Raw genomic sequence first — 72,089 nt, forward strand, 5'->3', positions numbered from 1 at the left:
TCAATTCTCTCCCTCCACTTTTCCTTCACCTGATGACTGTCACCATGTCCCTACCTGCTTCAAATATACCCATACAATCTATTCTATTTCCCCTTCCCAGGGAGATCCATGAATCTCCCCAGAACCTTTCTCCTTACCTAAACTCTTTAGGTCTGTGGATTATAGTTTTGTTACTATTTATTTGACAAGTAATAGCCACTTACAAGTGAATACATGTCATGTTTGTTTTTCTGGGTCTGGGGTAAATCACTTAGGATGATTTTTTCTATTGCATTCATTTGCCTGCAAATTTTATATCATTTTTATGTAATACTCCATTGTGTGAATCTACCATAATATCTTTATCCAGCATTCAATTGATGGACATCTAGATTGTTTCCAGTTTCTGGATATTATGAATAAAGCTGCAATGAACATGGTTGTGCAAATGATCTGTGGTAGGATGGAGCATCCTATGGATATATGCCCAAGAGAAGTATTGCTGGGTCTTGAAGGAGAATGATTCCAAATTTTTTGAGGAACTGCCATATTGATTTCCAAAGTGATTGTACATTTTTGCACTCTCACAGCAATGGAAGGAATGCTCCCCTTGCTCCACATCCTCTTCAGCAGGAGCTGTCACTTTTATTATTTCTTAGCCATTTTGATAAGTGTAAAAATGGAATCTCCATGTAGTTTTGATTTGTGTTTCCCTGATGGCTAAGGGTATTAATCATTTATAAGTGTTTCTCATCCATTGAGATTCCTCTATTGAGAAGTCTCTGTTTAGAACTATACCCCATTTTAATTGGATTATTTGCTTTTTTAATATATAGTTTCATGAGTTCTTTATATATTTTAGATATTAGACATCTACCAGATGTGGAGCTGCTAAAAATCTTCCCCATTCCATAGGCTGCCTCTTTGTCTAAATGACACTGTCCTTTGCCTTACAGAAGCTTTTCAGTCTCATGAAGTCCCATTTATTAATTGTTGATCTTAGTGTCTGTACCATTTGTTTGGTTCAGGGTATCATCTCCTGTGCCAATGCATTGAGGCTGTTCCCAAATTTCTCTTCATCAGGTTCAGTATGTCTGGTTTTATGTTGAGGTCTTTGATCAACTTGGGCTTGAGTTTAGTGCAGGGTGATAAATATGCATCTATTTGCATTCTTCTACATGCAGACATCCAGTTTAACTATTTACAGAACATGCTTTCTTTTTTACATTGTTTATCTCTAGTTTTTATTTAAAAAAATCAAGTTTCATAGCTGTTTGAATTTATGTCTTTGTCTTTCAATTAGATTCCATTGATCAATATGTCTATTTTTATGCCAACAGCATGTGGTTTTTATTACTACAGTTCTGTAGTACAACTTGAAACCAGTAATGTTGATACCTCCAACAGTTCTTTTATTTTTCAGGATTGTTTTAACTGTTGGGGAATATTATTTTAAGATGTGTTGCATTTTTTCCAACTGCTTTTTTTTTAAACAATTCAAAGATGTGTTTGATTAAATAAAATTAACCTTCCAGTAGGAGGCTGAGTCAGTAAGTAGCTGACAGGAAGTGGTAAGGAAGAATGATGTGTAGCAATTGTTTTTTTAAGTAGAGGTTGAGGGAAGGATGCTGGTTTTTTTTATTTGTTTGTTTGTTTATTTTGTCTTTGTTTTTTGGAAGACACCAGCAAAGTGAGAAGATTAGCTATTTGCTATTCAGCCTCTCTGAGCAAGCAGAATTCCACCTAAATGATTGAATCATGAGTTCTTTAGATTTAGACATCCTTCAGTAGCTTTGAAAGAGTCAGTGAACTACTGATTTTTATGGTTAATCTTGTATCCAACCACTTTCTGAAAGTGTTTATCAGCTGTAGGATTTTCATAGTAGAACTTTCATGGTCACTTATGTATACTATCATATTATCTGAAAATAATGATACTTTGAATTTTTCCTTTCCAATTTATATCCCCTTGATTTCTTTAAGTTGTCTTATTGCTGTAACTAAAACTTCAAGTACTATATTGAATAGACATGGAGAGAGTGGGCAACCTTGTCTTGTTCCCAATTTTAGTGGAATTTCTTTGAATTTCTCTCCATATAATTTGATGATAGCTATTAGCTTGCTGTAAATTGCTTTTATTGTATTGAAGTATTTCTCTTGTATCCCTAATATATCCAGCCGCCGCCATGAACAGAGACACTGCAGCCACCGCCATGACCAGCAGCATGTGAAGACGCCAGTAAGCCACCAGCCACGTGGCAAGGTATAGATTTATGGAAATGGACTAATTTAAGCTATAAGCACAGTTAGCAAGAAGCCTGCCACGGCCATACAGTTTGTAAGCAATATAAGTCTCTGTTTTTACTTGGTTGGGTCTGAGCGGCTGTGGGACTGGCGGGTGACAAAGATTTGTCCTGACTGTGGGCAAGGCGGAAAACTCTAGCAACACTCTTCGATCAAGTTCAGTGTAATTGGATTTATGTTGAGGTCTGTAGAAGGAAATGATGTGATCAATCACCTATTGATAGGAAATGTACTAGAGACCTCAGAATTGAATAAAAAACATCATGACAATAGCAAGGATTTAAAAAAGGATCTTTCTATAATCTGGAAAAACACCGAAAAATTATAGGTAAATGTCCTACTTGTTCATTTTACAATCAAACTCCACTACCAACAGAATGTAACCCAAAGGGTACACAGAGCAATGAAGTCTGGCAGATGGATGGCTTTCATTTTCTAGAATTTGGAAAATTGAAATATATGTAACACACCATTGATACCTATTCAGTATTTCAATGGGCAACTGCTCTGAGTTCTGAAAGGTTGATTCTGTAATCACACATTTACTAGAAGTTATGGCCATCATTGGTATACCTGTACAAATTAAAACTGACAATGCTCCAACGTATGTCTCTGGTAAAATGAAGCATTTTTTTTTTTTTGCTTATTACAATATAAAGCACATTACAGATATACCACACAATCCTACAGGCTACGCAGTGATAGAAAGATCAAATCAAACTGTGAAGGATATGCTAAATAAACAGAAAGGGCTAACAACACCCCCCCAGAAATAGATTACATAATGCTCTATTAAATTGAATTTTCTCGGTGCTAATTAGAAAGGGAACAACAGCTGTGGAGAGACATTGGATAATAGAAAGAACTACAGAATTAAATCAGCATATATATTTTTAAAGATGTTCTGACCTCAGAATAGAAATCAGAATATGTGTTACATTGGGGATAAGGTTTTGCTTTTGTTTCTACAGGAGAAGGTAATCTGTGGATACCATCAAATTTGATAAAAGTTCAATTTGAACAAGAGAGATCTCTTAATTAGAAGAGGTGATAGTTCATCAACCAGCATGACCATCAATTTAAACTAACTTATACCACTAACAAATGCTTTTCATTTGTTCAGGGAATTTCCCCAAAGTTAGCTTGGGGAAGGGTTTTGTTTTTCGTTCAGGAAAATGAAGGCTAAGGAATCTGAAGAACACTGAACAAATGAGACATCTGAAGAAGAAGGATAAATCATTCAAAAAAATGTCCCAAATAAAAGAGTATATTGGCCCAATGGAATATCACATACAAAATTTCATAAGTCTTTCTAAATGTTTTTTTTGCTCTTCTCTACATACAACACAAATGGTCTTTATGTAGTCCCAGTTCAATTAAAGTTAAGGGTGGCTTCAGAGTTGGAGAATGGCTCTCTCTTTCTCTAGACCTAAGCATGCCTGTTAAGAGAAAATGCAAAATCTCTGTATCATGTCAGAAGAGCCATCTGATATGGGACAGAAAAAAAACAAAATTAAAAGACTATTCTTTTGCCACTAATCTCATAATTCTTTGGTTCTATTTTGACTTTTTAAAACTTTTCTTAAGGCATGAATTTTATATCAAAATTTGTAAGATTAATATATATTTTAAACTTTTGTCATATTAATGGTCATATAGAATACTAACTAATATTAGAAAAAAAGGCTTCATCTAGCTGCCTGTACATGGTTTCATGTTTGAGTCTCTATAAGTTTTCTGCAGGGAATCATGACCATACCTAATAGCAAATTTGAAGTCTCCAAAAAGATGATGGGGCCCCACAATGATGATTTCATCAGGATGCTGATAATACCATGAAGCTGGCAAATACCACACAAAGATCAGCTTTGGACTACAAACTACTCAGGACAATTTCAAGATGGCTAGCTGAGATAATCCAGCCTTACAGACTGCTCAAGCAAGGACTTGAGATAAGTTCTGCACTTTTGCATTAAGCAGAGACTGGACAACAAATGACATAGCTACCTCTCCCTGGACTTGACAATTAGCTCAAAATTATTCTTTCAGGTTCCCCTAAAGATGCCTTCACCCCCAGATAGAAGGAAGTAATTTTAAGAACATGAAGCCCACATTTCCAAGATGTGGGGTGGGTGGTTTTTTATTTTTCAATGGGTTTTGGATAATTTAAATTGTTTAGGATGGTTGGTTACAATTTGTTATTGGTAATGGTCAGGAAAAAGGCTAAACAGAGGAGATTAGATTTAAGGTTCTAAAAAAAGGAAAAAGGAGCATATAGATAAGAGGTATATTATTGAATCTACTCTGAAAAAAATATACAGAAATAATAGGATAAAGTGTAGATTATTAAATCTATGCTGAAAAGAAAAGGATGAATAGATAAGATTATTAAATCTACTTTTAAAAGAACCATTTGTTTTAAATATTTTACATTGGACTCAATTTTTAAATATCGCATATAAATTATGTATATTGCTATAAATTTGAGATAGATTTATATACATATAAGATAAAAAAGGTAGATTATTGAACCTACTTTTAGAAGGCGACTACTAGTTTTAGATATTTTACATTGGGTTGGATTTTTGTATATTATATACAAATTTTATATATTGAAACAAATTTGAGATTGATTTTGTTAGAAAATGCTGTACATATATTTCTAATCTTGTTCAAGGTATTGTACCCATATAGTTCATTTAACAATATAATACAATTTTCTAATCCTTGAAAGTTATTATTACCAACTAATTAGAATATAAAGAAATGCGCCGGGCGGTGGTGGCGCACGCCTTTAATCCCAGCACTCGGGAGGCAGAGCCAAGCGGATCTCTGTGAGTTCGAGGCCAGCCTGGGCTACCAAGTGAGTCCCAGGAAAGGCGCAAAGCTACACAGAGAAACCCTGTCTCGAAAAAAAAAAACAAAAAAACAAAAAACAAAAAAAAAAAAAAAGAATATAAAGAAATGCAAGTTAGTAGTTAGTCATTACCATCGGTCTTATAGTCTTATTAGTTGTATTTTCAAGATCAAGCAGAGATACATTTTAGATAGACAAGTCATCTTCAAACACATCAAAGATCTAGAGAACATGACATTTAAAATGTTTTAATAACATGGATTTTTTTTTTTCTTTTTTACGACAATGAGACATGTCTGCTCCTGGCAGCACCAATCTACTTCAGAGAAGCTGTTGGGCATTGAAGAAACTCCTTATTGAGCTTACTTTCATTCTGGCAAAAGTTAGCCACTCAGCAAGAACGTGCCCTTGCATCAACTGCTGACAGCATGGTGTCCAAAATGGAAAAGCAGAACACAAAACAAAGACTGCTGATCTTTGCCAGGACAAAGTAGGAAGGCTCTTTAGAAAATCCTGCTTCACAGGAGTCTGTCAGATATGCTAAGCCCATAGGCCAAAGAGTATGCCCCAATGTTGCAGACAAATGTCAGGTGACTCTCCTGGAAGCTAGCTGTTTCTGACATTCTTGACATTTTTGGAAGTTGCTTTTCTGCACTTCCTGTTTAACTAGGTAATATTATTTCCTTCTCAGTTCTCTGACGGAATTGAAGATTAGATAGTTGTAGTTACAATTTTCCTTGTTAACAATTTCAGAAAGGAAACTGACTAAAGAGGTGTAAAGGGTGTAAGTTTGAAAGATATCAAAAGATAGTTTTCACTTAGTAATAAAAGTTAGGATAGAATGTGAATTAGGTACATTTTGGACTCATCAAAATAAGATATATAATGGAATAATTTCACTGAATTTGTTAAATGCAAGTGGATGAGACATTGTTGATGTATTTATTGCCTATATATATATATATATATATATATATGTGTGTGTGTGTGTGTGTGTGTATGTATATATACATATATATATAATATACAGTTATTATACTTACTGTATATATTTTTTCTTATATTAGTTATATTTTTATTTTAGACAAAACAGGGGGAAATTTAGTGATATTTTATTTGTACTCTTACAAATAAATCTTGCCTGGGGATCAGAGGAAAAAGCCAGCCACTATATTAAACATAGAGACCAGGCATTTGGGAGGCCAAGATTCATCCAGATCTCTGTGAGTTCAAGGGAACACTGGGAACAGAGCCAGGTGTGGGTGGCACATGCTTTTAATCCCAGCACTAGTTAACTATACAGGTCTGAGGTCTGTACAGACAGGTAGTGATAGAGCTGGGCAGAAAGAGGAAGTGATGTAGCTGGGCGGAGATAGGAAGTAAGACGTCAGGGCACAGAAAGGTATATAAGGTGTGAGTATACACGAAGTGGCTCTCTTGGGTTGATGATTTCCTAGTGGTAAGAACTTGTGGCTATGGCTTGTTCTATCCCTCTGATCTTTCTTTCAGCTTTCACCCCAATATCTGTCTCTGGGTTTTTTTTATTAATAAGACCATCTAGTAATTCATCTTTCAGATATCTTATTTTCTCCATTTATGTTGATGGAAAATTATGTTGGGCATAGAAATCTGGGCTGGCATCTGTGATCTCTTAGAGTCTTCAGCATAGCAGTCCAAGCACTTCTGTCTTTTAGAGTTTCAATTGAGAAGTCAGGTGTAATTCTAATTTTAATAGGTCTGCTATGTTATTTTGTAGTTTTCCTTTGCAGCTTTTCATTTTTTTTATTCTGTATGTTCAGTGTTTGCTATAAAGCAATTCCTGTTCATGTTTATTCTTCTTTATTTCTCTTTTTTTGTACTTTTACTTTCTAATATTTGCTAGTGCCTTATCAATTTCAAAAATATCAAAAGGAAGTAATTGTGATTGGAAAAAACAATTACACTCCTGTTATAGTTAGTGTTCTCATTTGCTTTGTATTTCTGTGATTAAACACCACAGTGAAAGTAACTTAGGGAGGAAAGGTTTATTTCTTCTTACAACTCTTTGGCCATGCTTCATTACTATGAGAAATCAGGGCAGAAACTCAAGATAAGGATCTGGAAACAGGAACTGAAGCAGAGGTCATAGAGTAATGCTGCTTACTGGCTTGCTCCTCATGGCTCCATCAGCCTGGCTTTTTATTCAATTCAGGGGTGGCAGTGCCTCTAATCGTCTGGACCCTCCCAAATCAATCATTATTCAAGAAAATGCCCCATCAATTTGCTTATAGGCTAGTCTGATGAAGACATTTTCTTAGTTGATGCTCATTCTGCCTAGATGGACTTTAGCTTATGTCAAACTGACAAAAAACTAACCAGCACAGCTAGTCTATCAAAGAATGCTCCTTTCAGTATCTGTAGGTATTAAAGCCACTTTACTATTAATGCAATGAGTAAATGTACCAGAGAAAAAATGAGTAAAATATGAGCAAAGACATTGCAACTCTTGCCACATCCTGCTTGGAGTCAAGTGTTATTATAAATTTAGAGTTCTTTGTGATGGTTTTATGTAAAATCTGCTGATATAAAAGGCCACAAAACACTAGTTCATATGATCTGCCACACACACACACACACACACACACACACACACACACACACACACACACACACACAAAACAGGTAAAACTTTTTGTTGATCTAGATTCCAGAAAATACTGTGAAGTTTATGTTGACATAGCACTTGAGAAAATAACATAAGAGCTGAAAATGATGATAAAACATTTTATAAAATTTAATTCAAGCAACACACTGGAATCATTTTATGGTTTCTGAAAAAAGTTAATACTTGTGGCAAAAAACAGTTGTTTCTTCATGTTCTAAAAAAACTTAGAAATGAACCACTTTGTCATCCATGTGACTTCTTAGATAGCCCCAAAATTCATCTAGAAAGAATTCGAGAAAATTTTTATTAGTATTTTAACCATTCTGAGTTTTTCTGACTTACCAGCTTTAAGGCAAGATACACTGTGGAATAATTTAGGTAGAAGTTTTAGTTCTAAAATTGGAAAACAGAAAGGAGGAAAAATAAAAAGAAAAGATTAAGGCTCAAGGTTTAAGTTTATTAAAGAAAAAATAGTTTGTGTACATTTGTAGTGACTATATTGGATACATCTGTGATTGGGAAAGGGCAGAGTTCAATCTGTTAAAACTACAATTCATACCACAGAGCAATGAATTTTGGTAAAATACTTTCTCAGTAATTTTATTTACCACATGTAGAGGATATTCATAAAAGATCCTTTTAGTGAGTAACATTAATGAACTCAACATTCATTCATTCATTCAGTGGTATAGTGACATTAAATGTTATTCTTACCACTTGCAGAAAGGAAAATTCAATTTGGTATCAATGGAAGAGTGTACTCTGACAAGCTAATGCTTTACTCTTTTACTCTTAGGTTTTGTCTGCAGAATGGATGACCAGGCTCTTTGCCTAGCAGCTCCAACTCAAACTTTGGAGCAGGAAATAAATAAAGGAGTAAGGACAAAGGAGAAATAAAGGAAAAAAGAGAATGATGATTTTTAAGAAAGTGGCATTCCTGAAAAAATAGATTTAAATTGAACTGTAATAAATATTGTTATCCTATAATACTTAGAGTGAGTGATGTTTAGGATATGTTAGTATGATATCTCCACAAAGTTTAAAAAAATTGTTTATACATGTAGTCCTCTACCTACAACAGGAGAAATATCTGTCATTTGTCCTGTTACATTATGAAATTTTGTTTTGGGTATCTATTTACTCCAAAACATAATCTCCCAGTTACTTGATCCCCTACTTTTTCCATCACTCAAAGTTTTGACCATTATGATATACTCTCTTCTAAAACACTGCAATAATTTAAGCAACTTCATATCTTTGAACTTTTTCTATCCTCTAAACAAATAATAATAATAATAATAATAATAAAATAAAATTCCCAAAGGCTGACCTTAGTATTGATAGGTCCAACTACTCATGCCTCTTAATATCATTAAAATAATAGTATTCATAATTATCAATTCTAGAATTTGAAAATTGAATTCCATTGCAGATATATTTTATTAAGTTCAAATTATTTCATTATTAATAAAATATTTGCATTGAAGCTACTTAATTACATATAACAATAATAAATAATAACTCAACTAGATATACTTCACTTTCTAACTTTAGTTTTTAATAGATTTAATGTATTTATACAACACAGCTTGCAGTTCATCAAGGCAATCATTTTTTAATACAAATAAATATGGAAATATTTAGGTCAAACTCCTTTTCTTAGTTTTTCTCTAATCATTACATATCATTCATGGTGGTTCTCATTTCTTGTACAATTGTGTGGTTACAACAATACAATATAGAATAATGAATAATATATATTAATTTTTATTGGTTCTAGAAACTATAAAGTCCATGGTCAAGTTCCTGAAGGGTATGGTATCTTATGAGATACTACTTTTTACTTTCAAATGAGTCTTTGTTTCTGCATTTGCTTCAGGGAATTAACTATCCTCATGTGTTAAAATATAAAATAAGGCAAAATTGAATAAACTTGTTTCTTCAAGCACTACTATAGAAGTACTAATCAACAGACCCTCTCATATATATTGTCAACATTATTAATCAAAACTTCTTTGAAATGACAGTTATTTAAATTTATATTTCCAAATTTTATTAGAGTATATTGGGCTTGTACAAGACTAAACATGTCAACAGCCAGATGGACTGGTGAGGAGCTCATGGGATTCTACCTATCCTTGTTTAATTATTGGCTACAGATGGGTTCTGGGGGATGGCAAGTCAGTGTTTTCAGATGCATAGTCATGGGTGGGCTCATCAGATTCTACTGGATATTTCCATATGTAATAAAGGATGATCCTGACTAAACTCTGTGTGTCACCAAACAAGAATACATGCATGTGAGAAAGGGACATTTAGGGAGTAATTGAGGTAAGTAAGGGGTAGGAATGAGATGAAATAGAATAGGGATTAGAATAATCAGAATGCATTACATACCTATGTGAAATTGTCAAAAATGTAATAAAATAATAAAACACCCCATCTTTTAAACATTGAAGATATGTATTTTATTTTTAAAACCATGCTTATTTCAGTTTAAAAGTAATTAAGACATTAGCAGAATGATATGTTATACTTTGTGTAATAAATTTAAATTTGATTGACTGGAATCAACATTTTCAGATAAATGAAAATTATTTTGCTTAAAATGAGTATATACTGTGTACTCTGAAAAATTGCAGGTAGTTATTATATTGTTGTAAGCCTTCCTAAATGAATAAAACTATAAGGTATTGTAGGCCAGGCTAAATCATCAAGCCTGTAAGATGATAATTATCTAGTTGTATTCATCATGCTGTAAACACTCATAACATTTAATTTTATTCTTAATGTTAAATGAAAGATGCAGGGCTTAGATAGTTTACCTGCATGTAATTAAATAAAAAAATTCAAGCTCAAGGATCATAACTGCCAAAAATTACTCTGATTAATTGTACCAGTCTAGAATTAAATATGTATTCTAAGCCTAAATAATCTTTTTTAAAAGACTGTACTTTATTACTGTTTCTAGAATTTTTTATATCTGAGACTACACCAAGAATGATGTCTTTCTCATCTTCACTAGCAGCTATCAGACACATCAAATCTTTACTTACTGAACTAATTTGCAATCATTTGGTACTGTAAATGTGACTCTGACCCAAGACAAATTTAGAATAGAGTTTTATTTCATTCTTATATCCCATGGGTAAGAGTTATGAATGCTATTTAAATGCTTTTTAAATTAAATGTACAAAAATCATGTGAAGTTAGAAAACTATCCAAGTGGTTGGCAATTCCAAGTAACAAAACGTATTAGTAAATGTAGTACAGCAGGTCATATTTACAAAGTGAAAAATGTAGGAATTCAAAGTACTGATTTAAAATTTGGTGTTGTCATATGACTGTTATGTAATTAGTTTTCTTTTTTTTCTGTTACTATTTTTCTACCTCTGACTACACAGTCATATTTTCATACATTCAGTCCAGAAACCATGGCATTGAATCTTCTTAAATGACACAAGTAATCTAATCTTTCAGATGTTTTTTATGAAGATGGGCCCCAGCAGAAATAACAACTAGATTTAAACAAGAGGATTGTCTTAGTTTGGGTTTCTATAGCTGTGAAGATTCAGGTTCTTTAGGATAGGACACCTTTTGCAATGATCTTTATAACATGCCATTTACCTATGCCCTATAATTCTCTGGATTTTAGTATGTGTTTCTTGCTTGATATTGTTTGCATTTGTTGTAGCTCCATCTTATCTAGGTCATTATCCCTCATTATTACTGGATAATATTTGATAACCATTCCTTTGTATATAGTCTTGTATTAGTTTAGAACCTTCTTATTTAGACAAAAAGGGGGAGATGTAGTGGGTAGCCATTCCAGCTTTGATCTGGAAGTTCCAACCCCCATTGAGACTCTGGCAACTGTCATGCCTACGAGGCAGGGCCAGGAGAGGCGCCGGAGACCTGAGATCTGGATGGGCCAGCACTCTCTGTTCCGGGACCCTGAACGTTGGAGGTGGACCGAGCAGAGCTCCAGAGAACACCGCTGGATTGCGATACACCTTCCCCAGACCCCGCAACCTACCTATCCCTTAATTTGTAAGTTACGCCATTAAATAAATATCCTTTTAACTATGTGGAGTGGCCTTATTTTAACCAATATCACTCTTCATACTAGCTGGATATCAAGTACTAGGTATACATGTTACCTAAGGTTAACTATACTGGAACCATTCCATTATCACTTTATGTTTTATTGAATGACAATCATATACATTTGAACACAATAAAAGTGAAACATGTGATAGTTATACTAGAATATGTACTGTGTTGATGTGTTGTTGGTTGTTTGTATTCTTCACTCTTTGGTTCTTAGCTCTTTTGGGGGCCTATCACCCAGCTCACATATAAATCACACATGAAAGATCATTATTACTCATAAATGCCCCACCTTAGCTTGGATTATTTCTAGCCAGCCTTTTTTAAATCATCCCATCTACATTTTGCCTCTGGGATTTGTTCTTTTCTTACTTCTATAATCTTACTTTCACTTTCACTCCATAACTGGCTGTATGGCTGAATACTTGGCCCCTTCTTTCTCTCTCTTTTCCCTTATTTTTTTTCTCTCTGCCTGCCAGGCCCACCTATCCTTTCTGCTACCTTCTCTTGGCCATTCAGCTCTGTATTAGACCAATCAGCTGCTTCAGACAGATAAAGTTACAACAGTTTCACAGAGTTAAGCAAATGCAAAACATAAAAGAATATAACACATCTTTGCATCATTAAACAAATATTCCATGACATAAATACATCTTAAAATAATACTCTACAATATTAATGACTTAATTGCCTAGTCTGCAGTCTGTATAGTGGTTATTAATGTCCACTTGTGTACCCACAACAATATTTCCAGGTACAAAGAAGTTGAGTAAGACAGTAAAAATAATTAAATTAGTATTAAAAGGTCTAAAGGTGAGATCTTTTTTTGTTTTGATATTAGGTATTCCAGGAATAGACTAATCATAAAGTCTGTGTGGTTCTGTCTATGAAAAGCATTGCATCTCCTTGTCTCTGAATTTTTGTCTATTACTATCCCCTTATAACAACCATTATGCATTCTAATTTCTCCCTGATATCGACAATAATACAAGTATTCTGCTTTCATTTACTTACAATATCCTGCATATTAAAAGACACTAAGATTGATAAGTATCTATGCTCATTGAGTCTTCTTCCTCCTTTTCATAGTACTTGGAAGTTAATTCAAGACATCGCATGTGTTATACAGCACCACTGAATTATATTCCCAGTGTAAGACTCTTTCATGCCCTTTAAGAACAATCTATCCTAGTAGCCCATGAACATCATTAGAGTGTATATGTCTTCTCTGTTGCTGAGAATATAGACTAACTCTTAATTAAAAGTATATATTTAAGAGAAATCCACATATTTTCCATTCCTCAGCTTTAAATCACATTAAACTTGATCTGTCCAATAGGGTTACTATTTGTTGTTCACTTTTTATTGACACTATCAACATAAAAATAGTTCTTTATATGTTTGAATTTTTCATAAAATGTTTTGACAGTTTTTTCTAATCCCCCAACTCCTCACAAATTTCCCCTACTTCCCTATCCACGCAAATTTGTTATTTCTATCTCTCTCTGAGAATCCTCCAAACCAAACAAACAAACATACAACCCCCAAAACACCCAAACATATTTTTAAAAAAGGCAAAAATACAAAATGAAACAAAAAGTCTACATTCATAGTTCAATTTTTCCGTGTGCAATGACAATGAATAAGTGTTGTATTTCTTCAGTAATAAGGTTGCAGAAAGTAACCAAGAGCTTTGCCAATAGCCTGTTACATTGGGGGTTCTATTTCTATGGAACCCCTTTTTCCAACAACACAATAAGACATAAAACCCATCTCTGGCACTGGAGTTTTTACTTGAAAAGCTCTATTATTGTTCCAAGGGAAGCAAAATCTACTTTGTTCCAAGTCAAAAATTAGAAAACACATCCCAGAGACAAGGACTAAGGTTGTCTGAAATCATATGTTCCATGGTAGATGGGGTTATATGAAATCTGTAGAAAGAGAATAAAAATCAGTTGTAAATCAATCCATTTACCAAAATCTTACCTATGAGGTTGGTGGAAACTTTGTATTCTGCTAAATTAATAGAGTCCAAAAGTTTTACCTGATAGTCAAAGATACAGAGATGAGTGATATATGCCTATACATGGGGCTAAAGAGAAATTAAGAGTAATTTGGTTTTCAATCTGCAACATTCCAATTCTCTAGAAGAATAAAGCTCGAATTAATCATTCAGTGTGTCAACTCTTCCATACTCATGTGGCTTTTTCATGGAAATTACCCTTCTAAAGAGTATCTGACTCTTTTGCTTGCTTTTGAGACCCTTTTCCTAATACTAAGTTACCTTTTCTAGCCTTAATATGAGGGGAGGTGCCTAGTCTAATTGCAACTTGATATGCCATGTTTGGTTGATAACCATGTGAGTCCTGGCCTTTTGTGAATAGAAATGGGGAAGTGAACATGGGGGCAGAAGGAAATGGATGGGGGGGGGGCTAAGAGGAGAGGAAGAAGGGGAAGCTGTGTTTGGGATGTAAAATAATAAAAAAGTAATTATTAAAAAAGTAAGAGAATAATAATGATCAAGGGCCAGAGGCAGAGCTCAATGTTACTGCATTTGCTTATCAGGTACAAGGTAGTGCTGGGTTCAATTCCCAGTAGTGCTTTCCTATAAAAGGGAATTGAGATTCTTTCGGGTTTCTGCTATAATGTATAAAACTGTTATGAACATAGTTGAACAAGTGTCCTTGTGGTATGGCAGAGCATCCTTTGGGTATATGTCCAGTAGTGGTAGAGTGGAGTCTTGAGGTATGTCAATTCCCAAATTTTCTGAGACACCATCATATTGATTCTGAAGTATGAACCCACAAAATTATATTTAATTATTTATTAAGGGCTGCAATGTAAATACAGACTCACTAATACAGAACAAGGAAGATGCCACTGCTGATCCTGGTGATCCGGCTGCCACAGTCTTTTCTGTTCTGACCAGGGGTGGTGGAGACCAACTGAAAGACTTGTTTCTCCTCTGACTGCCCAAGAGATTCCCCCTATTCCTCTGCTCTTAAGTGGTCATGTACGCAGCCAAGACCACTTTCTAGGGTTTTCTACTCCAAAGCCATTGGCTGAATGGAACAAATTCCCAAAACACTTACCCCTTTATTCTAAATAAAAGGGTATCCTAATCCTAACACAAAGCTATATACAATAAGAACAATTACCAAGTATTGTCTAGAAGAAAGAAAAGGTACTAACACACACAAAAATGGAACTAGGAACAGCATCAAGCAAGAAACACATATGAAATGGCCAGACCATAGGTAATTGGTAAATTACAGAGATTACTCCAGTAGCTGTCCTTGAAGAATCTAAGTCCTCTACCTGATACACTCTTAGCTAAGATATGAGAGGATTGTAACTGTAACTATCTAGTCTTCAATCTCATTAAAGGCTTGAGGAGGAAAATAATAATACCTGAGTAAGCAGGAAGTACAAACAAGCAACTTCCAAAAAATGCAAGTAATGACAGAAACACCTGACTGCCTGGACAGTCACCTAATGTTTTTCTGCAACATTGGGGCATCCTAATTTGGCTAATGGCCTAGAATATCTGACAGACCATCTTCAGAAGCAGGAAAATTTGAAAGACTGCCCTAATCTGGCTTGGCAAAGTTTAACAGTCGCTTTTCCTTGTGTCCTGCTTGTCTGGATTGGACAATGTGCTTACTGTTAGCAGTACTGTTGAGACAAGGGCAGTTCTTTGCCCCAAAGGCCAATTTTACCAAGAAGATGACAAACTCCATATGGAGTGTCTCTGATGCCCATCATCCTCTCAGGAGCAAATTGGTGCTGCCAAGAGCATTTGTGTCCCACATCAACAGAATTCTAAGTTATTAAGACATTTAAATGCCATATTCTCTGGGTCTTTGAAATGTTTGAAGACTACCTATCCATCTGAAATATATCTCTGTTTATTTAGAAAACCTAACTAACATGACTATAAGTTTGACAAACATGGGTGGCTATTAATCTGTAATTCTTATCAATCTATACAGCTTAAAGACTAACACTTCACATTATAAAAATAAACAATCTGTAAACAGGTATATAGTTTAAGGACAATGACATTGAAGTTGTGGCAATATACAAAAATATCTCAATAAGAGGTAGAAATGTATAGTGAAATGTGACAAAAACATCATTAATTTGCATCAATACATAAAAGATCCTAAACAGAAGTAGAACATGCATGCAGCATAATAAAAATAACTTTACATTTGTATCAATATACAAATATATTTTAAACAAAATTAGAAAGATATATACAACATGACAAATATAATTTTGAGTTTGCATCAATATACAAATTATCTTAAACAAGAATAAAAAAATAACTTTACATTTGTATCAATATACAAGAATCCATACCAATGCAAATTATCTAAAACTGATAGTTGCTTTTTTATTTACAAGTAGATATGACAATCTACCTTATTATCCTATTCTATTTATCCCCCTTTTTCTATTCCAAATGAGATTTTTGAGTCTAATCTTTATTGTTCCACCCAAGCCCTATAATAACTTATAATCAACCCCTAACAGATGACGATTATCCATAACCCTGAGAAAACAAAGACCTGTTGAGAGAAGGGGTGTCATTTTCTTAGAACTGCTTCCTGATGTCTAGGGGGCTATGATATCTCTGTGGGATCCTGTAAAAAACTAAAACAATGGTTAAGTCTCATGAGGACTAGCTGTGACATTTGTAGCCAGTCTCAGAGTAATCGGTAAAGCGTATTTGAAGTTCTGGCTAGAGTGGTAAAAGATGGTGGACCATCTCAGCTAGCCACCTTGGAATTCTCCTGAGCAATTTATAGTCCAAAGCCAATCTTTGAATGGTGTTTATCAGCTCAATGGCATTATTATGAACCAGATGGAATTGTTGCTGTGGGGTCCCATCATCCTTCTGGAGACTTCAGAGGTTGCTGTTAGAAAAATTTATTGTTCATTGTGGAAAACTTAAACATTATTAATATCAAACTGGTAAGTTTAAATTTTAAGATAGGACTATATCTAATAAAAAGGATTTAAAGAGTCAAAAATAAGTATTGGGAGAAAGAATTGTGACAACAGTAGTCCCTAGATTTTAGTTTTCTTCTTTAACACACCAGGTGGCTCTTCTGATATGAGACAGAGACTCTGAATTTTTCTTTTAACAGCATGCTTGGATTTAAAGATGGAGAGAGCCACACTCAAACTCCAAATCCAGTTTTAGTTTTTAATTGAGTAGGGATATCAACTTTTTTAAAAGTAAAGATAGATTGATGTTTAGATAGTAGGATTTAACTCTGTATAGAATTTTGGTACCATTAGGTCAGATTTTTCTTTGCTTGGTTAGTTTTTCTGCATAGCTTTCCTTTCTTCTTTAGATGTCTAGATGTCCAAGGTATTTTGACTTCTTGAAGATGGGTGATTTTTTTTCCAATAAAGATAAAAATAGAACCCTGCCATGACCCTTATTTGGTGCATTTTCCTTTTGACTTGTAAAATTGTCACATTGGTGGATGAACTATCTCTTCTCTTTATTAAGTGGTCTCTCCTGTTTGAATCAAATCTTTGTTAATTTTGATGGTATCCATAGATTTTCATTCTGAGGTCAACATATCTTTAAAGTACACAGGCTGATTTCACTCAATAGTTTTTTCTATTGTCCAATGTCTCTCCCTAGCTGTTGTTCCATTTTCAGAACTCAGTGCAATTACTCATTGAAATCCTGAAAACAAATGTATTGCATGGTGTACATATTTTAATATTCTAAATTCTGCAAAATGAAACACATCCATGTGCCAAGTTTTATTTCTTTGTATACATTTGGGATTGCTTCCTGCAGGTAATGGAGTTTGGTTGTAGAAGGAGCAAGTAGGACATTATTTTACAATCTCTTTGGCTTGTTGCCAAGTGATGGAAAGATCCTTTTCAAAACTTTGCTATTGACATGGTGTTTTATGAAATTCTGAGGCCTCTAGAATATTTTCTATTAATAACTGATCAATGTCATCATTATCTTGTGCTAGAGGACCTGACAGACCTGTATGGGATCTGGGGTGTATTTTTTATATATATGATGATTCCTATTCCTTGCTATTCCCTGTAATTGTATAAATAACAAAGTTAGTTTCTGTTTTATCAGGAAAAAATTCAGTGATTTCAATATGTAAAACAACTCTTTCTTCATATTGAGAGTCTATAACTATATTTCTGTAAAGTCTATTAGTACTATGAGAATGGCGCACATTTCTGACTTTTGCACAGAATCGTAAGGGCTTTGAACCACTTTGCTTAAGTGTCTTGATTTGTAACCTGCCTTTCTTAATTTATTTTTATCAGTATAGAATGTAGAGGCTCCAGAGATTTGTGTTTCCTCTACAATGTAAGGAAGAACTTAACTGGTTCTATTTATGAATTTAAGTCTCTCACTTTTGGGGTAACTGTTGTTAATCTCTCCCAAAAATTACTCTAAGATCTTTTCCAATATTCATTTTCTGACCACAAAGAGGAAATTTCCTCATTATTTAAAGGTACTACAATTTCTGCTGGGTCCATTCCTGTCAATTGACAAAGTCTTACTTTTCCTTATAAAATCAAATTATAAATCTTGTTCACAAGATTTTTATCTTTATTTTCTTACTTTGTTTATGTGGTAAAAATATCCATTTCAATATAATATCTTCCCTTTGCATTAAAATCTCTGTAGGGGAATGTGTAGAGGATCATATAGAAAGAATATAGTCAAGCTTTTGATCCTCACAATCCTCATGTGTATTTTATAATTTCTTTTCCATCAGAGCCAATTCTCTCTTTGCTTCAGTTGATACTTCCCTTGAATTATTTAAGTCCTTGCCACCATCCAAGGTTTTGAACAAATTACTCAGTTTATGATTTTTTTATCCCAAGAGTGGGCAGTAAATTGGAAGTATCTCCTAGCAAACTTTGAAAGTCATTAAGTGTCTGTAATCAATCTCTCCTGATTTATACCTTTGGGGTCAATTTTTTAGACCTATTTTATATCCTAAGTAATTAATAGAATCTCCTCTTTATATTATTTCAGGAACAATTTTTAACTCCCATGAAAACAAAATTTTCTTTACTTTTTCAAGCATTTTTTCTAAAGTATCTACCTTTGAATCAGCTAATAAGATATCATCCATATAATGGTAAACTATAGACTGTGGAAACTATATGAAATATTTCTGATGTTTTTTTCCACAAAATATTGGCACAGAATAGGGATATTTAATATTCCATGTGGGAGAACATTCTCTTGATATATCTTAACAGGCTGAGAATTATTATAAGTAGGTACCATGATGACATTTTTTCCCTATCTTTTTCTTATAGAGGTATAGTGAAGAAACAGTCTTTTAAGTCATTAAGTATAATAAGTCATGCCTTAGGTAACAGATAAGGCAAAGGCATTCCAGGCTGTAGAGAGCCCATCAGATGAATTACTTTATTTCTGGATTTCAGATTTGTCAGCATTCTCCATTTTTAGATTTCTTTTTAATAACAAACATAGAAGAATTCCAAGGGCTGGTAGATTTTTCAATATGTTGTACATTTTTAGCCGCTCCTGAAACAGCTGTTCTAGTCTCTCTGATGTCATAGGCCATTGTTCAACCCAGACAGGTTTGTCAGTTAGCCATTTTAAGGGTATAAGGCCACTGGTACCCCTGAGAGATCACGAGCCATTGTGTATTATTTTTGTACAGCCTGAATGGTTAGTGTATGTTTTTTTTATAGTACTTTATAGTATTCTTCTCAGAAACATGAGTTGTTTTATGATCTGTTTCTGAGATTGGAGGGATGTTATTCTGGATATTCCATTGCTGTAACAGATCTTGACCCCATAGATCCATTGTTACATTAGCTACATATGGTCTCAAATTTCCTCTCTTTCCTTCTGCCCCTATAAATTCAACACATTTTTTAACCTGATATAGGGTTCCAATCCCTAAGAACTAAATTGAACATCTACCTCCTGAAGAGTCCAATTTGGATGCCATGGTTCTGGTGTAATTATAGTCACATCTGCCCCTGTGTCCAGTAGACCCTCAATTAAAATGTTATTTATTTGTACCCTTAGGTTTGGTCTTTGCTCATTTATGTACGTCTTCCAAAATACTTGTTTTGTGGTTTCTCCTTGAGTTTTTGATTCACCTTCCAAAGTTGTCCTATTATCCAGAGCAGTGTTTTTGTTTTTTGTTTTTTTTTTTTTTGTTTGTTTTTAAATAACCACTGGATCCTCTAATTGTTCTGGGGATCAGGAATGACTGGACCATGTTGGACTTGGGACCAATGGTAAAGGGTTGCCTTGTTTGTCTCTAATTGATCTGCATTCATTTGTCCAATCTTGGCCTTTGCTGCATCCTCTGCACAATCTAAAAGATTGAGACCTTCTATTTGGGTCATTCCTAGAAGACCTAGAAGAAACTTTGTTTCTAGGCATATCCTGTCTACAATTTCTTCTTAGATGGCCTGGTTTACTACAATTAAAACATTTGACATGTTAATGTCTCTTTAGACCTTTGGAAATTGCCGCTCCTATTCAAGCCTCATCATTATATTTAAGAGAATTAATATTGACTATGTATTGGATTCATTCTTCTATGGGTGCTGATCTGATATTTAAAGGCCCAATTATATTTTGCATTCTAAATTGGCATTTTTAAAGCCAAAGATTCAACTAGTACCTGACTAACTTCTGGATCTGATATCATTCTACTTACAGCTTTAGTCAATCATTGCAAAATGTCAGTGAGGTGTTCTTTTGAGCCTTGTATAACTTTAATGAATGGCTCAGTTTTTTTCCTGATTCTTGAATCTTCTCTTCAGCATTTAAGGCTGCTGTATGGCATAGTGACAAGGTATGCTCATCAAATGTCACCTAATTATTTACATCAGCATAATAGCCCTCACCAAGTATTTGATCTTGGAAAATCTCAAAACTTCTAATCTTACTTGCTGTCCAAGGGCCTTAGCTTCTTCACTCAACCAGCTTATTCATTTTGACCATATTCTAATACTGCTGAGACTGGTTCCAGTCATTTGAAGTGATTCTGTCCCTAGAGGATGACATATTCATCATATGTCTTACATATGATGAATGCATACATACCATAGGAAACTATTATTTTTTTAATATCTTTCATATGTATAGGTTCCCATTTTCAGTCTTTATATCCTTTGGGATAATTGTTATTTGCTGGGCTTTCACAAATAATAACAGGACAAATCATGGAGGGTGTGATAACAATCCTAGGCAGCTCATCTCTAATGCTGTAAGGAAATGGTGAGGTTGACTTCACTCTAAGTTCTTTTTTTCTGTGTCTGAACACTTTTTTAAATCAGTTTTAATAAGTTCTTCTAAGGCTTAGAATCTATTGGTAATTACCTTTTGTAGGGTCTGAACCTCCTGAACAGTGAGTGCTTCTAAAGCTTTCATTAAATCAGTTAGTTTTTTCTTCTCATAATTCAAATATAATTCTAAAGCTTTTATTTTATATATCAGGGCTGCCTTGCATGTCAGGGTCTATCTTTATGGCTTGCAAATTACTCTCCCCAAAGCTAGTCTTCATCTTGACAATATCTAATGATGATTATCCATGGTTTGTGTAAATACTTCTAAAGCTTTTATCCTGTCAAGGCTACTTTGTTATCCTTAGTAACTATCTCTACCGTATTCATATTACCTTCCCAAGCCAATGTTCTATCTACCAATTGACCAAAACCATTCTACATGGTTTGTAATTTTTTCTGAAAATTTCTCATTACCATTTTTCAGTCGGGTTCTCATTTTTGGCACTGTTATCAAACCATTTTTTTTAAGGATAAGATATGAATTGCCAGACTAACAACAATTATAGCTAAAAATGTATACATCCCAGATAGGTTACTTACCTCTCCTATCATCCCAACCAAAGCAGAAATGAGCAGGTTTCTAATTTCCTGCCATTGGCATGGAAAAAGTTTACAAATAGTAAAAAAAAGTATTTATTTATTTATCAGTCTAATATTTAAAGTTATTGAGTAATTTACCTTAATTAAAATCCTCAGAAGATTGTTGTATATGTAATACTCTTGTTTAACCCACTGGTTTGTGGGAGGATTTTAGGGTGTAATAATAATATTTGGCAAACAACTGTCCCAGATGTGGCACCAAAGCAGCTCCTGAATGCTTTAGTTCTGTGCTGGCTTAGCACTCCAGAAGCTGACTGACCTGTGAGTTATAAGCACACAATTGAAATGCACTACACCTAAAAAAATTGGTTAGAAAAAGCAACTACCAGGCTAAGCAGGTGCTCAATAGGCTGGAGCAGACTGCCTGGGTGAGTAAGTAGAGCAGAATGATGCCATGCCATGACTTCATAGCAGGCACACTCGAGGAGTGCAGGCATATGTGGGCACAAGCTTGCACATGCAGTTGTGCAAGCTCAGGGGAACAGTCAGGCAGCTCAGAGTGGGGATTTTAAAGCCCAGGGTAGAGCACAGGGCCAGCTGCTTGCATAGTCATTTAAAGAACTGATGAGAATTAACCTGTGTGAATTCATGGTGAGCCTATGATGGCAGCTGGAGCGTGCTAGGAGTGGGGCAGGGTCGTGTGGGTCCAAGTTAGGAGCCAACAGCCTCTGTGGCTGAGTAGGGTTTTAAAAAGAATCAGACAGCTCCGCTGGCCTCTGTGATTGCAGGCAGACTTATTAAGCTATCCCGTGTGGCTAGGTGGGTACTCAGAAGGCACCAGGGGCGGGCTGGTACAGGAGGAGGATCTCTTTTAGGCCTTATGGATATTTGAGAGCTTCACATTGGTACGGGAAATGTAGTTGTACATTGTCTCTGGTTCCACCTGGCTCCCACAGCCCTGCAGCTGCTTTTAAAATAATCATTCAGAAACATATTTATTTCAAACTATGTAACCTAATGGCTGAGGCTTCTTGCTAGCTAGCTATTACATCTTAAAATAACACATTTCTATAATTCTATACTTTGCCACATGGCTTAAGGCTTACCAGTACTTTACATCTTGCTTCTCCTGGTGGTGGCTAGCAGCATCTCCTCAGCTATCCTTTTCCTTCCTCTCTCTCCATTTGGAACGTACTGCCTAACCTCATTCTGCCTCACCATTGGCCAAATAGCTTTATTTATCAACCAATCAGAGCAACACATATTCACAGCATATAGAACGATATTCCATAGCAATAGAACATAACAGTTTAGCTTTAACCCTGAAATGTAAACATAGCCTTTAAGTTAGAGCACAAATATTTTCCTAGCTGAGATTCTTCAGGTATTTATTGACCTTGATATATCTGTAATTTATTTTCACACTCATAGAAACTCCTCTCTAAAATTTATATGCTACATAATGTTTCATAATATCATGATTACATTTGAATATGTCCTTTTCAATTAACATTTATTTCTTAACAAGGATTCCATAAAAATAATAACGTAAAAATGAGTGACATTTTAGCATTCCTCTTTTTTATTGTGATGATCATATTAAGTTATTAGTATTTAATCTTGCCTGTAAATATTATGAATGTATTTGAAACTTAAAAACAATATCATTTCCCAGTTAATTGTGTACTAATTATATAGCCAGAAGATTTTGACCTAAAATTTTATTCTGGAAACCAAGCACCAAAACATCCATCTAACAAAGAGAAACTCAGAAATCAAGACCTAGACTTATAATTATCCCAAACCCAAATGCTGAAATACCAGTAAAAAATTTGATAAAAAAAATTCAGAGCAATATGGCACCATGACAGCCTAGCTAACCTATGACAGCAAAACCTGAATATTCCAATGCAGCTGAAGCACAAGAGAGCAAATTAAAAAAAAAAAAAAACACAAACAACGTTATGAAGATGATAGCAGTCCTTAAATAGGACAATTTAAAAATCCCTTAAAGAAATTGAAGTAAAGACAAAGAAATTGGAGAAAATTAATAAATCCCTGAAAGAATGCAAAGAAAACCAAGGAAGAAACAAACAAACACATGAAGACATTATACATGACCTGAAAATAAATAAAACACAAATGGAGGGAATTCTGAAAATGGAAAGTCTGGGTAACTGAACAGGAGCTACAAATGTAAGCTTCACCAACAGAACAAAAGAGATGGAAGAAAGAATCTCAACAATTGAAGAAATACATTCATAGGTCAAAGAAAATGTTAAATCTCAAAAAGTCTTAACACAAAACATCCAGGAAATCTGGGACAGTATGAAAAGACCAAACCACTATGAAAACCAACCACTGTAGCTAGAGTTTTCCTTCCTTGCCCACAGTCAGGACAAATCTTTGTCACCTGCCAGTCCCACAGCCGCTCAGACCCAACCAAGTAAACACAGAGACTTATATTGCTTACAAACTGTATGGCCGTGGCAGGCTTCTTGCTAACTGTTCTTATAGCTTAAATTAATCCATTTCCACAAATCTATACCTTGCCACGTGGCTGGTGGCTTACCGGCGTCTTCACATGCTGCTGGTCATGGCGGCGGCTGCAGTGTCTCTCTGCCTCAGCCTTCCGCTTCCCAGAATTCTCCTCTCTCCTAGTCCCACCTACTTCCTGCCTGGCCACTGGCCAATCAGTGTTTTATTTGACATACAGACCATCCCACAACACTTCCCCTTTTCTTTTTTTAAAAAAAGGAAGGTTTTAACTTTTATACATCTCCAAAGCCAGCTTGGTATATTTGGGAATTTGGGCGTAGCTTCTCTTACTACTTCCTGCTGGAGGGGGCACTGTATCTTATGGGGACACAAAGAAAATTTAAGGATCATGGAGTAGTCCGTGAGGTTGTATCGTCTGAGCCAGTTGCCTTGAAACGATTCTGGATGTTGAATCATCTGGGCCATGGTGTCATCAGAGACCTTTCAGGAGGTCTTGGCTGGTCAAACCTGATGTATCTTAATCTGGAACAAATCCATAGCCTCTGGCTTTCTGTGGAAACAAAAGCAGAGCCTCTTTTCCAAAGCAACATATCCTTATATCCAAATTTTGAAGTCAAGGTACCTTTAAAATATACATTTTGGCATAACTCAACAGCTTTTGCAATCAAATGTTTTTCTTCAGTTACAAATATCAAAGAGAACATAATCCAGATTGTCTGTGTGGTAGCCATCTTTACGTGGCTTATTTTTTATATTACCTTGAGTCTATTGCTTAAACTGCAGCCGTTTAAGCCTGAAATGGCGCTGCGGCTGCTGGCTCTGCCCAGTTCAGCTTCCCAACATGGCGGTGGTACCTTTTCCGCCAGCTCTGGGAGCCATCGTGGGTCTGTGCTTTTATCCAAGCAGCGTGTAGCCCAGAAACCTCTTTTTGTTTTGTACTAGCAAAGGCTAAATCCACCACACAGCTTAATGTGCCACTTGCAGAGGCCTCATTCCCGCCATACTGCAGACCGAGCTCGTACGCTAGGAACCCGCCAGTAACTCAAACCGGCAGGCTGCCGCTCATTTGAGAGAGAGACAATTAGGAAGCTGTTTTTAGCTCCATTTTAGAATCTTTTCTCAGGTTTTAGGTAGAAACTTTTGCCCCACGTTGGGCGCCATTTGTAGCTAGAGTTTTCCTGCCTTGCCCACAGTCAGGACAAATCTTTGTCACCTGCCAGTCCCACAGCCGCTCAGACCCAACCAAGTAAACACAGAGACTTATATTGCTTACAAACTGTATGGCCGTGGCAGGCTTCTTGCTAACTGTTCTTATAGCTTAAATTAATCCATTTCCACAAATCTATACCTTGCCACGTGGCTGGTGGCTTACCGGCGTCTTCACATGCTGCTGGTCATGGCGGCGGCTGCAGTGTCTCTCCGCCTCAGCCTTCTGCTTCCCAGAATTCTCCTCTCTCCTTGTCCCACCTACTTCCTGCCTGGCCACTGGCCAATCAGTGTTTTATTTGACATACAGACCATCCCACAGCAAACCACTATGAAAAGAATAATAGGAATAGATGAAGGAGAAGAATCCCAGATCAAGGCCCCAGAAAATATATTTATAGAAAATATATTTAAGAAGTCATAGAAGAAAATTTTCCCAGCCTAAATAAGGAAATGCCTATAAAGCTACAAGAAGCTTGGAAAACACAGAATAGATTGGATTAGAAAAGAATGCCACATACCACATAATAATCAAAATACTAAAGTTAAAGAACAAAGAAATAATATTAATATCTGGAAGGGAAAAAGGTCAAGTAACATATAAAGGCAGACCCATCAGAATCACACTAACGTGTAAAGGGAGACTCTAAAAGCCAGAAGGTCCTGAACAGATGTATTATAGATACTACGAGACCACAGATGACAACTCAGACTACTATACCCAGCAAAACTTTTAATCACCATAGATGGATAAAACAAGATATTTCATGAAAAAGTCAAATTTAATATTTGTCCACAAATCCTGCCCTACAGAAGGTGATAAAAGGAAATCTCCCATCTAAGTTAACTATACCCGAAAACTCAGGCAATAGACAATCTCCCATCAGCAAAACCCCCAAAAATGGAAACACACACACACACACACACACACACACACACACACACACACACTACCAACAACAACAAGAAAATAACAGCAATTAATGATTGTTGGTCATTAATATCTCTCAATATCAATGGACTCAATCCCCCCACAAAAATGGTAACAAGGGTAACAGAATGGATATAAAAATAGGATCCATCCTTCTGTTGTATACAAGAAACAAAACTCAACATCAAAGATAAATATTACCTCAGAGTAAACAAGAATAGAAATAATACATACAGTATAACAAAATTAACTTTAAATTTTTATCAGTAAACAAAAATCCATAGCAATGTATAACATTTCAAACAAATTGTTGCTCTTTAAAAGTAGATTTAATAACATACCCTTTCATCTTATCCTATATCCTATATTTCTATATCATATCCTTCTTTCTTCTTTTAGAAAGAGATTGATTATGACCAATAACCATTTGTAACCAACAACCTAAACAAAGACAAACATCCATAATCCACTTTTTGGGAATGTGGATGTAGTTTGCTAGGCTACCTCCTGCTGATAAAGTGTGCTGTATTCTTATGGGGATCCTGAGAAAATTAAGAATTATGGGCAAGTACTGACTGGAATAGTCTGTGATACTGTATTCTCTGAGCCAGTTGCCTTGAAATTGATTTTGGATGTTGGATGATCTAGGCCATGATGCCATTGGAGACCTTTCAGGGTGTCTTGGGTGGTGAAACCTGATATATCCTAATCTGGAACAAATCCATAGCCTCTTGCTTTCTGTGGAAACAAAAGCAGAGCTTCCTTTCCAAAGCAACATACCTTTAGATCCAAATTTTGAAATCAAGATACCTTTAAAATATATATATTGGTTTAACTGAGCAGCCTCTACAGTCAAATGTCTTTCTGAAGTTAAAAATATCAAAGACAATATAATCCAGACTCTCTATGTGATTTTCATCTTTACGTGGCTTATTTTTAATTACTTCTACTGTCCTATTAAAGACTTTATATTTTAAAACTTTCTATTTCTTTATATAACTGTCTATGTTCCTTTTTTTCTCTCTTCCAAGCCTACATACATTTTTACACACATTATAAACCATTTAAAGTCTTATTTTATCTGAATGTGTCTTGTTGTGAATCTACTGCTTTAAACTGCAGTGGCTAGTACTGAAGCAGAAGTCTCGGCTGCTGGCTCTACCCAACTCAGATTTTTAACATGGTGAAGATAATTCACCACCAGCTCTGGGAGCCATGCTGTCTCTTGACTCTGGGAGACAGTGAGTTTATCCTTCCATCCAGTAGCATGTAGCCCCCAAACTCTTTTTTATGTCTGTACTAGCAAAGGCTAAATCTACCATGAAGTATGAATTGCAGCATGGCTTCATTCCTGCCATGCTGCAGGTCAAACCCACATATCAGGAACCTGCAATAGAGTAGCTCAAGCCCACATATTGTAATGTCTTACCGCTCACATGAGACATGAAGCAGGAACCTCTTTCTGGCTCCACTTAAAATTGCTTATTAAATATTCTCAGGTTTCATGTGGAAACTCGAGCCTTTGGGTGCTATATGTAGCTAGAAGTTTTTCTGTGTCCCAAAGGCAGGAAGTTGGGACAAATCTCTCTAACCCACCAGTCCTGCAGCCACTGGGACCCAAGTAAACACACAGAGGTTTATATTAATTAAAACTGCTTGGCCATTAGCTCAGGCCTACCACTGACTAGCTCTTACATTTAAACTCAGCCCATTTCTGTTCATCTATATGTTGCCACGTGTTCTATGGCTTTACCTGTGTGCCATTACATTGCTGCTCCCTGAACAGCAGGCTGGTGTCTGCGTATTCAGCCTTTCTCTTCCCAGAATTCTCCTTGTCTGCTTATTCTGCCTATTCTTCCTGCTTGACTAATGGCCAATCAGCATTTTATTTAACCAGTGTACAGTAGCATTCTTCCATAGCAAACCAGAGAACAACACAAAGAGTTAATGAAACAAAAAGTTGGTCCTTAAAGAAATTCAGCAAGATAGACAAACTCTTATCCAAGCTAACTAAAAAGCAGAGAGGATATACAATTAACAAAATCAGAAACAAAATTGAGGATATAACAATACACAATAAGAAAATCCAAAGGATCATTAGGTCATATTTTAAAAACCTTTACTCCACAAAATTGGAAAAATCTAAAATAAATGGACAATTTTCTCAATTGACACCATTTACCAAAGTAAACTCAAGATCAAATAAACAATGCAAATAGACCTATAATCCCTAAGGAAATTTAAGTAGCCACTAAAAGCCTCACAACAACAAAATCCCAGCGCACAGAACTGAACCAGACATTAAAAGAAGACTTCATAATAATACTCCTCAAATTATTCCACAAAATAGAAAGAGAAGGAACATTGCTAAATTTAGTTTGTTATTTTATAATTTAATTTAATTTTACATATCAGCCAGGGATTCCCTTGCTCTCCCCCCTTCCCCCCCCACCTTCCCCCCAGCTCACCGCCCATTCCCATCTCCTCCAGGGCAAAGACTCCCCTGAGGATTGAGTTCAACCTTGTAGATTCAGTCCAGGCAGATCGAGTCCCCTCCACCCACGCTGAGCCAAGTGTCCCTGTATAAGCCCCAGGTGAAAAACAGCCAGCTCATGCACTGAGGACAGGACCTGGTCCCATGCCTGGATGCCTACCAAAAAGATCAAGCTAATTAACTGTCTCACTTATCCAGAGGGCCTAATCCAGTTGGGGGATCCTCAGCTATTGTTCATGTGTTTCCATTTGTTTGGCTATTTGTCCCTGTGTTTTTTCCAAACCTTGGTCTCAACAATTCTCACTCATACAAACCCTCCTCTTTCTCGCCAATTGGACTCCTGGAGCTCCACCTGGAGCCTGGCCATGGATCTCTGCATCCAGTTCCTTCAGTCATTGGATGGGGTTTCTAGCATGACATTTAGGGTAATTGGCCATCCTATCACCAGAGTATGTCAGTTCAGGCTGTCTCTCGACCATTGACAGTACTCTATTGTGGGGGTATCTTTGTGGACTTCTGTGGGCCTTTCTAGCACTTTGCTTCTTCCTTTTCTCATGTGGTCTTCATTTATCATGGTCTTTTATTCCTTGTTCTCCCTCTCAGTTCGTGATCCAGCTGGGATCTCCCGCTCCCCTAAGCTCTCTTTCCCTCATCCCTTGCTTTCATTACCCCCAATTACGTCCATGTTGTTCATGTAGATCTCATCCATTTCTCTGTCATTGGGTGATCCCTGTGTCTTTCTTGGGGTCCTATTTTCTAGGTAGCCTCCCTGGAGTTCTGAGTAGCAGTCTAGTCACCTTTGTTTTACATCTAGTATCCTCCTATGAATGAGTACATACCATGTTTGTCTTTCTGAGTCTGGGTTACCTCACTCAGGATGATTTTTTCTAGATCCATCCATTTGCCAGAAAACCTCATGATGTCATTGTTTTTCTCTGCTGAGTAGTATTCCATTGTGTATATGTATCACATTTTAATTATCCATTCTTTAGTTGAAGGGCATCTAGGTTGTTTCCAGATTCTGGCTATTACAAACAAGGCTGATATGAACATAGCTGAGCAAGTACCCTTGTGGTATGATTGAGCATTCCTTGGGTATATGACCAAGAGTGGTATAGCTGGATCTTCGGGGAGATTGATTGCCAATTTTCTAAGAAAGCACCATGTCTATTTCCAAAGTGCTTGTACAAGCTTGCATTCCAACCAGGAGTGGAGGAGAGTTCCCCTAGGTCCACATCCTCTCCAGCATAAGCTGTCTTCAGTGTTTTGGATCTTAGCCATTCTGAGAGGCATAAGGTGGTATCTCTGAGTCGTTTTGATTTTCATTTCCCTGATAATTAGGGATGTTGAGCAATTCCTTAAATGTCTTTCAGCCATTTGAGTTTCCTCTGTTGAGAATTCTCTATTTAGTTCTATAGCCCATTTATTAATTGGACTGTTGGGCATTTTGATGTCTAATTACTTGAGTTCTTTATATATTCTTGATATTAGTCCTCTGTCAGATGTGGGGTTGGTGAAGACCTTTTTCCATTCTGTAGGCTGTCGCTTTGCCTTGTTGACAGTATCTTTTGCTCTACAAAAGCTTCTCAGTTTCAAGAGGTCCCAGTAATTGATTGTTTCTCTCAGTGTCTGTGCTAATGGTGTTATATTTAGGAAGTGATATCCTATGCCAATGCATTCAAGACTACTTCCTACTTTATTTTCTAGCAGGTTCAGAGTAGCTGGAATTATGTTGAGGTCTTTGATCGACTTGGACTTAAGTTTTGTGCACAGTGACAGATATGGATCTATTTGCAGCCTTCTACACATTGATACCCAATTAGGCCAGCACCATTTGTTGAAGATGCTTTCTTTTTTCCACTGTACACTTTTGGCTTCTTTGTCAAAAATTATATGTTCATAGGTGTGCGGATCAATGTCAGGGTCTTCAATTCGATTCCATTGGTCCACATGTCAGTTTTTATGCCAGTACCAAGCTGTTTTTATTATTGTAGCTCTATAGTAGAGCTTGAGGTCAGGGATCATGATGCCTCCAGAGGTTGTTTTATTGTATAGGATTCTTTTGGCTATCCTGGGTTTTTTGTTTTTCCATATGAAGTTGAGTGTTATTCTTTCCAGGTATGCGAAGAATTGTGTTGGTATTTTGATGGGGATTGCATTGAATCTGTAGATTGCTTTTGTAAGCTTGCCATTTTTACTACGTTAATCCTGCCTATCCATGAGCATGGGAGATCTTTCCATTTTCTGACATCTCCTTCAATTTCTTTTTCAGGGATTTAAAGTTCTTGTCGTATAGGTCCTTCACCTTGCTTGGTTAGTGTTATCCCAAGGTATTTTATATCATTTGTGGCTATTGTAAAGGGTGATGTGTCTCTGATTTCCTTCTCAATTGTCAATTGTATATAGGAGGGCTACTGATTTTTTTGAGTTGATCGTGTATTCTGCTATATTGCTGAAGGTGGTTATAAGCTATATCAGTTCCTTGGTTGAATCTTTGGGGTCAATCAACTATACTATCATGTCATCTGCAAATTGGGTGTATCTGACTTCTTTAGGTTGAAAATTTCCTTCTAGTGCTTTCTGTAGGGCTGGGTTTGTGGATAAGTATTGTTTAAATCTGGCTTTGTCTTGGAATGACTTTTTCACTCTGTCTATGATGATTGACAGTTTTGCTGGGTATATTAGTCTAGGCTGGCATCCATGGTCTCTCAGTGTCTGCATTACATCTGTCCAGGTCCTTCTGGCTTTCAAAGTCTCCATTGAGAAATTGGGTGTTATTCTGATGGGTTTGCCTTTTTAGGTCACTTAGCCTTTTTCCTTTGCTGTTCTTAATATTCTTTCTTTATTCTGTATGTTTAGTTGTTTAATTATTATGTGGCAAGGGGACTTTTTTTGGGGGGGGGATCTAGTCTGTTTGGTGTTCTATAGGCTTCTTGTATCTTCATAGGCATTTCCTTCTTTAAGTTGAGAAAGTTTTCTTCTATGATCTTGTTGAATATATTTTCTGTGCCTTTGAGTTGGTATTCTTCTCCTTCCTCTGTCCCTATTATTCGTAGGTTTGGTTTTTTCATGGTGTCCCAAATTTCTTGGACATTTTGGTTCATGACTTTGTTGGCTTTAGTGTTTTCTTTGACTGATGAATCTATTTCTTCTACCGTATCTTCAATGCCAGAGATCCTCTATTCCATCTCTTGCATTCTGTTGGTTATACTTGCATCTGAATGTCCCATTCATTTACTCAGATTTTCTATTTCCAGCATTCCCTCTGTTTGTGTCTTCTTCATTTTTTTCTATTTCCCTTTTCAAGTCTTGGACTGTTTCCTTCATCTGATTCATTGCTTTTTCATGATTTTCTTTCAGTGCTTTATTGATTTCTTCCAGGGTTTTATTATTTTCTTCTGTTTTATTTGTCCTTTCCTCTAGTTTTTTAATAGAGTTCTTCCCATTTTTTTGTTTGTCTTTTCCTCAATTTCACTTGTGATTTCTTCTATATAAGCCTCTACCTTCTTCATGATGTTATTCATAATGCTATTTTTTTTCTGCTTCTTCCATTTTTTGATGTTCAGATCTAGATGTTGGAGGAGGGTAGGTACTGGTGATGCTGAATTGTTCTTCATTTTGTTGTATGATCTTCTGCCTTGACATCTGTCCATCTTCTTGTGGCTTCGTTCTTGGTCTTATCAGCACACTTGGTCCAGACAGAGCTGACTGATTCAGGAAGCCTCTCTCTCTTGTCCAGATGGGAGCTCCGGGGCAGGATGAGAGCTCTTGTCCAGATGGGAGGTCTAGGGCAGGATGGGAGCTGGGGGCTGGTCTCTAAGTCTCAGGAAGTAGCTGGGGTCTTGGGCAGATGGGTGTGGGGGCAGGGCTTGGAGATTGCAGGGTCTGCCAGTGTCTTGGAGGAGGGGAGCCTTCCTGGTCGGGGTGGAGGGGATTCTGCCCAATTGCCAGAACCTGGTGCCAAGTTGGGCAGGTCTTCCCCAGAATGGTTGGTGCCCAGGGATAGGATCTAGGCTGAGCCTAGGCACTCACCTCTTGTCCAGATGGGAGGTCAGGGACAGGATCACTGAATTTATTTTATGAGGTCACAGTCACCCTGATACTCAAAGCACACAAAGACTCAACAAAGAGAATTACAGACCAAATTCCATCATAAATATTGATATAAAAATGCTCAATAAAATACTTTCCAACTGAATCAAAGAACACATCAAGAAGATAATCCACCATGATCAATAGGCTTCATCTCAGAGATGCAGGGATAGTTCAACATAAAAAAAAACTTGTCAATATAATCCACCTAATAAAATAAAAACCCCACATGATCATCTCATTAGATGCTTAAAAAAAGTCTCCAACAAAATCCAACACCCATTCATAATAAAAGTCTTTGTAAGAACAGGAATACAAGAGATATACCTTGAAATAATAAAGCAATATACAACAAGACTACAGCCAACATCAAATTAAATGAAGAGAAACTCAAAGCAATTCCACTAAAACCAGGAACAAGAAAGGCTGTCTACTCTCTCCATATCTATTCAATAAAGTACTTGAAGTTTTATCTTGAGCAATAAGACAACTAGTGGAGGTCAAGGGGATACCTATTGCAATAAAAGAAATCAAAACATTGATATTTTCAGATGATATAATGATATACATAAGCAACACCAAAAATTTTACTATGGAACTCCTACAGCTGATTAACACCTTTAGCGAACTGCCTGGATACAGTGTTACCTAAAAAAAAATCATTAGCCTTCATATATACAAATGATAAATAGGCTGTGAAGGAAATCAAGCAAATGGAACCCATCACAATAGCCTTAAATACCATTAAAATATCTTGGGTTAATTGTAAGCAAAGAAGTGAAAGACCTGTATGATAAAAACTTCGAGTTTTTGAAAAAGTAAATTGAAGATATCAGAAAACAGAAGGAACTCCCATGCTCATTGATGAGTAGGATTAGTGTAGTAAAAATGTCCACCCTACAAAAAGAAATCTAGAGATTCAATTCATCAAAATTCCAACATAATTCTTTTTTTATTTTATAATTTAATTTAATTTTACATATCAGCCACAGATTGCCCTGTTCTCCTTCCTCCCGCCTCCCCCTGCCCCCGCCTTATCCCCAACCCACCCTCCCATTCCTATCTCCCGCAGGGCAAGGACTCCCCTGAGGATTCAGCTCAGCCTGGTAGATTCAGTCCAGGCAGGTCCAGTCCCCTTCTCCCTTCACCCAGGCTGAGCAAAGTGTCCCTGCATAGGCCCCAGGTTCCAAACAGCCAGCTCATGCACTAAGGACAGGTCCCAGTCCTACTGCCTGGGGGCTTCCCAAACAGTTCTAGCTAATCAACTGTATCACTTATCCAGATGGCCTGATCCAGTTGGGGGATCCTCAGCTATTGGTTCATAATTCTTTATAGACTTTGAAAGAACAATATTCAATTTAATTTGGAAAAACACAAAACCCATATATCTATAATTGTCCAATATAATAAAAGAACTTATAGTGTTATCACCATCCCTGATTTCAAGATGTATTGAAGAGCTGTAGTAATAAAAACCACTTGGTATTGTCATAGAAACAGATATATTTATTAATGGAAATGAACTGAAGCCCCAGACATAAATCTACACACCTATGGGCACTTGATTTTTGATAAAGAAGGCAGAAATATACAATAGAAAAATGGAAAGCATTTTCAACAGATGGTGATTGTGTAACTGGATGTCATTATGCAGAAGAATGCAAATAGATACATATCTATCACCCTGAAGAAAATTCAAGTCCAAGTGAATTAAAAACCTCAACATAAAAATAGATACACTGAACCTGATAGAAGAGAAAGTGGGGAATAGCCTTGAACCCATTGGCACAGGAGACAACTTCCTCAACAGAACACCATTCACACAGGCACTAAGATCAACAATTAATAATAGGGACATCATGAAACTGAAAAGCTTCTGTAAGGCAAAGGACACAATCAATAGGACAAAACAGCAGCCTACAGAATGGTAAATGATTTGCATCAATCTCATATCTGACAGCAGGCAAACTTCCAAAATAAATAAAGAACTCAAGAAGCTAGACATTAACAAATCAATTAATATAATTAAAAAATTGTGTACAGATCTAAATAGAGAATCCCCAACAAAGAAATCTCAAATGTCTGAGAAGCACTTAATGTTTATCATCTTTATCAGGGAAATGCAAATCAAAATGATATCGATATTCCATGTTACATCTGTAAGAATGGCTAAGATGAAAAATACAAGAGATAGCTCATGCTGTTGAGCATGTGGAGCAAGGGGAACACTCATCCATTTCTCTTGAGAGTGCAGAATTGTACGGCCAGGATGGATAACAATATGACAGTTTCTCAGAAAATTGGGAATGTATCTAAATCAAGACCCACCACTCCCACTCCTGGGTATATACCCAAAGTTTGCTCCATCCTATCAGAGGGACACACACATCTATTTTCAAGGCACAACTTAAATGTCCCTCAACTGAAGAAGGGGTAAAGAGTATGTGGTTCATTTATATAATTGAGTACTACGTAGCTGTTAAAAACAATGATATCATGAAATTATCAAGAAATGTATGGAACTTGAAAACATCATCCTGAGTGAGGTAACCCAAATTCAGAAAGACAAATACGGTATGTACTCGCTTATAAGTTGATATTAACTGTAATGTAAAAGATAATAATGCTTTGGTTCACAGAACCCTAGAAGTTCAGTAACAAGGAGGGCTTAGAAGGGTCCTCAAGTATCTATCTCCCTGGGGAAAAATAGAATAGATTTTGTGGGTGGATTTGGTGTGGGTGACTTGGGAACAGGAGAGAGATCAAATCGGGAGAGGACTAAATACTGGGAGAAATTACTGGAATTGCAGGATGTTTGGGGGCAAGGTGGAAATCCCTTGAAATGGAAACTCAATGGAATCTAAGTAAACTTATCAAAGACTCCTATTAATGGAGGACACAGCGATTGAACCAGCCATCTTTTGTAACTAGGCAAGGCCTCAAGTGGAGGGATTGGGATACCAGCCCAGCTGCAAATCCTTCAAACTACATACAGTTTGTCCTGCCTGCAGACTGATCTGGGACCTGAGCCTAGCAGATTCCTCATCAAAGAGACCAGGGAGACTTCATCGAGCAACTGATTGGAGCAGATGCAGAGTCCTACAGTCAAATATCAGGTGGATCTCAGGAAATCCTGCGGACAGAAAGAAAGGATCAGAGGAACCAGAGGGTTCAGGGGCACCACAAGAATAGAACATGATCCATATAACCAATTGATGGGGATGCATGGAGTCTTGAAGAGATCAGGGAGCCTGTACGGGTCTGACTTAGGTCTTATGCATATATGTTATAACTGAGTAGCTTTGATTTTCTTGTGAGATTCCTAACAGTGAGAGTGTGTGCTGTCTCTGACTCACTTTCCTCTTTGTGGGACCGTTTTCCTCCTACTGGGTGCCTCATCCAGCCTAGATCTGATAATATGTGCCTGTTCTTAAAGTAGCATATTATGTCGTGTTTGGTTGATGTCCCTGGGTGGTCTGCTCTTTTCTGAAGGGAAACCAAAGGAGAGTGGATGTGGTGAAGAGGGGAGGTGAAGGGAGAGACTGGGGTGAGGGGAGAGAGAGGAAACTGCAGTCAGTATGTAATATATGAAGAAGAAAAAATAAAGGAAGAAAGAAACAGTGGGTCCAGATGCCAAAATGAAGAACCAAAAGATTTAGTTGTTGACTTTTGTAAAGAACAGTGAATTTCAAATTGGAAGAGTGAAGTTATTTCTGCTTGTTACAGGGTCACAAAATGGAAACAACAGCAGCAACAGCAGCAATACTCCATACATGCTTAATAAGATCATTGAGTATTGTAGAGTTATTATTACCAATTTAGGACCTTTTCATTTCCATAATATTCCTTATCTTGAGATCATTTTGCTTCTTTAACCATCACAGTAGAACTGAATTGTAGTTAAACAGAAAATAGACAGGCTTGAGTAATTTCTTTCTCAATTTTGCTATCATATTTGGAAAAACCGGCAACCAGTGCATAGGAGATATAAGTATATAGTTATAATTAAATAACCGTCTTTGGAAATATGGGTAAATGTGAACTGTAATGAATAAAAATTGCCAAGGAAATTATGCAGCAGAAATTCAAAGAGAGAATTGTTTCCAGTTTATTTGCAAAGCTTATTTTCCTGGATCTCTCAAATACATAGATTATAGATTATAGACTTTACAAAGATATGGCCAGGGACTTGGTGTTTCTATGGTTGGTATTAATATATTTCTTTAGTCATCTGCAAAACAATATTGAGAATAGCTAAGCAAATATACTATGTATTAAGACTATCAACTTAGATATTTAAATTTCATTGTTGTTATAGATTGAAAGCAGTTTTATAATTTTTTATAAAATTTATAACAAAGAAAGGATGTATAATTGGGTTCTTCAAAATATAGAAATGACATATCATGTCTTATTTATACTTTTACAATTTCCTAATTCATTTTTTCCATTTAAATTATCTCTGTCATGTTGTTTTATGTTCTTTTTATCTGCTGTTTTTTTATATTTATACTTGTCTATGAAGGAAGAAAATGCATAATAAAGGCTATGATTGCCAATAAATAAGTTGTGAGACTGCATATTTTGTAAAGGTGGAAGCTTGATGCATGAAATGGAAGTTTTGAGTATTAATCTTTATCTCTCTCTGTCTCTTTGGCCACAGAAGACATACTGCCTTGACTCTTTTTTTTTTTTTTTTTTTTTTTTTTTTATTATTTTATAACACCATTCAGTTCAACATAATAGCCACAGAAACCCCTGTTCTCCCCCTCTCGCCCACCCCTCCCCCCAGCCCACCCCCCATTCCCACCTCCTCCAGATCAAGGTCTCCCCCGAGGACCGGGGTTGACCTGGTAGACTCGGTCCAGGCAGGTCCATTCCCCCCTCCCAGACCGAGCCAAGTGTCCCTGCATAAGTCCCAGGATTCAAACAGCCAACTCATGCAACGAGCCCAGGACCTGGCACCAATGCACAGCTGCCTCCCAAACAGATCAAGCCAACTGACTGTCTCACCCGTTCAGGTGGCCTGATCCAGTTGGGGGCCCCTCAGCCTTTGGTTCATAGATCCTGTGCTTCCATTCATTTGGTTATTTGTCCCGGTGCTTTATCCAACCTTGGCTTCAACAATTCTCGCTCATATAAATCCTCTTCTTACTCACTAATTAGACTCCCAGTGCTCCACCAGGGGACCAGCCGTGGATGTCTGCCTTCAGATTCCTCAGTCCTTGGATGGGGTTTATGGCACCACTATTTGGGTGTCTGGCCATCCCATCACCAGAGTAGGTCAGTTCCTGCCGTCTCGCGACCATTGCCAGCAGTCTTTTGAGGGGGTATCTTTGTGGATCTTCGTGGGCCTCCCTAGCTCTCTGCTTCCTCCCCTTCTCACCTTCTCATGTGGTCTTCTTTTACCATGGTCTCCTATTCCTTGTTCTCCCTCTCTTTTCTTGATCCAGCTAGGATCTCCCACTCTTTCCCTCGACTGTCGCCCTTCATTGTTCCCACTCATGACCAGGCTATTCATGTAGATCTTGTCCATTTCTCCGTGTCTTTTTTTGGGGTCCCATTTTCCAGGTAGCCTCACTGGTGATGTGAGTAGCAGTCTAGTCATCCTTGTTCCACATCTAGCATCTTCCTATGAGTGAGTACATACCATATTTGTCTTTCTGAGTCTGGGTTACCTCACTCAGGATGATTTTTTCTAGATCCATCCATTTGCCTGCAAACCGTGTGATGTCGTTGTTTTTCTCTGCTGAGTAGTATTCCATTGTGTATATGTGCCACAATTTATTTATCCATTCTTCAGTTGAAGGGCATCTAGGTTGTTTCCAGGTTTTGGCTATTACAAACAATGCTGATATGAACATAGCTGAGCAAGTGCTCTTGTGGTATGATTGAGCATTTCTTGGGTATATGCCCAGGAGTGGTATAGCTGGATCTTGGGGGAGATTGATTCCCAATTTTCTAAGAAAGCGCCATATTGATTTCCAAAGTGGTTGTACAAGCTTGCATTCCCACCAGCAGTGGAGGAGAGTTCCCCTAGTTCCACATCCTCTCCAGCATAAAGTGTCTTCAGTGTTTTTGATCTTAGCCACTCTGACAGGTGTAAGGTGGTATCTCAGAGTTGTCTTGATTTGCATTTCCCTGATGATTAGGGAAGTCGAGCAATTCCTTAAATGTCTTTCAGCCATTTGGAATTCCTCTGTTGAGAATTCTCTGTTTAGTTCTAAAGCCCATTTCTCAATTGGACTGTTGGTCCTTTTGATGTCTAATTTCTTGAGTTCCTTATATATTCTGGATATCAGTCCTCTGTCAGATGTGGGGTTGGTGAAGATCTTTTCCCATTCTGTAAGCTGTCGCTTTGCCTTGTTGACCGTATCCTTTGCTCTACAAAAGCTTCTCAGTTTCAAGAGGTCCCATTGATTGATTGTTTGTCTCAGTGTCTGCGCTACTGGTGTTATATTTAGGAAGTGATCTCCTATGCCAAGGCGTTCAAGACTATTTCCTACTTTTTCTTCTAGCAGGTTCAGAGTAGCTGGATTTATGTTGAGGTCTTTGATCCACTTGGACTTAAGTTTTGTGCACGGTGACAGATATGGATCTATTTGCAGCCTTCTACACGCTGATATCCAGTTATGCCAGCACCATTTGTTGAAGATGCTTTCTTTTTTCCATTGTACACTTTTGGCTTCTTTGTCAAAAATTATATGTCCATAGGTGTGTGGGTTAATGTCAGGGTCTTCAATTCGATTCCATTGGTCCACATGTCGGTTTTTATGCCAATACCAGGCTGTTTTTATTACTGTAGCTCTATAGTAGAGCTTGAAGTCGGGGATTGTGATGCCTCCAGAAGTTGTTTTATTGTACAGGTTTCTTTTAGCTATCCTGGGTTTTTTGTTTTTCCATATGAAGTTGAGTATTGTTCTTTCCAGATCTGTGAAGAAATGTGTTGGTATTTTGATGGGGATTGCATTGAATCTGTAAATTGCTTTTGGTAAGATGGCCATTTTTACTATGTTAACCCTGCCTATCCATGAGCATGGAAGATCTTTCCATTTTCTGAGATCTTCTTCAATTTCTTTTTTCAGGGACTTAAAGTTCTTGTCATATAGGTCCTTCACTTGCTTGGTTAGTGTTACCCCAAGGTATTTTATGTCATTTTTGGCTATTGTAAAGGGTGATGTATCTCTAATTGCCTTCTCAGCTTCTTTGTCCATTGTATATAGGAGGGCTACTGATTTTTTTGAGTTGATCTTGTATCCTGCTATGTTGCTGAAGGTGTTTATAAGCTTTATCAATTCCTGGGTGGAATCTTTGGGGTCACTCAAGTATACTATCATGTCGTCTGCAAATAGGGAAAGCTTGACTTCTTCCTTTCCAATTTGAATCCCCTTAATCTCCTTATGTTGTCTTATTGCTCTGGCTAGAACTTCAAGTACTATATTGAATAAGTATGGGGAGAGTGGACAGCCTTGTCTCGTTCCTGATTTTAGTGGAATTGCTTTGAGTTTCTCTCCATTTAATTTGATGTTGGCTGTTGGTTTGCTATATATTGCCTTTATTATGTTTAGGTATGTTCCCTGTATTCCTGATCGCTCCAAGACTTTTATCATGAAGGGGTGTTGGATTTTGTCAAATGCCTTTTCTGCATCTAGTGAGACGATCATGTGGTTTTTTTCTTTGAGTTTGTTTATATGGTGTATTACATTGATGGACTTTCGTATGTTGAACCACCCTTGCATCCCTGGGATGAAGCCTACTTGATCATGGTGGATAATTGTTCTGATGTGTTCTTGGAGTCTGTTTGCCAGTATTTTATTGAGTATTTTTGCATCAATGTTCATGAGGGAGATCGGTCTGTAGTTCTCTTTCTTTGTTGCATCCTTGTTTGGTTTAGGAATCAGGGTAATTCTGCCTTGACTCTTAAATAAAAGAACTGGCCTCAGGGTTGGAGTACTAGAAAAATCTATCCTTGCAAGCAGAATGGTCAATTTTCAAGCTAAAATTGAGTATGGCTGGACAGTAAAATTTAAAAAACAAATGTTCCTGCCAAAAAATGTATTACCGCTTTTCAATCAACAAGTCAGAGAGAAGTAATTGTTGGGAAAGCCCTGATTTTAGAAATAAGAATTTTGAATAAGAAAAATTTAACACTTTAGAGACAAGTACCATAGATAGGACTTGAATCAAAACATCTGATATGGTAGAGAAGAGCTCTGGTATCTCATCACATGCACCTACATGAAAATATCTATCCATTACTGAGTTTCTTTCATCTTTTTTTCCAAAAAATAAACCCTAATGAATAGTAAGGAAAATAGAGTCAATTGTCAAGCACAGCCTACAGCAGTATTCTGTAGTTAAACTTCCTTGTCAGACTTTCTTGGACTGCCAGCCCCCAAATAGACATGGAGACATTAATTATGAAAGCTCGGGCTTTAGCTTAAGCTTGTTCCCCACTAGCTCTTATAACTTAAATTAACCTCTTTCTATTAAGCTACTTCTGCCACATGGCTCTTTACCTCTTCTCCAAACTGTTCATCCCTCCTCTCTCTGCCTAGAAGTCCCACCTAACCTATCCTGCCTAGTTACTGGCCATTCAGTTTTTTATTAAACCAATCACAATGACACATTCTCACACAGTGAAAGTATCCCACAACTTTTTTCCTTTTTGGCCTTTTTAATGGTAGGCTTAGGATTTGGCATTAAGAGACATCAATTCTTTATTGTATGTTTACCTAACAGGCAACATACAATAATGGCAAGGTGTTATATAATTTGAAACAAGGGAGTTTTGTAAGGTCAAGTACAAGAGAGTTTATTGAAAATATTTAGATGATAAAATGTACTTACAATAAATAATCTATGCATTTTCTCAGAGATAGGGACTATAACAAAAGTCCCCTTATCCTTCAGAATCAATTTATTTCAGATATATATTTTTTCCATCTGTTGATGGGCACCTAGGTTGATTACATATTTTTAATCTCTATTTATAAACAAATTATTTACAAAATTCACTAAATAATCTATGTGAAAAACTAAACCCTTAAAGTTCTGTATCCATACTATAATTTATCAGTGGTGGTGGAAGGTTTTAGGTGCAAGCAAACCTCTTATAAGGGAGTGAGTTCTGTTCAATACATATTGGCCCTGGAATGTTATATATATTAAACATCTGAATTTCTTAAAAGCAATTACCAGACAAAATGAAATAATATAGAGGCCTAAACTATAGTTGTCAAAGTTCTTTTGAATTGCTTTATTGTGTGATATTTCATTTAGATTTTTTCAGAAGCATTAGTATCAGAAAAACTTCTATGAAAGTAGAATTATATCTTCACCTTATGTTTTTAATCTTAATTTTAAACTTTAATTCAATTGTTTTCTTGATTATATCCAAATAATAGTAACACAAATATTTTGTGAAACTATAGTATTTTCATAAAATCATGTTTTAATAATGATACATAAATGGCAATGATATAAATATATATATAATATGTTACAGTCAAAATATAACAATACTAATTATTTATTCCTAGAAAAATAGTAATAGATTTTGGAATAATTTGTTAAATTATTATAAAACTAAAATCTGTAACATTTGTGGTTGGATAATCTATCAAGTGGCTTGCCTCTGGAGAAGGCTTATTCTCTCTTATGAGCCATTGACTGTCTACAGCTCTTCATCTATGGGTGAAGCCTTGTGAAATTTCCCCTATCCAAGTTGTCATGTTTACTGCTGTTGTCATTATCCAGGTCTTTTTTAGACCCTCTTAGTATTTGACCAAGATTCCTTCTTAAGTCCAAGTTCAAACAATTATCATTTCATTTGGTGATTTACTAAGCATTAGCCTCAGTCACCCTGGGCCTGGGTACCAGAAAATTAAAGGTAACCTCCTTACCTTGGAGTTTATAAATTTAGACAAATTAATCAGTTTATAGGGACCTTGCAAAAATATATCTAATGACATTCTTCTTGTCATACACAAGATTATCATTCTAGCTCCAGCTTGCAATTGCCATGTTCTTTTGTGAATCCTTCAGCATGTCCATAACTATTAGCTGCTCAATCTAAAGTTATGATAATTCTCACTTCTAGAACTGAGTGTCTTTGTGTTGTTTCTGCCCAACAGGAAAAATGTGAAATTATAAAACACTAATTAAATATTTCAGCAAAGCAAAAGTTAATGATACAATGGTAAATGTCTCAATTTAAACCCAAGATGCCTAAGAGAACTTTACCTCATTACTTCAAACACAAAAAATAATAGATAATATCAGTTTGAAATTAAAAGTGACATTTTTGAGATAAATATATATGCCTTCATATACCAAAGACAAAATAAATATATTATGAGTGAAATGTGTACCCAATGTTCACCAGATGTGGAGGAACTAATGACTATGCATTAGTATTTTGTAGGATATAGTATTTCCAAATACATACTGAAAAGTATTCGATCCCTGGTTATTGGGTATCCTCTGTCAATGTAATAAGCCAGTCAAACCGAATTGGAAAGTCCAGGTTTAATGAACAGAGGAAAACAACTCCTGGGTGACTCTTGGGAAGGCAGGGGAGGAATCATGTGGTAAGGTGACCAGGTCTTAAGTAGCTTGTAGGTGTAGTCTTGACTAGCCCTGCAGAGGGGCTGACTCTTGTTGGGCTTTCTCATGGGCAGGGTCTGGAATGGGAGGAGTGAGACAGGAGTGTGGAATGGGGCCCCAAGTTGGAGATCCCCAACACATACCGTCTACATGGTTCAATATGTACTAAGAACTGTATACATGTCTTATTAATTGGGTCGTAAGAGCTTTTAACTATATATTAATATTAATATGTCAAAATCAAGTCAAAACTGGGGGAAAAAGGAATGGCAAAATATCTTAAAGTTGTTAGGTGTCCTACAAGTGAAAATTAACAGCACAATGATATATATGCCACTACACTGACAAGAATAGTTAAATTAGTCATAATGATGAATGTTGGTAAGAATTTTAAACAATTAGAACTCTCAAATATTGTTGAGAGAGTATGTGAAAAAATGACACAAGTACCTTAGATAAGCAGGTTATACCATTTTGTGGAAATCTGAAGTACACTTGCTTTATACATAACAAGTGCATTTCTAGGTATTTTCCTAAGATACATATAAACATGTCACAAAATACTGTATTTGAACACACTTTATATGTTGTTAAAGGTTTATTATTTATTATTTCACAGTTCTATAACTATATTCCCTACTAGATCCTCTCCTACCCGTTTCCAGTTGGGCTGAACCTCTTATTCTTTCCAACAAGTGTCTTTCCTACTTTCACATCTAATTTTTGTGTATTTAATTAGAGTTTCTTGCATGGGCACAGGTTAGATGTTACTTACTTTAGGAAAGGTGACTGAACGGTTGGTACACTACTGAGGAATATTGAAGAACCAGCCTGTATCCATTTTAGGCTTAAAAGCCATCTCATTGTAAAGAAACAATACATTTATTCCTGTTTATGATTAAACCTCTCTTTTCCCCCAAGAATTAGGCTATGCACTCAAGTGAACCCAAATAGCTTGAGCAGCCATGAGGTGTGGCTAGGTCTGTGGACCTTTTTGAATCTAAATCAGACAGAAATTCTGGGAAAGAAAATTACAGTATCTCCTTAAAGGAGATATTATTCAACCCATCTCATTAGCATGGCTTAAGGTAAGCCCAGCTTCCAGGGGTGGTCCCTTGGCTAAGTGATTGACCCAGCTCAAATAGAATATTAGATTTCTACTCAGGCCAGAGATTTTTCTGTTGGCCAAAGAAGTTGAATTTTAAGAAATATATCATAATCATTATAAAACCTCCATTCTTCTTCTTTATGTTTTCCCAAATACACTTTCCCACCCAATAAGTAATGTTATTCTAGACATAGAGTTTAGCAGTTTTGCAGGCTTAACTAACTATTGAGGTGTACACATCCTGCTCCTGCAGCACTTATGTCAGCTGGCAGCTACTTGTGGTTACATAGTTAAAAATCAATAGAAAAGTGCTGGGGAATGTCTTTCTGTGCACTGTGAATATATGTTGTTCCCATTGGTTAATAAATAAGCTGCTTTGGCCTATGGCAAGGCAACTTAACGGCAGGCAGGAGATCCAAGGAGAAAGGGAACGGCAGAGTTGAGGAGATGCTAGACTGCCATCCTAGGAACAACTTGTGATGCGATGCAGGTAAAGCCATAGAACATGTGGCAATACATAGATTAATAGTTGTGGGTTGAGTTAAACTATAAGAGGTGGCTAGCAAGAAGCTTGCTATAGACCATACAGTTTGTAAATAATATTAATCCTCTGAATGATTATTTTATAAGCAGCTATGGGAACATAGGACTGGGCAGAACAAGAGAAATGCAGGACCATGGGGCTGGGTGGGATGGGAGAAACCTTCCAGCTAGAGACATGGGTATAATGGTTTAAGGACAATTGGTGTGGACTGCATGATGACCATTACTGCTTGACAAAGTTCCAGCATTCTGACATTACAGACAATGTTTGTCCTGTGCCTTTTAACTTTCATTTTTAAAGATTCTCACTATTAATGCCTTTCCCACTGGGAAATTTTGTTCAGGCTTTGGTAAGGCTTGAAAATGTGTACAATGCCAACCTTTCTAAATAAAATAATTCTTTGGAAAAATAAATACCTGCCACCTTGGAATCAGGAATCCAATTATGCCCTCTTAATTAGACCAAGAACAGGAAAGTTAGAGATTTACTCGATTACAAGAGACACACCATGGATGAAATGTTTACAATTCACATCCAGAGCCTGAATCCATTAAGGGCAAGAGTTTGGTTAATAAATATAGAGAAATCAGAATGGTACTGTATAATGGGAAATGAGTAAAACATCAGTACCTTCATTTTTCCGAGCATTATGATGGAAATAGGCTCATATAGGGAGATTAAGAAATTGTAGTATAGTGTCTGCTCCCCAGAAGTGTAGCTGAAGTTTTGCTGTATCCCACCTGACCTGTGGTCAGGAAAAATCTCTCTCACCTGCCAGTCCTGCTGCCGCTTGGACCCAAGTAAACACACGAAGATTTATATTACTTATAAACTGTATGGCCATGGCAGGCTTCTTGCTATCTAGTTATTATATCTTAAATTAACCCATTTCTATTAATCTGTAAGTTGCCATGTGGCTTTTGGCTTACTGATACTTTTATATCTTGCTTCCTCTGTGTCTGGCTGGAGACTCTTGACCCAGCCTTCCTCTTCCCAGACTCCTCCTCTCTGCTTGTCTTGCCTATACTATACTTTGTGCCTGACTACTGGCCGATAAGATTTTTATTTATCAACCAACTCAGAGCAACACATTCACAGCATACAGAGTGATATCCATAGCACTTCCCCTTTTCTTTTTTTTTTTCAGAGAGGAAGGTTTTAACTTCAACATAGTAAAATTACATATAACAAAACGGTTATGAAGCAAGAATTACAGTTACAATATCTAGTCTACTTATAATATCTAGTTTATTTGTATTTGGCAAAATTGAAGAAGATATCCTATCTATCCTATATTTGTGAGTCTAAGGTTTCATATCTTACTTACCTTTTATTATAACTAAGGAAATTATAACTATCTAGTCTTCAACTACATCAAAGACCTCAGAAGGATATATATAATATTACCTGAGAAATGGGAGAAGGATGCAAGCAACTTTTGGGAGTCTTGCGAGAGTAGACAGAGGCAGATGGCAGCCTGGACAGTCATCCAAAGTTCCTCTGTAAAGTTGGGGCATCTGTCTTCAGCCAGCAGGCCTAGAGTCTCTCAGTCATTTCTCTCCATGTCCTGTAGCATACCTGGCAGTTTCCACTGCAAAGCAGGAACCTGAAGGACCATTTTGTCAAGAAAAGTTCAGTGGTTACCTTAATATAGGTTCTGCATGTCCAGTCAGTCAAGCAGTCCAGGCAAGAACAGTTTCTTGCCCAAATGGATATTTTTGACAAGAAGAAAATAAACTTCATATAGAGGGTCTTCAATACCCATCCTCTTCTCTGAAGTAAATGGGTGCTGCCAGGAGCAGACATGTCTCATTTTCCAGAAAATCTAAATTTTTAAAACATTTTAAATACCATATTGGAGAAAACTCCAGCTACACAGAAGAAGTCCTTTTCCCAAAGTCAGGATTTTAGATAAGGGTCTTCATTCCCTGGGGTATTCCTGCTTGCTAAAGGAATCGTTCTCCTTATCTCTGGCAAGAGGAACTTGAGGTCCTTTTATAAACATATGATTGGTGCCTATTGTCAAGGACAGGGCTACCTTCCTCAATCCCTGATTTCAAGCCATACCTCAGCTCACATGCCCCCCTTCTCTCATTTAATCCAATGTGCAATAAACGGTGTAGTCTTTTTTCAATTAAAAGCTGCTGGCAGCTATCCTGATTCACCCTCATTCACCCTCAGATCCTGTCCAACTCCTCCTGTTCTCCCCCCAGCCAACTCCACACATCCTCTTTGGGAACTGGACCCCACCTTTTGCTTAAGCAGATCTCTGGTAGACAACAATATTCAAACTCAAACAATTCTTTCATGTCTGCAAGATATGCTTTTATATAGTTCCTTTTTCTACAAGAGGATCCCATGTCTCAATCTCTATATAAAATATAGACGTTTGTTGTGGAATATTAGTTTAAGATGTGCTACATTCATTTATGCTATGGAATAATTATTTAATGATACAAAGATGTGTTGGATTATTTTATGTTGCATTTGTTTAACTCTGTGAAGCTGTGTTACTTTGCCTGCCTAAAATAACTGATTGGTCCAATAAAGAGCTGAATGGCCAATGACTAGGCAGGAGAGGGAAACAGGCAGGGCTGCAAAGGCAGACATAATAAATAGAAGAGAGAAGTGAGAAAAGAAGAAGGAGAGGAGGAGATCAGGGGCAGTCATCTAGCCCCATACAACCAGCTACAGAGTAAGGAGGAAAGAAAGACATATAGAATAAAGCAAGATAAAAAGCACAGAGGCAAAATGTGGAAGAAGAGAAATGGGTTCATTTAAGTTAGAAAAAATGGCTAGAAACAAGCCAAGCTAAGGCTGGGCATTCATAAATAACAATATGTCTCTGTGTATTTATTTGGTCAATGGGAGGTGAACTCCCAAAGAACAAAGAGTAAAACAACAACAACAAAACAACTACAGATTTTGAAAAGGCAGTTTTTTTTTCCATCCCACAATACCATTCTTCTTCTACTAATATAAGCCCCTGTATATGGTAAAGATGGGTCTATCCATTGCAAATTTTATGTTACATTTTTCCAATTGGACCATACTAGATCCTGTCATTGATTCTATATACTTAGTGTCCAGGAAACTTACTCTCAACAGTTGGCACTATGTGCACTCCTGAGACTTTCCCCCTAATCTGTGTATGCATGACTTACTCTCCTTTCTAGAATTATGAGGCAAGGTAATGTTCCTAGTGTAATAATATATATTATATATAGTGCTGATTAAATGAAGCCCTACACACAAAAATGTGTAGTGTATAATAATTTATTTAAAATGACTTTATGGAAGAAGAGGAAAAATATTGAGTGTGGAAAAATCAGAGTAATGGTTACCTTTGAAAATAGGGGTAAGAGTGAGGACTGATTGAACATATGACCACTTATTTGGGAAAGGGCATCATAACAGCAGTAGTTTATATCTTAATAAGAGCTTGTATAATTTATCAAAACTCATCAAATCACATTTTAAAATTTTACCTACCTTTATATGAGCTTTATTTGCATTGAAGATTAGAAAAAAAGTTTATTTGTAAATTTAATGTCAACATGACATTAGCTAGATTCATTTGAGAATGGGGACTGTCAACTGTGAAAATTCTTTCACATCATTGTACTATAAGCAATTTTGTCTGGCAGTTTCTTGACTAATGCTTGATTTGGGAGGGCCCAGCCCACTGTGGGTGGTGTCAGCCTTGGGCATCTGAGCTTTATAAGAAAGCAGGCTAAGCAAGCCACAAGAAACCAGCCTACTATTTCTAGCATCATTTCTTACAGCCTCTGTATTAGTTACTGTCTCCAGGTTTCTTGCCCTGACCTTTCAGTGATAAAGTGTGACCCAAAAGTTGTAAGCTGAAATATAAACCCTTTCCTCCTTTAGTAGCTTTAGGCATAGTGCTTTATCACAGCAACAGAAACCCTAAGACAAAAAAGTTAGAGTTAGAAAATTGAAGGGGCTAGGGATTTAGCTTAGGGATAGAATGTATGTTTAGTAAGTGGAAATCTTAGAGTTTAATCCCCAGCATGGAGAACTGTGGGTGTAGAGGGCCTGAAAATGCCCCATGCTCAGGGGCTAGCTTTGTAGCTTAGTGTTTGCTTACTATGCATGAAGTGCTAGTGTCAGTCCCTAGTACCACATGATCTGAGTGTGGTGAAGCATGCCTATAAAATCCTGAACTCAACAAGGAGAGGCAGGATGATCCAGACATTCAGTTCATCCTCATATGAATAGCAAAATTGATACAGTGGACCCTGCTTTAAGAAAACAAAGACAGACATTAAAGAAAAGCAAAAACTGATTTCTGGTTTATAGTTTGCATGTTGTAATGTTAGAGACAAAAATAGAATGATGTATGCAACTTACTTTGGAATTGTACAAAAATTAAGATGACTATGACTATGTAGAGTGATATAAGGATAAATATATATGTGATAAGTATAGCAAATTGTCAATTGTAAAATATTTCTGCTTAGTATATGAATGTTAACTATTTTTTTTCACGTTTGAAATATATACAATACTTTTGTGTGTGTGTGTGTGTGTGTGTGTGTGTGTGTGTGTGTGTCACCAGAAATTGGTAACATTTTCTTCAGATTCTGTCACTAAGCCTAGAACTGTGTCCTATGTTATGTAGCACTCATTTTGTGTAAGGAATTCTCAGTTAATATCATGGACAATTCCCAAGAAGGCTCTAAGATGACATTCATAAATGCAGCAGAAAGAAAGAGAAAAAAAGGAAAATATCACTCCAAAGAAGTCTCTCATCAAATGAAAAACATGAAGAAACTGTATGTTAAAGAAGAATACTAAGGCAGGCGGATCTTTGTGAGTTCGAGGCCAGCCTGGGCTACAGAGCAAGATCTAGGAAAGGCACAAAGCTACACAGAGAAACCCTGTCTCAAAAAAACAAAAAAAAACAAAAAACAAAAACAAAAAAAGAAAAATACTAACAAATGTGAATCCATTGAGGAAGTTATAGAGCCATAATGACTGTCAACTCTAGATGCTGTTGTATTATACTGTATTAATATATCTACAAATCTTATGTTTTAATAACCATGTAAAATAATTTATAACTAAAAATGAAACAGTACAAATCTTGATAAAGTCTGAACAAATATTTTTAGATATTTAATTTTAATTTGTGAGAATGGAATTGCTGTTAAACTCACACTGCTAAATGTACAAATCTGGCTATTGCATAATTTCAGTTCTCAAAACTGGCATCATTTTAAACTGACTTAAGAGTGTTTAAATACAAATAGAATAACCAAGGCTCATATATGCACCATTCAAATAATACTCCTTTGTCTGTTGCCATGCACAAAACTCAAGTCCAAGTGGATCAAAGACTTCAACATAAATCCAGTTACACTGAACTTGATAGAAGAGAAAGTAGGAAGTAGTCTTGAATGCATAGGCATAGGAGATCACTTCCTAAATATAACACCAGTAGCACAGACATTTAAAGCAACAATTAATAAATGGGACCTCCTGAAACTGAGAAGTTTTTGTAGAGCAAAGGACATGGTCAATAAGACCAAACAACAGCCTACAGAATGGGAAAAGATCTTCACCAACCCCACATCTAACACAGGGCTGATCTCCAAAATATATAAAGAACTCAAAAAGCTACACTTCAAAATACTGAACAATCCAATTTAAAAATGGGCTACAGAGCTAAACAGAGAATTCTCAACAGAAGAATCTCAAATAGCTGAAAGGCATTTAAGGAATGGCTCAACATCCATAGTCATCAGGGAAATGCAAATCCAAATGACCCTAAGATACCATCTTATACCTGTCAGAATGGCTAAGATCAAAAACACCAATGACAACCAATGTTGGAGAGGATGTGGAGCAAAGGGAACACTCCTCCACTGTTAGTGGGAAGGGAAACTTGTACAACCACTCTGGAAATCAGTATGGCGGTTTCTCAGAAAATTGGGAATAAGTCCTCATCAAGACCCAGTCATAACACTCTTGGGCATATACCCAAGGAATGCTCAATCTTAGCACAAGAACGCATGCTCAAATATGTTAATTTCAGCATTATTTGTAATAGCAAGAACCTGGAAACAGCCTAGATGTCCCTCAACTAAAGAATGGATAAAGAAAATATAGCACATTTACAAAATGGAGAACTACTCAACAGTGAAAAACAATGATATCATGAAATTTGCAGGCAAATGGATGGATCTAGAAAATATCATCTTGAGTGATGCAACCCAGACTCAAAAGGACAAACATAGTATGTACTCACTCATAAGTGGATACTAAATGGGAGAGAAGGGATGACCAGACTGCAACCTATAACTCCAGAGAGGCTAGCTAACAGGAAAAGACGCTAGGAGGGACACATGGATGATCCTGTGAAGGAGAAGTGGATGAGATCTACACTAGTGGACTGGGGGGGGATGCCAGAGAGTGAGGAGTGGGGGATGAGAACATAGGGAAATGGAATGGTAAAGCTGGAACAGCTACATAGTGGGAGGGCAGGGAGGAAGATACCATGGTCCAATGTATTTTTTCAACTTTATATATAATATAATATATAATATGAAGAGTCTTCAGGCTGAAGCAAATATGTGTAGGGATATAACTGCTGTATTTCTTCATACTTAGATACATTGTAAACTGCCTATACTAATCATTTCTCCTAACTAGAACTTGTCATTGGCACTGAAAATATGTGTGCATGCTTTGTTTTCCTTGACAACCCAAGATATTTTTTATTCTTTAGGAGAGGATCCAATAATTTGTGCTCTTGTCAAATACCCTAGGTGAATCTCATGGTGAATTAAATTTTCTGGACACTGATGAAATTACTTGTCTAGATTAAGGTTTTGAATTTTCAGGATTTTGTGCCTATTATGGCAACACCTCCTTCTAAGAATTCAACCTGTTGTCACTTAAGAGAGTAAACTCTTCTCCACAACATCTGGTGACTTTTTGAGGTAACAGCAAAACATACAGTCAAAAGGAAATGGAAGTCATAGTCTCATTACTCTTGAGGAGAGTTAATATAATTTTTATTTTTTGTGGAACCTATTGTAAAATCAAAGACCAATGTATTTTAATTACTAAAACTTAAAAAATTCATTTATTTGCATGTGATTGATACACTGTATACCTATTAAAGGTTAAAGCAGTGGTGGCATGATAACCCCATAGTGATCTGTCTTCCAAATCATTTAATAGAAAAAGTAGGCTATTTACATAGGTACAAATACAGAAATCTTTGTGGTGGTATTGTGTTCCCCAAAATATTGTGCACCCTAATAAACTTATCTGGGGTCAGAGACAAAACAGTCACTAGATACAAAGGCTAGAAAATGGTGGCACTCACACCTTTAATTCTAGCACTCCAGAGGTAGAAATCCCTCTGGATCTCTGTGAGTTCAAGGCCACATTGGAAATGGCATGGCATGGTGAAACATGCCTTTAATCCCAGAAAGTGAGCCTTTAATCCCAGGGAGTGATGGCAGAAAGCAGAAAGGTATATAAGGCGTGAGGACCAGAAACTAGAGGCATTTGGCTGGTTAGGCATTTGGCTGGTTAAACATTTGGCTAGTTAAGCTTTCAGGCTTTCAAGCAGCACAGTTCAGCTGAGATTCATTCTGGATGAGAACTCAGAGGCTTCCAGTCTGAGGAAACAGGACCAGCTGAGGATCCGGCAAGGTGAGGTAGCTGTGGCTTGTTCTGTCTCTCTGATCTTCCAGTGTTCACCCCAATAACAGGCCTCAGGTTTGTTTGTATTAATAAGACTCTTTAAGATTCCTGTTACAAATCTTTTCTCAGTGTTGAAGACTTAAGGTGGAGGTCTGATATGAGATACTTGAGCTGATAAAAAACCAGTGCTAAATATCTAGCTGATAATCATCTCACTTTTTTGTTCTGATTGTCAATAATACAGAGAAATACTCCTCAGATCATTTTTATGAGCATAATTTACTAGATAAGGTATTTGTGTTTTTAAGGTGTCAAAACTCATTAACATTCAGTAGTATATTTTATTTTGAAATGTAGCATTTTTCTTTTGTATTGATACCCTGTCTTTTACTTGACAATTTAGCCAGACAACTATCTCTCTGTAGTTAATTAATGTAATCACAGTATAACAAATGACCATTAGAGAATCAGAGTTAAAATGTAGAGCAATGCACAAGCAAACTTTGGGCAGGATTAAAACCAAGCTGCCAGCCGGGCGTTGGTGGCGCACGCCTTTAATCCCAGCACTCGGGAGGCAGAGCCAGGCGGATCTCTGTGAGTTCGAGGCCAGCCTGGGCTACCAAGTGAGCTCCAGGAAAGGCGCAAAGCTACACAGAGAAACCCTGTCTCGAAAAACCAAAAAAAAAAAAAAAAAAAAAAAAAAAAAAAAAAAAAAAAAAAAAACCAAGCTGCCTGTGACAATAGGCGAAGCTGTGCATTGGGCACTGTCCAGAAAACTGCATGCCCTATTTAGTAAAGAAATATATAAAACTGAGTTAAAAAGCACATTTCTACTCCTATAGTAACTTGGATTCTGTTAGATTTCTATGTCATATAATATTTTTCGAAAAAAGGCAATGTTGATGAAATGAATAATTAATGCTATCAGTACCTCATAGTACATATTTAAAATTTAAACTAAAGCAAAATGTTTGTATTGTGAATTTTTTCATGATCTAGGAAATTATATATGATAGGAAAATAAAGGATGCTTACAAATGAAAGTTATCTGTAATGTTGCACTTAAATTTGCATCCCTATGAAATAAAGTTAGTTGGGACCATTTCCTTTATCAAAAATGCAGCTATCTTCCCAATGACAAAGAGAAACAGTGTAGATACAATTGTTCCTAATTTTCTCCCTTATTTCAATTCTTCCCATAGTCTTTTTGTCATGAATTTTGATTGTGTCTATTAATAGAATCCCTCTATTTTTTCTTTGCCATGCTGACTTGGAGCTTTTTTATGTGACTAGATTGGAAAAATTACTACTAGCATGTATGGAGTGATGGGTGGTTCAAATATACTGATATGATGTGTCTTGGCTTCTTGTACATCTGTGCATTTATCATCATAATAACTGTTCTTTTCAGAATGACAGGCATGTGGAGGAGATCTAGATCCAACCCACAGCCTGAAAAAAAGCTACTGTAGTTGACCTGTAAACCTGACAGGAAGAGAAAAATAGAACATTTACTGTTATAAGCCACTGAGATTTAGGAGCAGCTTTTTTTTTAGTATTATTGAAAAACACACCTAATGAATACAATGAGAAATAGGGAACTCAGGTGCAGAGCAAAAAGATTACCTTTCTCAAGGTTATGTGGGATAGAATAGACATTCAAAGTTAAAATTTAACTAGTATCATTTACTATAAATACATTAATTCATTGACTGATATGTTTTTGATACAGTGAGTGACTTAATTTCTTAAATGTCTATGTTTAAGGCATCCAGCTTGGAGGCAAGAGAAAGAATAATGCATATATCATATGCAAACTAGGATGTCTAGATGGACTTTTCCATCCTGTGAAGAAAATACTTTTGGATAGTAGACTGAAACTCTAATGTGCAACTGAATCACATAGGGCTAGAGTCTTTTAACAACATAAATTGCAATTGAGTGTGTGATATGAGATCTAAGATCCTAAATTTGTAACAACTTCCTGTAAAAGTTATAGTAATGCTGGATTAAGTAACAATTTAGACAACAGATAAAAAAAACTCTGGTGGAATCATAGTTTTCAAAAAAGGCTAAATAAAAGAATTTTGACAAAATCATAAACCATATAAAAGTAGATTTAGAAAAAAATCCCAGCCGGGCGGTGGTGGCGCACGCCTTTAATCCCAGCACTCGGGAGGCAGAGGCAGGCGGATCTTTGTGAGTTCGAGGCCAGCCTGGGCTACCAAGTGAGTTCCAGGAAAGGCGCAAAGCTACACAGAGAAACCCTGACTCGAAAAAACCAAAAAAAAAAAAAAAAAAAAAAAAAAAAAAAAAAAATCCCATAATAATCCAAATTGGAGCCTTTCCAAAAATCTAATGAATGACTCTGAATTCACAACATTACACATTAAGATTTTGTTTTCCATGAAATATGACAATAGTAAAAAAGAAACCCTTTAAGTCATGTATCCATTGTGTCACTGTCATCCAGAAAAAAATACTTTTAAAGGAATGGAGGGGAAGAAACTTTCTTATTCCTGGAAAGGAATTGGGCTGATGCCTAATGAAGGGGAAAAATGAGCAAGGAGCATTTCCATGTAAAGAGACTCATGTTTTTGGGAAGAAGATAAAAATAGAGACCCTTAATGATTACAGAGTCTGAATGGAATGGTGAAGCTGCTTTCTTGAAATACACTGAATATGATTGCAGGATTTCCACTGCTTTGGTAATTTTCACAGACTCATTTTGTGAAAAATTATCTCAACTTACTCTTTCCAGGAACAACCCAGAAGCCTTTTGTACCTGTGCTCTTCCTTTTGGAATCCTGCTATAGCCATAAGAATAGACTTGAGGTAGCCTCTTGGAGGATGTGCATTATTCAGTAGATGTCATCTCTGCCAAGGAGCCTCTAGATTAGTCTGACAACAGAGCACCAAATCGTGAGGAAATCCAACCAAAAAAGAAGTAGCTAGCTGAGTCAAGCCTACATTGATGAACTACAGAATGGTGAGCTAAATAATGTTGTTCTGATATACCATATATTAAAGGGTTAATTTATTATATAGTAAATAATAATTCACACAAATATGTTGGAGAAGTTGTACACAGTTTTAATACTGGGTGAAACGAATAGAATTTGAAATGATCTATAAAACTCAAACTAGCACTGATTTACTTGAATTTTTGGCAAAAATACTGCAGGTTGTAAAATATAGAAAATAAAGGTGAATGAGAAGCTTTTAGTTTTTGTAATAATTCTAAAATTAGATATGGTTTTGACAGTTTCTTTTTTATTAGCATGTGAATATTAAATAAGTTAAAAGAAACAAGGATAGCCTTTCTATGTATTTTACTCAAATTGATCTGTCATTTGTTCCTTCAAGCTTATCACACACAACAATAACATTGAATTTCCCCTTTCTTTTGATGTGTCTTATTAAGACAAACTTCTACAGTTTTAAGAATCCTGACTCTAAGAATTAAGTGAAAATGATTTCATTAGTATATTAAAGGTTTGGCAATGAAGGAGTAGGAGAATGAGATAAGAAAGGCAAGTCAGCTACCACTGTACGTGTATGAAGCTTATTGACACTAGAATCAGTATCTGAAAGAACTCAGTTAAAAGGAACAGAAGTTGTGACAGTTACGCTCCAATTCCTTTTAGTCACAAGTGAACAATATTTATGGGAAGTATTAAGTACATGTGAGTTCAGGCCTGTTGTCTGTCTGCTTATTAAGCCACAGAGACCAAACATTTTAAATTCAGAAGCCAGTAGTTTTAAGTTCACAGGTAGCAAGAAGGATGGAAGTGGTAAAAGACAGGTGCAATATTATCTGTGTCTGCTACAATTATCATTTTATAGAATCAGTTTATTGTTTGATTCAACTTACTTAGGGTAAAAATATCAAGCAAACACTTTTCATTTTATCAGACTCCTGAAGTCTTTTCTTAACCTTTCAAAAATAATGTAGTATCAGCATGTTTAATGCAAGTAAATCTATATCCAGCATTGATCTTAGATTTCCTATAGAGTTCCCTTTAGAAAGAAAATGCCATTAAATTGTGGCCTTTGCTTATGAAAAGGCACATTCAATTTTGATTCTTTTGTATATTTTGTTACAATAGTTTTGTTTCAAATTACTGTCACTTTGTACATTTAATCTAAAACACAACTCCAAGGAGGCCAGTTTAAGTCCTAATTCACAGAAAATACTCTATCTTTCCCCTCGTTTTTCTTTAGTGTAAACATGAGCCTCCCATGCAGTTTTCACAGCCAATGTTAAAAACACTATTTCCTCCTTTGAATTAACTGACTTGACCATTATTATTTTCCTGAAATCAGTAGATTTTCTGTTCTTTATGAGGGAATTATTTTACAATCCAATGATTTTTATCAGGTCACAAAATAAGAGTATGGTGGCTGCTAGGAGCCTACATGTGTAGAATGCAAGAATTCTCTTCATGGAAATATGGAGTGAGAAGGGATATATAGGAAGGAATGTGATTATAGTACCTTTCAACATAGTAAATATAAATAAGAGAATTTCAGACCAATTTCCCAAAGCTATAAAAAAAAACCATTATTTTTCACTAGAGTTGATAAAAGACCTATGATCCTGAATTTGGGAATAAACCTAAACTTGATTACTTTCCTATTTCTGCCAGATATCTAAGTGTATGTTTTTCTTCTAGTGAAACTATTGTCTGATACTTATGTAATATAAGGCTTCAAAGATACTTCTCTGTGTCTAACTTTATTTCCCCATTTCCTGAAACAAATTCTGACATAATCCCAAAGAAAAATGCTGGTCCTTGCCTAAACATGCCACACTGTGTAATACATTCACATTCTCCACACTATTAAATAGATTGATTTTCCAGGTTAGGTAGAATATTCTACATATACCTGTGGTTGAGCTCTTACTTAAAGAAAGATGATCACTTATTTATTTGTCTTTTATGTAAATATGTGTGGATGTGTACATATGAGTGCAGGTGCCCACAGATGCCAGAGATTTTGGATCCTCTGGAGATAAAATTATTATGGTTGTGCACTGCCAGATGTGGCTACTGGGAGCCAAATTCTGAAATAGTTGCAAGTCCTTTTAACTACTGAGTAATCTCTCCAGCCTAGCTCCTATCGTTAAATAACAATATTAACCATTACTTCCTTGACAGTAGCCCTCATGACATTAACATATTGAGTCATTCTTTTTGTGTACCTCTGTATTGTGCTCTTATATTGTAGCAATCAATTTATTGAATATTATTTATTCATTTCAGTCCTATTTTCTTTTAGTACATAGGGTCAAAAATACCAGGTACAAAGTGATAACTCAATAAGTAGGACTTATTGTTAAACTATTATTTTGATTATCACCAAGAATCCTTAAGGAATGTATGGCTTCTTATATTATAAAATTCACATGGCTCTATGATGACAGCTAGGTTATTTGCTAGGCTGGTCACCAGAGTAGACCGGTCCAGACACCCTCTGGACCACTGCCAGCAGACCAAGGTGGGGTCAACCTTGTGGATTCCTGAGAGCCTCCCCAGCACCCTGCCTCTTCCTATTCCCATGATGTCCTCATCTATCATGGTATCTTCCTCCCTGCCCTCCAACTCTGTCCCTGTTCCAGCTTGACCCTCCCATTTCCCTGTCAAGTGACAGATGGAGGCAGATACAGAGATCCATGGCCAGGCACCAGGCTGAGTTCCAGGGATCCAATTGATGAGAGAGAGCAGAGACACTGCAGGTGAGGGACATCGAGATTATGATGGGAGGATGTGCAGAGATGACTGACCACACTAACGGAAACCCATGAACTATGGACTGGTGTCTGTGGAGCCCCCATGGGACTAGACTAGGCCCTCTGGACACGAAAGATGGTTGTTTGGCTCAAACTGTTTCCGGGGGCACCCAGGCAGGGGGATTAGAATCTGTCCCTGGTGCATTGGCAGACTTCTGGGAATCCAGTGCCTGTGGTGTGACACCTTGTACAGCCTTGGTGCAGTGGGAAGGGACTTGGACCTGCCTAGGCTCAGTGTGCTGGGCTCTGCTGACTCCACATGGGAGACCTCGATATGGGGCATGTGGGGATGTGGGGTGGCTTGGGAGAGAGGGCTGGGGTTGGGAGGAGGGAGGAGAGGGGATCTGTGGATAGCATGAGGCGTGAGTAGAAAATTTCTTAATAAAGAAAAATAGCCGGGCGGTGGTGGCGCACGCCTTTAGTCCCAGCACTCAGGAGGCAGAGGCAGGCAGATCTCTGTGAGTTCGAGGCCAGCCTGGGCTACAGAGTGAGTTCCAGGAAAGGCGCAAAGCTACACAGAGAAACCCTGTCTCAGAAAACCAAAAAAAAAAAAAAAGTAGAAAAAAAAAGAAAAATAAATAAATAAATAAATAAAAATAAAATTCACACAGAAATCTTCACTTAGAATTTTTATTCTTCTTAAAAATTTAAGAGACATATGGAGCTTTCTGTGAATCTCCTGAGATTTTTTTCCCTTTCTAATTAAAGAAAACTTCACTATTATAGGTTTAAGAAGCAAATGCTTATTTTTTTCATTTCAAATAATTTCACATTAGGGATATTTATAGTATTTATTGATACAGTTTAATCCTTACAAGTTAATATAAGGCAGTAATTATATCAGACTAAGTACTTGGTACTTTGTACATTTTAGATGAAAGAAAGAATGACTGGATTTACAAAAAGATTAACAATATAATGAAAGTCATTAACATATTCTTACTTCTCTTTCATTTTCAAGTGTTATTTACTTAACCTGCCAAGTGTGGTTTTTAATCTTTGTAAAACTGTATAGATTTTGTACCACAAACACCATTTGGCAGTCAGGATACTAGTTCCCAAGTCAGCCATAGTACTTTGCTGAGTACACAGGAGAGTTCAGGTTCTCTGGATTTTTTATTTTCTTAAAAAAAAACTATATCTAGAGGTGCCAGAGATTATATGACATAGTCCATTTTATTGTTATTGTTGATATCAATAGCTCCATATACTCTATATGTAAACAATGTTACATGACTGAATCTGTGGAACAATCACTGAAGTTTCTATAACTGTGGATACTTAGATGATAAATAAAAATAGGAGTCAGGTCAAAGAAATGAATGACAGGTAATGATTTTTTAATCACCACTAGATTAATTATGTTGTGGCTATATATATATATATATATATATATATATATATATATATATGACATTATCATTTTAACTATTCTTTTTGTCTTTATATATGTATGTGTAAAAAGCTGAGTATAGAATGTATATTCTTAAGAATAATAATACTGGTGAAAAATTCAAGTAGAATGAGTATTAAAAGCTGTCAGAGATGAATAAAAGAAAAATAATAAAGATATCTCATGTACCTATTAATATGAAAAAATAATGTACAATAAAAACCAAGAGTTTTGTCTTAAGGAAAAAATTTGAGTACTGTTCTTTCAATGTATGTAAAGATTTGTGTTGCAAATTTTATGGGGACTGTGTTGAATCTGTAGATTTCTTACTATGTTAATCCTGCTGATCCATGAGCATGGGAGATCTTTCCATCTTCTGATATCTTCTCCAATTCCTTTCTTCAAAACTTGAAGTTATTGTTATACAAGTATTTCATTTGCCTGTTTAGTTAGCCCAAGTTATTTTATATTATTTGTGGCTGTTGTGAAGGGTGTTTTTCCCCTGATTTCTTTCTCAGCCCATTTGTCATTTGCATATAGAAGAGCTACTGATTCTTATTTAGTTACTTTTGTATCCAGCTAATTAACTAAGTGTTTACCAGATGCAGGAGTTTCCTGGTAGAATTTTTGGTGTCATTTATGTATACTATCATATCGTCTTCAAATGGCAATGCCTTGACTTCTTTTCCAATTTGATCTCCTATAGTGTTCTTACTGCTCTGGTTAGAACTTAAAATACTATATTGAATAGTTATGGAGACACAGGGCAGTCTTATAATGTTCCTGATTTTAGTGGAATTGCTTTGAGTTTCTCTTCATTTAATTTGATACTGGATATAGGCTTTTTGTAAATAAATTGCCTTTATTATGTATAGGTATGTCTCTCTAAAATTTTTATCATAAAAGGGCATTGGATTTTGTGAAAGGGTTTTTCAGCATCTAATGAGATGATCACCTTTTTTCCTTTCAGTTTGTTTATATGGTGGATTACATTGATAGATTTTCATATGTTGAAACATCTTTGCATATTTGCAATGAAGCCAACTTGATCATGGTGGATGATATTTTTGCTATTCGATTCAGTTGTTGAGGTTTTTTTTTTTTTGGTTTTTTTTCGAGACAGGGTTTCTCTGTGTAGCTTTGCGCCTTTCCTGGAACTCACTTGGTAGCCCAGGGTGGCCTAGAACTCACAGAGATCTGCCTGGCTCTGCCTCCCGAGTGCTGGGATTAAAGGCGTGTGCCACCACCGCCCGGCCAGTTGTTGTGTTTTTAATGGTTGACATTGCCTGAAGGGCTGGGAACCAGAGTCTGGATAGTCCAGAGACCTAGGATAGAACCAAACATGATGAAAAAAAAAAAGTCAATGAAATGATTTCCAATGATATTCTCCTATACTATCTATAATACCCTATCTCCTAGGATAATTTTCATCATAGAGGCTTCATCCAGAAACTGAGGATAGCAGATACAGAGACCTACAACCAACATTAGGTGGGTTCAGGATATTCTGTTCTTTTTCTGTAACACCAGCCTGATTTTTAAACTGCATGCTTTATGCAGAAAAAAAGAAGCAAGTAACATACATGAAGCATATTAAATTGCAAGAAATTTGTAATATCCATAATTTTGAGATTCTCTAATGATTCCTTCATTAAGGATGGATCAAACACTGGGATTCTCTGAGAACGATGAGAAACTAAGGTTGCAAAAGCATTGTCAACACTTATTTTTGTTATGTACTGACATTAACAAGGAAGAGAAATATTGTTATTTATTGATTTTCTTTTAAAGCTTTCAGTTAACCATTTAAGAACTAATTATTGTGGAAGATTACCAAATTACTTTTCAAAGCTCAGTGAAATTAAAAGGTCTAATCAAAGAACTTTTGGTAGATTATTTTCTCAGAATAAAAGAGGAACTTCAACAGTATACTGAAGTTTGACGAATCATGTATTAGTTTTTCACTTGATAAAAACAGATAAAAATTTAATCGTGTTTGTGGGAAATATTCTACACTTGTTTATTAGAGGCTTTCTTCATATGCAAAGATATCAAAGAAACTGAAAAATCAGGTTTTATCAGTCCTTAAAGAGATAGGAATATACTTCAATGCAATTCCCCTAAATTATAATCCCAAATGCTATCACAAAACAAATTTTAATGTGCAAACTTTCTTTTACCCTACATATTGTATATTTGATAAACTAGTAAATAAATTTTGATTTGAAAACCATAGCTCAGACAGTTCTTACTGATTCATGCTGTCAGGTTCTCAGCTTATTCCAGACAAACAGAAAGTTATTTTCTATGAGAAATGTCAATGAAATATTTCCTAAGCAAGTGCCTTTTTGATGTTTTAAAGACAGTGTATTCTATTCACATGGTGTCATATATCTAATTAGCTAGAATTCCTGTAAGAGTTAAAAGCCATTTTGAGACAAAGTGAATTTTAAAGCTATAACAATAATGTAATTCAGGCAAGTTTTTTTCTTATTTGGTATGATTAATTCAACTACAATTAAATATTTTCAACATTAAAAAAAAACCAAAGTTCATTTCTTGTTTATCATTCTGGAACTGGGTTACCTCACTCAGGATGATTATTTGTAGTTCCATCCTTTTACCTTCAAATTTCATGGTGTTCTTTTCTTTTCTTTTTCTTTCCTTCTTTCCTTCCTTCCTTCTTTCTTTCTTCCTTCCTTTCTTTCTTCCTTCCTTCATTTCTTTCTTTTTTTCTTTCTTCTTTTTTTCTTTTTCAACTTAATAATACTCCATTGTGTAAATGTACCACAGTTTCTTTATCCATTATTCCACTGAGGGACATCTAGGCTGTTTCCAGGTTCTGGCTATTACAAATAATGCTGCTATGAACATAGTTGAGCATGTGTCCTTGTGGCATGATTGAGCATTCCTTGGGTATATACCCAAGAGTGATATAACTGGGTCTTGAGGTGAAGGTTTTAACTTTAACATAGTAAAATTGAATATAACAAAATAGTTATCAAGCAAGAATTACTGTCACAAGATATAGTGTATTTATATTTGGCAAATTCAAAGAAAATATTCTATTTATAATAGATTTGTGAGTCTAAAGTTTCATATATAACTTATCTTTTATCATAACTAAGGAAAATTATAACTATCTAGTCTTCAACTACATCAAAGACCTCAGAAGGAGATATTACCTAAGTAAACAGGAAATGCATTATAAGCAATTTCCAAAAATCTAAAATGACAGAGACAGCTGGCTGCCTAGACAGTTACCTAAAGTTCCTCTGCAACATTGGGGCATCCATCTTCAGCCCCAGGCCTAGAGTCTCTCAGTCTCTTCTCTCTGTGTCCTGTGGAATGTCTGCCAGTATCTTCTGTGAAGCAGAAACCTGAAGGACCATTTATCTTGCAACGTTCAGTGATCACCTTCTTTTAGGTCCTGCATGTCCAGCTGATGCAACATTTTGTCAAGCAGTCAAGGCAAGAACAGTTTCTTGCCCAAATGGCTATTTTTGCCAAGAAGAAGATAAATTCCATATGGAGTGTCTTTGATGCCCACCTTTCTTTCAGAGGTAAATCGGTGCTGCTAGGAGTAGACATGTCTCACTGTCCAGAAAGTCTAAGTTTTTAAAATATTTTAAATGCCATATTCTGTAGGTCTTTGAAGTGTTTAAAGATTACCTACCTAATTGAATTATATGTATCTATACTTAGAAAACTTAACATGACTATAAGTTTGACTATCATAGAAGAGTAACTATTAATATGTATTTCTTAATTATCCATTACAATTTAAATGAATTGCACAAACACAATACTTTAAACAAGAGTAGAAATACACATACAGTATAACAAAATTAACTTTAAATTTATATCAATAAACTAAAATCCATAGCAATGTAAAACATTTCAAATAAGTTATTGTTCTTTAAAAGTAGGTTCAATAATCTATCCTTTTATCTTATCATACCTATGTCCTATATTTCTATATCATATCACCCTTTCTTCTTATAGAAAGAGATTGACTATGACAACAATTTGTAACCAACAATCTAAGCAAAGACAAACATCCACAATCCAGTTTTTGTGAATGTGGGCTACTTCCTGCTTATAGAGGGCACTGTATTCTTATGGGGATCCTGAGAAAATTAAGAATCATGGTGAAGTCCTGACTGGAATAGTCTGTGAGGCTTCATTGTCTGAACCAGTTGCCTTGAACCCGTTCTGGATGTTGAAATCATCTGGGCCATGGTGTCATCGGAGACCTTTCAGGGGGTCTTGGCTTGTCAAATCTGATCCATCTTAACCTGGAACAAATCCATAGCCTCTTGCTTTCTGTGGAGACAAAAGCAGAACCTCCTTTCCAAAGCAACATATCCTTAGATTCAAATTTTGAAGTAAAGATACCTTGAAAATATACATATTTGTTTAATTTAGTAACCTTTAAAATCAAATGTCTTTCTGCTGTAAAAAATCCCAAAGACTATATAATCCAGACACTCTGTGTGATTTTCATCTTTATGTGGCTTATATTTTATATTGCTTTTAATTTCTCTTTAAAGACATTTTTTAAAATTATTTCCTTATACAACTGTCTATCATTTTTTCTTTGTTTTAAGCCTATGTACAATTTTAAACACAGTGTAATATGTTCAGAGGTTTATTTCATCTGAATCTGTCTTATTCTGAATCTATAATCCTTTTCTGGCCAAGAGAGACTTTAAACTGGTAAACTGCATGGCTAGAACCAAGGCAGTAGCCTTGGATGTTGGCTCCCCCCAGCTAAGCATCCCAACATGGCAATGGTAAGCTTACTGACAGTTTTGGGGGAACCATGCTCACCACCAACTCTAGGAAGCAGGGGCTCTATGCTTCCATCCAGCAGCATGTAGGCCAGAAACCTGTGTGTGTGTGTGTGTGTGTGTGTGTGTGTGTGTGTGTGTGTGTGTGTGTGTGTTTACTAGCAAAAGCAAAAGCTAATCTGCCATGCAGTGCTCTGTGTGACTTGGAGACGCCATTGTGTTCCTTGGTGGGAATCCACAGCCATGCTTCAGATCAGTCCCGCAGAACCTGCCATAGAGTAGCTCAAGCCTGCAGGCTGCTGATGGTCTAAGAGGGACAATTAGGAAGCTGTTTTTAGCTCCATTTAGTCTTTCTCTCCTCTCTCTCTCTCTCTCTCTCTCTCTCTCTCTCTCTCTCTCTCTCTCTCTCTCTCTCTCTTAGGTTTCTCAGGTTTTAGGTGGAAATTCTTGCCCCATGTTTTGGTGCCATTTGTAGACAAATTTCTAAACAGTCTTAGTAAATAAGAAACACAGAGCCAAATACAGGGGTGCAAGCCATAGAGATCAGAGCAGTAGTGATAGCTACCAAACTAACCTTAGCTCACCACACCACTGCTGCTTCTCAAGAGAACCTCTTCCTATCTAACTTGCACCTTCATTGCCTTGCTGTTCTGCCTTCACATTGGCTCTTAACCCAGCCACCTCACTTCCTCCTCACTGCCTATCTATACAGACCTCCAAATCTCTATGGTTGGTACTGGGATTAAAGGTATATGTCACTACCATGCTTGGCTGTGTCCTTGAACACACAGAGACTCTGCCTGCCATGTGATTGGATTAAGGGCATGTGCCACCACTGCCTGACTTCTGTTTATGACTGGCTATGACCTCTGATTTCCAGGCAAACTTTATTTATTAACATACAAATTTAAATATCACCACATTTCAGCACAAATAAAATATCACAAATCTGATTACAGAAGATGGCCAGTTTATCTACTATTGCTAAGATTCTTAGCTGAGATCATCCTTGTAGGTTCACAGGAGTTTCCCTTGCATCAGAATTGTACCTGACTTGGAATCCCCCCCCCATCAAGTCCTCTCTTTCATTACTCTCTCCCTCCATCCATCCCTTAACCCAATTCCTCATGTTCCCATCCCCACCTGCCCCCAGTCTGCCCAAGAGATCTCTTCTATTTCCCTTTCCCAAGGAAATCCATGCATCCCCCTTTGAGCTCTCTTTGTTATCTAGTCTTCTGGGGCTGAGGATTGTAACATGGTTATCCTTTAATTTAAAGTCAACACCCATGTACAATGTGAGTACATACCATGTTTGTCTTTCTGGGTCTGGGTTACCTCACTCAAGATGATTCATTTTAGTTCCATTCATTTGCCTGCAAATTTTATGATGCATTTTTTTCCCAGCTGAGTATTACTCCATTGTGCATATGTACCACATTTTCTTTATCCATTCTTTGGTTGGGGCATCTAGGTTGTTTTCAGGTTCTAGTTATTACTAATAACACTGATCATATCTTACTCTTACTATACGGTAAGTTGTTGCAATTCTAAAACAAATAAACAAACAAAATGAAAGAAAATAACTTTACATTTTTATTCCTAACACAGTTTGCCCTTTCTACTTTCTTTTTCTCATTGTATATATCACAGGTTAAAATTTTATGCATTAAAATTTATTCTAATATACAGTGAATAAGAGACTGTAGAGTGCTCAGCTCTAAATGGGACATCATTATTGCATCCTCTCCATCTAAGTCTTAAGGACTATTAAAGAGGAGGCAGAAAGATTGTATAAGTCAGAGGTATTGAACATCTGCAAAAAAACCCCCAGTATTTGCTGGACATGACAGGACCATTGAACACATGAATTAACAGTGGTGGTGACTGGATACACAGACTTGCACAAGATCAAAGAAACCAAAATCCCAGCACAAATCTGGTATGGGCTTATGAATCCTCATTCCTATCTGAGAAGCTATTGGAAATGTGTGGCTCTTGGGTGAGAAAATTCAGTTTTGCTCAGCGATGCAGCCCTTGAATGCCCTGTTTAATAGATGATCTTATACCCATGCACATTCAGGTAGCACTAAGCAGATTTAGTGGGTTTAAAGAAAAAGAGTACATAAAGTTGTGAGGGAAAAGTGATGGGGATAGAACAGAGAAATTGAAAAGTAGGGAAAAGGGTGGATTTAATCAAATCAAAATACATTATATGCATATGAAATTCCAAACCAATAAATCTCTTATGCTAGAATATAAGTTTTCTCTGGACAGGATTTTATTAGTTTGCTAAGTATTGCTTCTCCATTTTCTAGAATGAGGTACAATATATGAACATGCAATAGACATTCAATAAATAAGTAGAGCACAAAATGATCATACATAAACCACACTAAATATATCAATGTGTTTTCTTCTGAACTTTCTTTTATTTTGGTGTTTTTAAACATTTTTCACACTTTTTGCATATAGTCTCACATATGCACATATGATCATATGTACATTTGAGCACATATTGGTGGTGCCTGTAGAGATCAGAGGTTGAAATTGAGATATCTTCCTCAGTTTCTTTCCACTTTACATATTGAGACAGGCTTTCTTCACTGAACTGACTTGTCTTTTCAGTCAGGCTAGCTGGACAGTGAACTCTGCCTGTCTCTGCTTCACTGCTCTGGGCTTACCGTGCAGACACTCATACTCAACCTTTTATGCAGGTACTGGGCACTTGAACTCAGATCATTAAATTCAGTTTACAAATATTTTAATGGAAATTTTGTCTATCAACATCATGGAAATTGACCTATGGTTTTAAATTTTTATTTATTATTACTGTGTGTACTGTGTGTGTTTATTTCATTTTCATATCATTATATTGCAGCCTTCATATATACATTGAAATTAACAGTGTTGTGTTCTTTCACTCTCTATTTTATGAAGAGGATAATTGGTGTTATCTCTTCTTTACAGTTTGGTAGAATTTGATAATGAATGTGTTCCATCCTGGACTTTTCTTTGTTTGGAGACTGTCAGTTTTTCAATGTCACAGCTCATTATAAATTTACTTAACTTGTGCATATAATATGTACCTAGGAATTTATCTACTATTTTCTAGATTTTCTACCTTGTTATAAGCTTTCAAGGTATCCCTGATAATCCTGTAGGTTTCCTTGGTGTTTGTTATAATATACCCATTTTCATCTCTTAGAAGCGTGCAATTGTGTAAGTAAAGTAGCTTATCCATCAATTTAATCATATGAACATAAAAAGTTACCTTGTTCTTGGTTACCTTTTGATGTCTTATGCCCATTTTATCAGCACTCTATAGGCAAAATCGGAGTATCTAAAGTGTGAAGCCACCTTGGTCTACACATAATGACTGTATCAAATAACCAAAATAAATCTGGCTAGCTTCCTAAATTACTATGTAATTAAATATCTGATATAACCTCTCTCTTTCTCTGATTTTGGGAGGACCAAGTGGTCCTGATGTTTACAGGCATAAAAGAAAGCTCTATTTGATGCAGAGGAAAGTTTTCCATAGCTTCCTCTTTTCTTAGAACAGTTACTATAGAAAATGGTGTTTCTATCTTTAGCTCTTCTCAATTTTAAACCCAAGAATGTTCAAGGACCTATAAGCCACCTCTTTAAAGTGCTGTCATTAGATATTTCTCCCACTTTCTACAGTCTCTGCCTAGCTGTCTCTCTGTCTGATTCCATGTTAAAACATTCACAATATTTTAAAACATTAATTTAGCTCTTCTCAATTTTAAATCCAAGAGTGTTCAAGGACCTATAAGCCATTTCTTTAAAGTGCTGTTATTAGACACCTCTCCCATTTTTTCCATTCTCTGCCTAACTGTGTCTCTGCCTGGTTCCACATAAAAACATATCTTCTCTCACAAAGGTGTGAGAAATTGAAATTTCCTTTGGACAGAGAAAATTAGGCCAAAGACCTTAGATTCTTAAACTTTTTCTAGCTGTGATCCCTTTCCACCTGAGAAATTTTTATGTGACCCTGAGTAAATAGGTGCATGAAATTGAATATACCAAAGAAATTCATTTTAAAATAATTCTTTGTCTCACAGAAATGCATTGTTTATTAAAGATTAACGTAAACCTATATACTAATGAAATAATGTGCTTGTTTATTTTTACATAAAGAATTAAATCTTTGTGAAGTAGTTAATAGTGAAGGACATAGAAAATCTTCAGTATTTTTCAAAGCTCATCAATATTTCAATTTTATATTTCTCAGTGCTTAGAATGCCAATTAAAGACACAGTACAAAATGGAAGTACTGTATGGGGCCATGTGATTGCTATTCTTGGTTGTCAAGTTGATTACACCTGGAATTAACTAAAACCCCAAAATGGAGGGCACATCTGTGAAGAATTTTTGCTTAATTGGAAATAGAAATAGCCACTTCTAATCAGGATGTCTGAGGTAGGAAGACATGCCTTTAATCCAGATCTTTTGATATGGGGAAAGTTTTGTCTTTTATTTGGATATTGAGATGGGAAGGCACACCTTTAATGTGGATCATTTGAGCTGGGAAAACACACCTCTACTCTGGGCCACACCTTTAGCGTCACACTATATAAAGAATATTAAAAAAGAAGCTCTGTCTCTTTGCCTGATTGCTCTTGCTCTTACTAACCAGTTCATCAGAGCTTCACGGTCATTAGATCTTGCTTCTTGAGGATTCCAGTGTATACTGAAGACCAGCTGAAATCCAGCCTCATGGAATGAACAACTATCAGATTTTTGTACTTTCTGCTGGGAGACAGTCATTGTCGGATTAGGTAGACTGCAGCCTATAAGTCACTCTAGTAAGTCCCCTTTATATATATATTGCTTGATTGATTGAGAGAGAGAGAGAGAGAGAGAGAGAGAGAGAGAGACTCATTCTATAAGTTCTCTTACTCTAGAGAACTCTGACCAATACAGGCCATTTCAGAAATGATTTTTAATTCTAAATGGCTTTTTATTCCAAGCTAAAATTCATTGAATCATTTTTTAAAATAAAACTCAAGGAAATATATCAAATAATTTTTACAATTAAACATTTTAACATGATCCGATCAGATTTGATACTTAAATGCTGAGGAATGGTAAGTAAGAAATTAGTGGAAGTCTTTGTTTTCCATGATTAAACTATTACGTTTGTTCAAGAACAGCAAACTTTGCACACAGAGTACAAATACTGCAATTCATCGTGCACAATATTCTTTAATATAAATTGAGGTGCTTCAGGGGATACTTGTTGAGATTGCCTGATAGAATAGAATGAGAAATGTAAAGCACGATGAAGTGGAAAGATACTGCATGGGCAAATGTTGTCATAAAAACCTTAGATTCATTATGTGTTGATTTGAATTAATTTTTGATCGTTACATATCACAATGATTTTATTAGTCCTCAAATGTCCATTTCATGATAATTTTTTTCATCAATTAAATCAGAACAATATAAATAATTACATAACCCTGATGTGGAGTTATAGTTCTAGTTTAAGAACCTTTGAATGAGATTACACAAATGGCCACATTACCTAATTACCAAGTGAATTTAGGGTAAATTATGTGTGAAAAAGTGTGTTGCCAAGACCTTTTAATTGAGGTCTATTTTTCACTTATCTCAAGAATAATAGATAGCATGTATTTGATTCTTTAAAGGTGGGATTTCTTCTTTCCTCTGAGCTTGTTTTAAGAAATATTGTAGCTGGGACATGGTGGTCAACAGTCCTTCTGTGGCAGAGATGGGCTATGAATTCCAGACCAGCCTGTTATAAATGGTAAGTTTCAGGCCAGCCAGGGCTACATAGTGAGACCCTGTTCCCCCCAAAAATTATACATATATTTGTCTGTGCATGCATGAGTGTGTGTGTGTGTGTGTGTGTGTGTGTGTGTGTGTGTGTGTACATGTGTTTGTGGTTCATACCACATTGCACATATGAGAACAAAGGAAAACTTCAAATATTCATCCTTCCTTCTACCTTGTTTGAGAAATGGTATCTGTTTTTTTTCCTGGTGTGTATCAGGCTACCTGGGATACAGTTTTTTGGGAATCTCTCATCTCATCTTGCTCTGGAATTATAGATACGTGCTAATACTCATGATTTTTACATTAATTCTGGTAATTTTATCTCAGGTCCTCATGCTTGGGTGACAGGTACTTTATCTACTGAACCATTTCCCTAGCCCTCTTCATAGTTTTAACATATCTTTGATTTTATCATACTTCAGTTTAGTATTTATTTTATAATAAAACTGTTTTCTTTCTGTCCTAACTTTGTAGGGAAGTTTTGTGGGCCACAAGGCAATTGGATTTTAGTTCTCCAAGAAGATAAATAAAGTTGTATTAAAAACAGAACAAAGGTCTTATAGATTTAACTAGGGAAGTTACAAAGAACCTTATTAGCATTCTTACAGTGACAAAAGCTAAATAAACTACACATTCATAACTAAGGTTCAGGTATGGGCAACTAACTAATTCTTAACTCCAAGAAGCCAAATGGAATTGCTAAGAAATCATTAAGGAATACATGATAATCGGCAAGAGATTGTGGAGCCCTAGGGTTGGCAAATAGAAAATAATCTCACTCCTAAGGCCTAACCCTTTCCATGCAAGTACAGGCAGAGATTAAAAGAAAACTACGAGGGGAGGAGTGAACTTTGAAGAAAAGAAAAACCACAGACAGTAAAAAGAATTTGTTAATCATGTATCTGACAACGTATTTATTTCCACAATGCATAAGTGTCCTTAAAAACTCATAAATGTGAAGGAACATACTTTAAAGAAAACAAGAGCAAATATTTGAACATACCCCAAAAGACATATATATATATATATAAAATAAGCTGATGAAATAATTCTTAATATTCTTAGTAATTAAAGGAAATTCGATTTAAAGTGTAATAAGTCAGTTCCACATGTATGATGTGTAGCTTGATTTTTTCGCCTTGCCCACAGTCAGGACAAATCTCTGTCACCCGCCAGTCCCACAGCCGCTCAGACCCAACCAAGTAAACACCGAGACTTATTTTGCTTGCAAACTGTATGGCCGTGGCAGGCCTCTTGCTAACTGTCCTTATCTTGCTAACTGTGCTTTTATCTTAAATTGATCCATTTCCATACATCTATACCTTGCCATGTGGCT

The sequence above is a fragment of the Peromyscus maniculatus genome, chromosome X, assembly GCF_049852395.1.
Source record: "Peromyscus maniculatus bairdii isolate BWxNUB_F1_BW_parent chromosome X, HU_Pman_BW_mat_3.1, whole genome shotgun sequence".
Taxonomy (NCBI): domain Eukaryota; kingdom Metazoa; phylum Chordata; class Mammalia; order Rodentia; family Cricetidae; genus Peromyscus; species Peromyscus maniculatus.